The sequence below is a fragment of the Mesoplodon bidens genome (genome assembly GCF_964165515.1).
Source record: "Mesoplodon bidens genome assembly, chromosome: 11".
NCBI classification, from domain to species: Eukaryota; Metazoa; Chordata; class Mammalia; order Artiodactyla; family Ziphiidae; genus Mesoplodon; species Mesoplodon bidens.
The window spans coordinates 67781791-67840334 of NC_138167.1; the positions used below are offsets into that span (position 1 = coordinate 67781791).

A 58544-nucleotide genomic window follows, 5' to 3' on the forward strand; every position below is an offset into this window, starting at 1 on the left:
CCGCTGAGGGGGCGTGGGTTTGATCCCTGGTCGGGGAACTAAGATCCCACAAGCCGTGTGGCGCAAAGAAAAAAAAGAAAAACAACATCACAAGTATGAAAAGTATGAGGATAAATGGCAATTGTATTTAGGCCTCAGTGTGGAGGTAACAGAGTGGGAGAGTGGTGGGGATGCAGCACACCCCATCTAAAGAGGAGAGTTGCTGTGCAGCTCCAGCCAACTGGTCCCGTATTGCCATATCTTCTCTTTTTTATTTTTTTTTGGCCACGCTGCGCGGCTTGGGGCATCTTAGTTCCCCACCAGGGACTGAACCCCGGCCCTCGGCAGTGAAAGTGCAGAGTCCTAACAACTGGACCACCAGGGAATTCCCTCTTCTCATTTTTAAGAGAATCTGGAAATCAAAAGTTTTATGTTAAAGCTCTCAATTTTTATATGTTGGCAACTAGTTCAAATTGCTCTTAAATATTGTGTAGCATACATGGAATCTAAAAAAACGGTACTGATGAACCTCGTGGCAGGGCAGGAATAAAGACGCAGACGTAGAGAACGGACTTGAGGGCACGGGGCCGGTGGGGGGGCGGGTTGGGGAGGGGAAGCTGGGACAAAGTGAGAGAGTAGCAGACATACATACACTACCAAAGGTAAAATGGATGGCTAGCGGGAAGCTGCTGCATAAGACAGGGAGGGCAGCTCGATGCTTTGTGACCACCTAGAGGGGTGGGATAGGGAGGGTGGGAGGGAGGAACAAGGTGGGGGGATATGGGGATATATGTATACATACAGGTGATTCCCTTTGTTGTACAGCAGAAACTAACACAACATTGTAAAGCAATTATACTCCAATAAAGATATTTTTTAAAAAACATATAATAAACTCTGATTTGGGTATAAAAAAAAGAAAATTCACTGATTATTTTGATTAATTAATTAACTTGCTTTAGGTGAATGGGAAGAAATAAAGTACATTTGTGGTATTTTGGAAAAAAAAAAAGGACTGTGAATAAAACTACAGAAAGCCACAGCTTTCTTTATCACATCTGAAGCCATGGGAAGGAAGCGGCTGGTGGCATTGAGACAGCAGGGACAACCTGCTTTTTGATCTTTTCTCTTGTGCCCCTGTTGATACAAAGACATAAAATGTAAAACAAAAGCAAAAAAATAAAATACCGTGTAGGCCAACAGGATGAGGGAAAGAATAAAAGGAAAGCCAAGGGCTTCCCTGGTGGCGCAGTGGTTGAGAATCTGCCTGCTAATGCAGGGGACACAGGTTCGAGCTCTGGTCTGGGAGGATCCCACATGCCACGGAGCAGCTACGCCCGTGAGCCACAGCTACTGAGCCTGCGCGTCTGGAGCCTGTGCTCCGCAACAAGAGAGGCCGCGATAGTGAGAGGCCCGCGCACAGCGATGAAGACTGGCCCCCGCTTGCCACAACTAGAGGAAGCCCTCGCACAGAAACGAAGACCCAACACAGCAAAAAAATAAATTAATTAATTAATAAACTCCTACCTCCAACATCTTAAAAAAAAAAAAGGAAAGCCAAGCCAGCCTGAGCCAGTGTCAATAGCTGACCTAGAACAATACCTTCTGATGGGAAGATTGAAGCCCAAAGAAAGGAAACAGTTGCCCCCAAATCATGAGGTGAGTCACGGCAGAGTAGGACTTAGAACACAAGCTCTTGGATTCCCAGGCAGAAGCTTTTCCCCCAAAGCAACATTGTAGGTACTTTCTTTGTCTCCTGTTAAGTGCTTCATGTTCTATTTGCTGATTGACCAAACATAAATGACTTGTGTATGCATGCTTGCAGCACCCTTAGGTCAAGTTCATGCCAGTGTTATGTGCCCACAGTTGCCTAGGATTTGCATGGGCCCTAGCCTGCATCTAAACTTTTTATAATAACAACAATAGTTACCATATTTTGAGCCCTAATTCTGTACCCAGCTCTGTACTAGGTGCTTTACTCACATTATATTATTTAGTCCTTGTGATAACCACATGATATAGGTACTACTCTTTTATTTATTTATGTATGTATTTATTTTTGTCTGCGTTGGGTCTTTGTTGCTGTGCTCAGGCTTTCTCTAGTTGCGGCAAGTGGGGGCTACTGTTCGTTGCGGTGCGTGGACTTCTCCTCTCGGTGGCTTCTCTTGTTGCGGAGCATGGGCTCTAGGGCGCAGGCTCAGTAGTCGTGGCTCGCGGGCTCCAGGCGCGCAGGCTTCGGTACTTGTGGTGCACGGGCTTAGTTGCTCCACGACACGTGGGATCTTCCCGTACCAGGGCTCAAACCCATGTCCGCTGCCTTGGCAGGCGGATTCTTAACCACTGCACCACCAGGGATGTCCGATATAGGTAGTACTCTTACCTTCATTTTATGGATAAGGAAACTGATAAGCAAAGGAAAGTCACTTGCTCAAAGCTATAAACCCACTCATTTGTGGCTTCAGAACTGGTGGTCTGGGCTTCCTTGGTGGCTCAGTGGTTGAGAGTCCGCCTGCCGACGCAGAGGACACGGGTTCGTGCCCCGGTCCGGGAAGATCCCACATGCCACGGAGCGGCTGGGCCCGTGAGCCATGGCCGCTGAGCCTTCGCGTACGGAGCCTGTGCTCTGCAACGGGAGAGGCCACAGCAGTGAGAGGCCCACGTACCGCAAAACAACAACAAAAACAAAAACAAAAAAACTGGTGGTCTGTGGCTTCCCTGGTGGCACAGAGGTTGAGCCCTGGTCCCGGAAGATCCCACATGCCGCGGAGCAACTAAGCCCGCGAGCCACAACTACTGAAGCCCGCACGCCACAATGAAGAGTAGCCCCCACTTGCCACAACTAGAGAAAACCCCGCGCGGAGGAACGAAGACCCAACTCAGCCAAAAATAAATAAATAAATATATTAAAACAAACCAACAAAACTGATGGTCTTAACCAATGGGCTACTATTTTTACTCATTCATTCATTTAATCAGTCAGTCAGTCAAATAGCTACAACATGCTGGTGCCAGTTGCTGAGCCAGGCATTATGAGGGAATACAGCTTCATAGACCCAAGTTCCAGTCTAAAATCCTGCTGGTGAGGCTAACTGGGTCCAATTCAACCCACATCCCGTTCTTCCAGTCCAAAATAACAAGTGGTTCTTGCAACACACAGAGGGTTGGGCTATGTACTTCAACAAAGTTGATTTAAAAATTAGAAGTAACGGCCACCCCTAGATGTTTAGGGATCCTGTTTAAATTAAAAGATTTCTGACAATGCAAACATCTTCGTAGACCAGATGGTTTGAAGACCCACTGGTAGGAGAAAGACACTGATTGCAAAGACACCTGGGTCAGAATCATCAAGGGTCTTGACTGCTACGATAAAAGGTTTGGACTTTAGCCTGAGCTCAATGGGCAAGCAGATCCTAGAGATGTGAAGAGAATTGTACTTTAGACAGCAAGTACACCTTTGGTTCTTCACAGAGGGACTGGAGGGATGACGACAATTTTGCAGGTTATTACACGGAAAAAGAGGAGAAATGAATAATAAAGTTATTTCAGGGTACATTCAGCAGGAGTGAGGTATAAATATCCAGATGTCACTTAAATTTTCTGGAGGCAGATTTCCAGTAGGCTCTTCATTAAAGAGATCAGCGTGATGGAAAGAGAGGACTTTTCTGGGTTCAAATTCCAGTCCTCCAAATTTCTAGTCCTGTACCCCTGGACAATTCATATGACATCTAGGGACTACAATTTTCTAATCTGCAAAGTGGGTATAATAATATCTACCTGCTAAGACACTTGTGAAGGAGAACTATATGGTAAAATACGTATCAAGCACTTGGTAAATGGTACACGTTCAATGTTTCTTTCTTTCCTCGGTTTCCTTCTAGCTACAAGGGGAGTTGGCATATGTCCTTCTCCCGCATCGGGCAGAGGAGGAGAGTTCAAATAAACATTTTTCTCCATACATTACAATGATAAACCTCATAGTGGTGTTCTGAGAACACGGCAAAATCTGAAAGTGCTTTTCAACTGTCAGAGAAAGATTACATTTTTTTTTTGTTTTTCTAATTTTCTTATTTATTTTTCGCTGTGTTGGGTCTTTGCTGCTGCGCGGGGTTTTCTCTAGTTGTGACGAGCAGGAGGCTACTATTCGTTGAGGAGCGCGGGCTTCTCATTGCGGTGGCTTCTTTTGCTGCGGAGCACCGGCTCTAGGCGCAAGAGCTTCAGTAGTTGCTGCTCGCGGGCTCCAGAGCGCCGGCTCAGTAGTTGTGGCGCACGGGCTTAGTTGCTTTGCGGCATGTGGGATCTTCCCGGACCAGGGCTCCAACCTGTGTCCCCTGGATTGGCAGGCGAATTCTTAACTACTGCGCCACCAGGGAAGCCCAAACATATTTTCACTGCGTTGAATGACAAGGAACAAATTTGCCTGGACACAACCTTCCTCTCAAGAGAGCTGGGCCTCCATGAACAAGTCCGTGATCTCTCTGGTTTCAGCTCCTCGTCTATAAAATAGGGATGGTCCTCCTTGCTCACTTTATAGAAGTGTTTGTGGGATTCAGGGTTGTGAAAATTCTACAGAACAGTGCACCTGGGAGGGGTTGCTAAGCTCATCATCAGCTGTTTGCGGAACACTTCCGCTTCCGGCTCTGACTTCGCCCATCCCACTTGAGCATCTCAGAGGGCACCGAGTCTGATTCTGCGTCCAGGACCTAGCACAGAGAATTACCTGGGTCAGTGACTGGCTCTCGGACTCAAGCGTCGGTCGCTCTGGTGTTGAATTATAGAATTCTTTGTAAATCAGTGATCAACCCCAGGGTTACCGAGAGAACGAACGGGATCTATCGCATTTAGAAACTATCACTCCACAGTTCGTGTTGCTAGCCCCACATTTTAACATATTCTCACTTTCCTACTTACATTCTGTATTTGTGGGAAGTTCTGTGTTGTTGTTGTTGTTTTTAACGGTCATTGATTTACACACTTTCTTATCAATCCCTTTTCTTTGGCTTCTTCACTCCTTTGTGATTGGCTGCACATCATCTTAACATGATTGGCTAGGGCATCTGCCCGTTATCTTTCCCTTGATCCGATGGGAGAAATGGGAAGAAAAAAAGTGTATTAAACTCGGCTGTTTTATTGGCTCCGCTTAGGGACGTACGGCGAGGACGTGGGCATCTCAAATTTATGATTGGTTCTTATACCCGTCAGTCACGCTGCAGCGAACCAAGTTCTGTGACCCGTACTACTCCCGATTGGCTGTAGGGGGTGGGGTTTAGGCTGAAAGGGTTTTCATTGGTCCGGAACTGCCCCGCTTGCGGCCCGAGCCCGCCCCTTGTCCGGTTGCCGTGGTTGCAGGCCAGGCCCGCCCGCTTGTCCTCTGACAGCGAGGCTTAGGGCGGAGGGAAGCGGGTCGGTCGGTCCGTCAAGCACGAGGCTCCCGCGGCCAGGCCAGCACGGAGCCGTTGCCATGGCAGCCGCCGCCGGGGGCGCGGACGAAGAGTCGCGCTCTGGCCGCTCGAGCTCGGATGGCGAGTGCGCGGTGGCGCCAGAGCCGCTGACGGGCCCTGAGGGCCTTTTCTCCTTCGCCGACTTCGGGTCTGCGCTGGGCGGCGGCGAGGGGCTCCCGGGCCGGGCGGCCGGCGGGGCCCAGTCCCCGCTACGCTACCTTCACGTCCTGTGGCAGCAGGACGCGGAGCCCCGCGATGAGCTGCTCTGTAAGATTCCCTCCGGCCGGCTGAGGCGCGCCGCCAGGCCCCACCGCCGGCTCGGGCCCACTGGCAAGGAGGTGCACGGTGAGGAGCGCGGCTGGAGGCGGGGCTGGCCCTCGGCTGAGAATCGGGCCCTGATCTCCCCAGCCCGTTCAGGATGGTGTCCTCCGACGTCTGAGCTACGGACCTGGAGTGACCCCTGAGTCCACTTTCAGTACCAATGGTAGTATTATAGCTGCTAAGGACCATGAGTGTAAAAAAAGTAGTCTTCCTGCTCAGAACCAGTCCCGATGGCTTTTCACATTTGGTAGTTCCTGAATAGAAACTTTTCCTAACTCCAGGTGTTTATTTGTAGATAATAAATGGGATACTGGAGAATATTATCATATCAGAGCCAAGTCCTACCAACTTATTTCTTTAACTGCACAGACCTGGATTGGACTTTTCTATCTCATTTAGGCCTTAGGCAAACTATAGAACCTTTCAGCTTTAGTTTTCTCATCTGTAGAATGGGTATGGTATGCTTCACAGGTATGTTGCCAGAGTTATTAAGTAAGGTAAGGAATATATAGTTATTATTCTGCCTTTGTTGTGTGCCAAACACTGTTGGGTGGTTTGTGATCATTTCTGATCCTCGTAAAAACTCACTGAGATCCAGATACTGTTCCCATTTTACTGAAGGTGAAACTGAGGTTCAGAGAAATTGTCTTGCTCCAAGTCACATAGCTAGAAATTGGCTATGCTGGTATTAGAACTCCTGCTCTGGTACTTCTACCATATTGTCTTTTACATTTTATGGATGCCATGGAAACCAACACCCTGAAAGTTTTAAGAATGGGGACTTTTAGGGTCCCTTTAATACCTACTCATATCTTAGTGGTGTTATGAAGATTAAATGAAAATTTGAAAGTGCTGTATGAATGTAAGGAATCGTTATATATATGAATTGCAATTTTTGTCCATTTCTCTGATGATAAAGGCATTGCTTTCTGTTAGCCTCTAATATACAGGTAGTGTCATTGTGGAGAAAAAAGTTTCTGCATAGGAATCATCAAATTTAAGTAAGTCATTTGGGAGTGGTCTGTTTTGAAGGAGGATGTAAGATTATCTGTGTAACGAACTCACAGAGTGCTTCCGTGTAAATCATCTCATTTGGTCTTTGCAACGACTCAGGCCTGTCAGGAAAGAGCTCAACCTTGTTTTGCAGGTGATAGACCTGAGGCCCAGGGGGTTAACTAACTTGTTCACGGTCACCCAGCTCCAACAAGTGGCAGAGCCAATATCTGGCTCCAAAGACCTTGGAGGATTTGCTACAAAATGTGGCTTTTGCACTAGCTGTGTCACATTTCAGGTTTCTCCTAGTTCCCAGGGTAGTGTCACTTGTATCCTGGCCCCTTTCTTTCTCTTCAGATGCTACTGTGGCTGAATGGTGGGTAGCTAGGAAGCCATCACTTTTTGCTTCATCATGGCCGTTGCTGTTTTTTTTTTTTTAACTGGCACTCTTATTGTCTTCACAGCTCTGAAGAGGCTGAGGGACTCAGCCAATGCCAACGATGTGGAAACAGGTGAGTGTGCAGAGTGAGTCCAGCTCCCTGGTCTGGTCAGGGAAGGAAAAATCCAGGTAACCAATATCTGGGAAGACAGTGCTTGAATTCTGCTGGCTCACCCCTGGGACCAGGCTTGCTGTACTTATTGTATAACTGCAGTCATCTTGCAGATGACAAGTTTGGCTCAGATGCTCACTCTTCCCATGCTTCCCTGTCACCCTGTACTTGCTGATATCATAGCGTTTATCACCCTGTGGGCTCCATGGTGGTGGGGACCATGTCTGCTTTTGTATCCCTGGCACCCAGCCGCAGAGTAGGAACTTTTTGCAACTTGTGGTTAATGGGAATGAATAGTCAATTTGAAGTGCCAGGAGAGCCACCACCTTCAACTGCTCCCTGAGGCCTTGTGGTAGTTGGGTCAGTGGTTCTCCAACTTTAGTTGACAGAACATCTGAAAGGCATGGGAGGGGCTCCTAGCAGGACACCACTTTGTTTTTTGTTGTTGTTCTTCACCATTTGCTAGCTGACAGGGCAGTAGCAGCATCAAAGGTACAAGACAAGCCATAGGAAAAAAATTTTCATTGTATCCACTGACTTAATTCTTTCTGTGAATCAGGGGAAAGTGGTATATGGGTTTTCTTTGGCTGCTGTAACAAATTACCACAAAAATAATGTTGTAAAACAACACAAGTTTATCGTCAGACAGTTCTGTAGGTCGGAAGTCTAACACAGGTCTCACCAGGCTGAAATCAAAGTGTCCGCAGGGCTGTATTTCTTTCTGGAGGCTCAAGGGAGATCTGTTTCCCTGCCTTTTCCACCTTCTGAGGCCGCCCGCATTCCCTGGCTCGAAGTCTTCTACCTTCATCTTCAAAGTCAGCCGAGGGATAGGAGAGCCTGTTTATAGCAGGCGTGGAGAGAAGGTCGTTCCCCTCAGGGAGCTGGGCGTTAAAGCACAGGCCTTGAGTGGGTCCCTTATCCCTGGCAGAGCATAGTGAGCAGGCCTGGAAACTGGAGGGGTTTTCAGCGCTCTCCACTTTTATCTCTTTTCCATGAACTTTAATATTGTGGAATATTTGGGTAGCAACCTATGTAGCTTTTCAAGGAAAGATGATGTGTTCTCTTTTTAATATCTCGAGTGTGTGGCCAGAGAATATTTTAATTATACTTCCATTTCACAGAAAGTCTAGTTTATCTTTTTTTTTAATGGGTTTATTTTCTTTTATTTTCTTTCTCACATTTATTTACTTAAAGATTTATTAATTTTTTTTTTTTTTTGGCTGTGTTGGGTCTTAGTTGAGGCATGCGGGATCCTTTGTTGCGACGCGTGGGCTTCTCTCTAGTTGTGACGTGTGGGTTTTCTCTTCTCTAGTCGTGGCACGCAGGCTCCAGGGCATGTGGGCTTTGTAGTTGTGGTGCACGGGTTCCAGAGCACATGGACTCTGTAGGTTGCGGCACGTGGGCTCTGTAGGTTGCGGTATGCAGGCTCTCTAGTTGAGGCGCGTGAGCTCAGTAGTTGTGGCGCTCAGGTTAGTTGCCCCATGGCATGTGGGATCTTAGTTCCCCAACCAGGGATCGAACCCACATCCCCTGCATTGGAAGGCCGATTCTTAACCACTGGACCACCAGGGAAGTCCCTCTCTCTTTTTTAAATTAAAGTATAGTTGACGTACAATATTATGTAAGTTACAAGTGTACAGTATAGAGATTCACAATTTTTACAGGTTATACTCCATTTATAGTTATTATAAAATACTGGCTATATTCTAGTTTATCTTTTTTTTTTAATTTATTTTTGGCTGTGTTGGGTCTTCATTGCTGTGCACGGGCTTTCTCTAGCTGTGGTGAGCAGGGGCTACTCTTCATTGTGGTGCAAGGACTTCTCATTGTGGTGGCTTCTCTTTGTTGTGGAGGACGGGCCCTAGGCATGTGGGCTTCAGTAGTTGTGGCACGTGGGCTCAGTAGTTGTGGCTCGCGGGCTCTGGAGCGCAGGTTCAGTAGTTGTGGCTCATGGGCTTAGTTGCTTCGCGGCATGTGGGATCTCCCTGGTCCAGGGCTTGAACCCGTGTCCCCTGCACTGGCAGGTGGATTCTTAACCACTGCGCCACCAGGGAAGTCCCACATCTAGTTTATCTTGAATCAGGTGTCCACATGGTGGTTTTATTATTTTGGTGGAAATGCTGTAATTTTCCATTCAGAGTCTGTGACACATCCATCTTCATATCTAAGTGGCTCTTAGATTTACCAGGCTCTTGCTGGACTCTGACAGCGAAAGTGGCTGTAGATTAGCCTCTTCATTCCTTTTCCTCTATGGTTACCATTTTGTTTAATGTTTCTCTGCATGTTTGTTGGTTTTTTTGGTATAGGTTAGCAGTTATAGTGGATGTAAAATTTATACCCTGCTATTGTTAAATCGTAAGTGCCTTTCTGTGAATTCATAATCATTTAAAAGATTTTAAATGTGAAAATAATATGTGCATTTAAAATGTTTTGAAAATTAGAAAAATCTTCATGAAAAACATCCTTAATGTCAGCAAAGGAATCTCTGTTAATATTTTGGTGAATATCCTTCTTATCCTTTTTCCTATGCAGAGGAATTTTCTTGAAGGGCTTGCAAACTGTGCTGTATATACAGTTTTGTAGCCCGCATAATGTTTTGTGTATCATAAACATTTTTCATAGTCTTCATAACCATTTGTTTTTTCAAAATGGAAGCGTTATTTTTTCCTATTTATAGAATGAATATGTAGCTGTACAATTTTTTTGAAGCTTATGAAGTAAAAAGTAGAAATCACCTTGTAATTCCAAGCCTCAGTTATAACCACAATTTGTAATGGATGCACATGATGCCTTCAGAGGGACAAAGCAGGAGTTATTTAGTCAGTCACATGTTTGCACACTGGTTTTTCATTTTTAAGATAATTTCCCAGGAATGGGGTTGTTACGTCAAAGGATACGCACATCTTGAAGGCTTCTGATAGATGTTGCTAAAGTGCTTTCCATAAAGACTGTAGCTGCACAAATCACAAAACTGGAACTGACTGTTTTAGCTTTGCTTTGTCTCTTGGATACTGGCTCCCGTTTGGTGGTGAACACCGAGGTGACTGGAAGCTCCTCCTCCTCCTCCACTCTCATGACCCTTTCCCACCACCTTCATTCGTTCATTTATTCAGTCAGTCAGCAACATTCGTGGAGCAGGGCAAGTCATATCTCGGTCCAGGATATTAAGAAACAAAACAAAAAACCTACAGAATAGTTGGAGAAGACGAGTATAAAGCAACACCACTTCTAAAAAAAAAAAAAAAAAAAAAAAACCGAGGAAACTGAAGTCCTATATTTAGTTGGAGAGGTGTAAGTTCTCGAGCCAGAGAAGCCTGGGTTCCTAGCCGAGCTTGGCCTCCTGTTGGCTTGGGCTGGAGTCTGTCTCCTGATCTGTACCATGGACGTGATACTGTGCTGAGTGGTTGAGGGGTTTGGCAGTCAGGTACCTGATGCCGGGCTGCTGCTCCGTCTACAGTCGTAGTTACTCTAAAACAGCACAACGTGTTAACATGAAGCAGCAGGATGAACAGGGCCCTGTGGGGATGCAGGAGAGGGGGCAGGTCACTCAGCCTGAGATGAGAGAGATTCACAAAGCAGGAGATACCTAGATTTCATTTGAAAGACTCAAGTCCTTCAGAGGTTTGCTGGGGGATCACTAGAGCATTTTGTTTCTTGCTCTAAGTGATGTTTGGCAGCAATTTCTGCCTTTCAGTTGACGTGGATGTGTAATGCATAAGGCCTCACATTTTATAATGGCTCTGCACTTTTCAAGGAAGGAATTTCTCATCCATTATTCTCATTACAGCAACTCTGGAGGTTAGCAGGGCAGAGATTCCTCCCATTTGCCGGTGAATGGGGGCCCAAATCTAGGCCTTCCCACTGCCCCATGCTGTTGGCAATGAACTCCTTTCCTTTTTGCTTCGTTTAGCCTGGGACTTGGTCTGTGTGGCAGAGCCTGTGCTCTGTCCACTCTAAAGGGCTGCCTCCTGTGAGCAAAGTAAGAATCAGCCCACAGCTCTCTCGGCTGTGTCCAGCTGGAATGGATGTGTAGCCAGATGCAGGTAGAGGGGCGGGGCCAGAGTCTATGCTGGCGATTTCCATGACTCCGATATTTCTGACCCTGAGGGCCGAGATTCTTCTATGATGTTTTATCCCTAGACACGTAGTTTGAGCACCCAGAATACGGGCCCTCAGTTGTGCCCTCAGGAGAACGAGTCCCTTGTCATTGGCAGTCCCCATGGGGCCAGCCTCTAGGAGGGACTAGCTCTCCCAAACATTGTCAGTGCCTTGCCGGGAAGGGCCCCTGAGCATCCCCATCCATCCCCTGGGGCTGCAGCCTGGCTAACACTGCCACTCTCTCCACTTGCTCCCTCTGTCTTGGTGGTGTCAGTGCAGCAGCTGCTGGAAGATGGCGCGGATCCCTGTGCAGCTGACGACAAGGGCCGCACAGCCCTACACTTTGCCTCCTGCAACGGCAATGACCAGATTGGTGAGTCCTGGGGAGGGGGAGGGAGGGAGGCTGGGCGAGTAGCATCACTTCAGAGGGGCTGGGGGAGGATCTGCTGCCTGCTCAGCCGGGTGCTGGATATAAGGAAGACCCGGCCCCTCTCACTCCTTTAGCCTGTGGAACTGGCACTGCCAGACCAGGCCAGGGGTCCACCTGGGGAAAGAATATGATTGCCTCTGAGGTCGGACCAGTCCTTCAAGACATTCAGGCAACATTTACTCAGTGCTAAGGGCAGCAGCGGGACAGCCCCCCCTCTTTTATAAGTTTTTTTTTGGATGTGGTATAACTTATAAACAGTGAGCTTTCTGTGTGTATACACTGCTGTAACCGCCTCCTGGATCAAAATATAGAATATTTTCAGCACTCAGCAGCCTGCCTCATGCCCCTTCCAGTCCTTACCCCTGCGTGGACCTTGATCACCATAGATTAGTTTTGCCTGTTTTTCAATTTCACATAAATGGAAGCACAGAATACGCACTCTTGTATCTTGAATTCTTTCACTCAAAATTATATCCTTGAGGGACTTCCCTGGCGGTCCAGTGGTTAAGACTTGCGCTTCCAATGCATGGGGGAGGGTTCTATCCCTAGTCGGGGAACTAGGATCCCATATGCTGCACGGCCAAAAAAAAAAAAAAAAGGAATTATATTCTTGAGACTCATCCCTGAAGGTTGTGAGTAATGGTAGCTCTTTGCTCTCGTTACTGGCTGGTGTTTCATCGTGTGACGGACCACGGTTCACCCATTCTACTATTGATGGGCATTTGTGTTTTTTCCAGGTCTGGGCTATTAGGAGGAGCAAAGCTGCTAGGAACATTTTTGTACATGTGACTTGATGGATATAAGCACTTATCTGTGTTAGAATTGTTGGGTCACTGGGGTACACATGTTTAGCTAGTGTGTATTACCGAACTTTTCCCAAAGATGGTTCTACCAATATACACTCCCACCAGCACTGTAAGAGAGTTCCACATTTTCCCACATCCTTGGCAGTGCTTGGTATTATCGCTTTTAAATGTTAGCCCTTCTAGTATAGTGGTATCTCCTTGTGGTTTAATTTGCGTTTCCCTGATGGTCAGTGATGTTGAGCACATCTTCAGGTATTTATTGGCCATTTTTGTATCCTCTTTTGTGAAGTATCTGTTCAAGTCTCTTGTCCATTTTTTTAAACAAGTTGCCTGTCTTTTTCTTATTGATCTGTAGAAATTCTTTATATATACTGGATATAAATTATTTATTAAATATAAATGACTTTTTCTCAGTTTGCCTGTTTGTTCTCTGAATGTTCTCATTTGATGAACACAAGTTCTTAATTTTAATTTTATTTTTATTTATTTATTTATATTTGGCTGCTTTGGGTCTTCGTTGCTGCGCACGGGCTTTCTCTAGTTGTGGCGAGCGGGGGCTACTCTTTGTTGCGGTGCACAGGCTTCTCATTGCGGTGGTTTCTCTTGCTGTGGAGCACAGTCTCTAGGAGCGCGGGCTTCCGTAGTAGTGGCTCGCAGGCTCAGTAGTTGTGGCGCACGGGCTTAGTTGCTCCACGGCATGTGGAATCTTCTGGACCGGGGATCGAACCTGTGTGCCCTGCATTGGCAGGCAGATTCTTTTCCACTGTGCCACCAGGAAAGTCCCACAAGTTCTTAATTTTAATGATTCCAATTTATCAATCTTTTCTTTTTTATGGTTAGTATTTTTGTGACCTGTTTAGGAAATTTTTGCCTATCCCAAGGTTATGAAGATATTCTCCTGTTCTGTTCTACAGACCTGACTGTTATAGCTTTCACATTTAGGTCCATGGTCCCTCTTGAATTAGTTTCTGTATACGTTGTGAGGCTCAGATTGGCCTCCTCATATGAGTTAGTCTGCCTGCACATCCATCTGGGTAATTGGTGAGCCCTGGTGATACCACAGCCCACCCCTGATGTGACCTAGAGACTCGTAAGGAGGGGGTGCTCAGCATCTTCTGTTGGCCTAATTCCCACTGTGGTGCTTGGCTGTGGAAGGAGCAGAAAATGCCCTTGAGAGCCTTCACTAGCAGCCACTGCTATTGGAAGAGCTTTCTTTAACCCCTGAAGTCTCAGTCCCGTAATACCTGCATAGGCCAGGGGGCCCTCCCAGAATCCTCAGTTCCTGACCCTAGAGTCCTGCACATGAGCCTTAGGGGTGAATGAGCCAGTGAGTGAGTGAATGAAACAGCATGGGGGACTGTGTCAGCTTTCAGTGTTCCCCACTTTGAGTGAACCTCTTTAGCTAGGTTACAGGTGGGGGTTAGGGTGCTGCTCATAGAAGCCCCCAACAGCTCCTCTTGGGTTTTCCTGTTTCCAGTGCAGCTGCTTCTGGACCATGGAGCCGACCCCAATCAGCGAGATGGGCTGGGGAACACGCCACTGCACCTGGGTAAGTGCCTGGCAAGCTGCCAAGACACCCTTCTCTGCAGCACAGACAGGCTCCTCTGATGGAGAGCCTGGGGTCCTGCGGGCTCCCAGCAGTCTCTGCTATCATCTGGGGGGAGCCTGAGCCCCCAGGGCCACACTCCCCTTGGGCTGTGTCCCATGGCTGTCCCCATCCATCACTACCTGGCTGTGCCCTGAGCAGAGCTGATTACACAACCTGAACTGACTCAGCAGCAGCTCTGTTAGGGGAGGTTCCCGCCTTGCGGCTGACTCACACTGTGGCTCATGGTGAGGCAGGTCCCGTCTCCAAGCCTCAGTTTCCCCAGCTGTACAGGGAGGGAGTCGTATTTGATCACCGAGTCCCTCCCAGTCGCTACCTTGGTGATGCCTTCTCAGGGGCGTGACCTGGCATCGGGACCCTCAGAGACATAGTCCTGCTCCCTCTGGTGGGCACCCAGGCCAAGCCCCAGTGGTCCTGGATTCTCAGTCTCTGTTCTTCTCCCTCAGCGGCCTGCACCAACCACGTCCCTGTCATCACCACACTGCTGCGAGGAGGTGAGTGGTCCCCTCCCCTTCTCCCTCCACCTCTCCCCCTCACCCCCAGCATGCTCACCTCTGCCTGCTCCCACAGGGGCCCGGGTAGATGCCCTGGACCGAGCGGGCCGCACACCCCTGCACCTGGCCAAGTCGAAGCTCAACATCCTGCAGGAAGGCCACTCCCAGTGCCTGGAGGCCGTGCGGCTGGAGGTAAAACAGGTGAGTGCCCCCCTCAGCTGAGCCTGCGGCCCCAAGCAAACCCTGGGCAGGTGCTGCCCGAACCACAGACACGCCCACCTCCGGCACCAGGGCTCCTGGGTGGCTTCACGCGGACCCCAGCTGGCACCTGTTCCACTGTGCCCCTCGGCAGCAGCATTAGGCCACTTTGTGCCTCCCAGCACACCCTCAGCCCACCCTCTGGTTTCAGATCATCCAGATGCTGAGGGAGTACCTGGAGCGCCTGGGGCGGCACGAGCAGCGGGAGCGGCTGGATGACCTCTGCACCCGCCTCCAGATGACAAGCACCAAAGAGCAGGTGAGCCGCAGCTGCAGGTCCAGACCCAGGCCCTGGCCGGAGCCTCAGGGCCAGCCCACCCGTGCTCTGACACAGGAGAAAGGCCTGTCGCCCACTGTGGACCTCAGAGCCTCTGTCTACTTCCTTTGAAACTGCCCTGGCCCTTCTCTCTGGGGCGGTCTGAGACCACCTGGCAGCAAGGATTCAGCCTCGGACAGCTGCTCCCTAGTCACGGTGAAGCCACCACATGCCCTGCAGGGAGAGACAGTGTCTGCCCTCCATGCCTGTGGTGCTGCTGGGGGGACCCGGGGGCACCCCATAACAGAGCCTCGGTTTCATCCCGCAGGTGGATGAAGTGACCGACCTGCTGGCCAGCTTCACCTCCCTCAGCTTGCAGATGCAGAACATGGAGAAGAGGTAGCAAGAGAGGCTCCCTGCCCTCCCGCTGCGCCACTCTCCCCCGCCCCACTGCCCTCTCATTACAAAGGAAAAGCCCAGTGCCTGGGACTTTGTCTGCCGAGGCCCTCACCCCCAGCTGCTGCGAGGCAGAGATGCTCTCTCACTGACCTCAGCGCCACTCCCAGCCACGGTCTCCATCATCCCTGGGGGCCAGGACCACAGCCCACAGCGTCTTCCTTTGGCTCCCACAGCACCGCAGCCACGCCTCACTCAGCTCTGGCCGACACGCTATCCTAGCAGGCCTCACTCGTCCCATGGCCTCCCTGGCACCCTCAGCAGGCCCCAGACCCTTCTCTGTGTCCCTTTCCAACTGTGGGCTCATTGCAACCAGCAGGATTTGGCTTAGGGCAGGCACCCTCTGGCCTAGGGGGCTTCTGGGCTGGCCCCGCACCTCTCACCAGCACTTAGGTTTAGGCTTGTCACCGGACTTTCAACGAGACATGGCAGTGAGTTTCTCTGGTTGGAAGGAGGGCATTGGTGAAGCCTAGACCTTAGAAATACAAAGTTAGGAAGGGCCCGGCTGAACCCAAAGCAGGTAATCCCCAGCCTTTTTTCTCCCAATCATTGAAACACCAGGAGGGGGTCGCCATTCTGCAGCCTAGTTGTAGTAGGCAGAAGAGTGGCCCCCAGTATGGCCATGTTCTAATCCCAGGAACCTGTGAACATTACCTTATATGACAAAGGGGACTTTGCAGATGTTATTAAGTTAAGGGTCTTTAGACAAGGCGACTGTCCTGAATTATCCAGGCGGGCCATATATAATCACACAGATCCTTATTAGAGGGAAGCAGGAGCTCAGAGAGGAAGCAGGAGATGTGGTGACGGAAGCAAGAAATCGGAGTAACTCGAGGAAGGGGTCACAAGACAAGGAATGCAGGCGGCCTCCAGAAGCTGGAAGAGGCAAGGAAATGGATTCTCCCTTCAGAACTTCCGGAAGAGACCAGACTACTGATACCTTGACTTTAGCCCGGAGAGATTTCAGATTCTGACTGCCAGAACCATAAAAGAATAAATTTGTGTTGTTTGAAGGCCCAAAAACTCACTGCAAAGAAGTCCCACCCCGCCACCCCCTGCCGCTGCCACTTCTGCCCCGACGGGAGCAGACATTATTCCCCTTGGGGCTCGAACACACCAAAGGCGACGCCCCCTCCTGGAAGGGATCTGCCACAGCAGGAAGCCTGAAGGGAGGTCCTGCTGTGCCCAGCCCTCTCCCAGGAAGCATTCGACTGCAGAGTAAAGACAGGCTTTTTCCAGAGCCTCCCTGTCTGCTCGGGCTCTGCCCCACCTTCCCTCTCACCCAGTTGGAATCCTGGCTGCTTTTCAGAGGAGGGAGCTTGTCTCCCAAATCCCAGCTTGACCAGACCTGAACTGAACTCATGGGACCCAGCTGTTCCCCAGACCCTAAGGAAAAAAAGGGTCTTTCTGTGGGGCTGAGGTACAGGTCCGGGGCTGCCTCCAGGACCCTGGGAGAGGGGAGGCTGCAAGCCCCACCAGGTCGCCAGGGTTGGGGAAGGTCCCCTCCCCAAGACTGGGGGGAGAGGAGGGCAGAGGAAGCAGTAAAGTGTGTCCATGCAACACAAGCTGCTGCTGCTGTGAGCAATGTGGCTGCTGGCTGGCCGTGTGCCAGAGTAAGGTGAGGGGCGACCTGTGAGTGGGACAGGTGGGTGGGCGGGGCGGCCTTTCTCCCTTCCTTCCTGTCCACGTGATTAACCCCCTCAGGTGAGCCTGCCCACTCAGGCCCAGGGGGCACGTTAGAGCTTGCCCTCCTCTGGGGGCTCTGCTGGGGCCTGTGCCTGGACACAGCCCCGCTTTGCCCCTGGCCCCAGGGGTGGGGCTGAGCAGGGAAGAGCCTGGGGCAGAGGAGAAGCAGGATGGGAGGGAAGGGACCTCAAACTCGGTGAGCTTGCTTCTCTGGGCCTCCCTCCAGCACACCTCCGGGGCTGATCACCCTAGAGAGCGTTGAGGCAAGGTTTCTCAACCTCAGGTTTAAGGGGTTCAATTAGCGGGCCATTAGAGAGGTATGAACCCCCTGAAACGATGCAAGATTTTGTGTGGAGAGTATGCATGTACTGATAAAAGGGTCTATAGCTTTTATTCTAAGCAGGGTCCACACTCAGAAGAGGTTAGGATCTCTTGCTGCAGAACTTTGGGAGCAGATAGGTGAGAGGCCTGGCCAGGGCATCCTGGGGACTGCCTGGGCACTTCTGGGACCTGTTATTCCCTAGGGCAGCCTGCTTTCTGTTGGCAGAGCTGAGGAGGTGGGGCATGCTGAGACTTCGTGAAATTGCCCTGAGATGACTGCGCATTTCTAAGATAACTAACCTGCCTCGGAAACTCATGAACTAACCCCTAACAAGTTCTTGGCCTGGACCAAGCTATCCCCACCTGGCAAGTGGGGCACCTCCCTGCAGCATCCTCCATCCCTGTGGTGCCTCGCCCACCCATCCCTGGCCCTGTAGCCATGTAACTAGGAGAATGACCACTGGGACAAGCGAGGGGGCCACCGTGAACCCCACCTTGGCTGTACAGACAGTGAACAAAAGGCTTGACAGATGAAGGTGGCTTATGGGCCAGCCATCACACTTGCCAGACAGCCAGGCAGCTAGCCAATCTGCCTCGACCCTTTGCCGGCCAAGATTTTTCCTGCAATCCCAAATCTCTCTGAAGATCCAGCCAGTTAAAGTCAGCCTCAGACATTAGGGTGAGTCAGAAAACACACAAGTTGGCCCTGAGCAGACTGGGCTGGGCAGGGCAGGATGGAGAACTGGACAGAGGCTGCCCACACAGGAGTTAGCTCTGTTACTAGCTGCTCTGGGAGCTACCAAGTTGGTGGGGGGAGCAGGGAGGGGGCCGGGGGGTTGGGGGGGGCAGTAAGAAGAAATCCTGTTTGCTGATTTCACCGGCTGGGTAGGGTCCTTTGCTTTATACCTCCCATTTCATTCACGTTGGAAATACCTATCAAGCACTTGCCACGTGCTCGGCAATGTTCCAGGTAGGAATACAACAGGGAACAAAAAAAGCAAAATAAAATCCCTGCCTTTGCCCATGGCAGACGGCGGTAATGCTTGGGAAATATTCACAACTTCTCCCAACCATGCTGTGAGATAACTGGCCTTGCTGGTGCTTTGAACGGGTGAGAAAATGCAGGTTTGCCAGAGTGACCCAACCAGGCAGCTGGGCTGGACCTGGACCCACCCCCAAAGCTCATGCTGTTTCCACCATGCCTGAAATTAGAGCTTTCTCAGAAGCAGAGTTTCCTAAAACAGGGTGACAACATTTGTCGAGCTCCTACTGTGTGCCAGCAGGCCCTTTACACAAGCCCTTTGATTTAGTGTTTGCAGCCAAAAGGGTAGCCAATGCCCTTGCTCCCACTATTTTATAGATGCAGAAGATTGAGGCTCAGGCAGAGAGTAACTTGCTTGAGGTCAGATAGCGGTGCAGGACCCAGCCCAGCCCAAGAATCTCTGCCAAGGTTCCCAAAGTGCCAGTGTCCCCAGGGCTCCTGAGACACAGTAGAAACTGATGGACCTTACTGAGTGAATGTCTCTTGTCCCCATGCACGGAGGGGTGGGCCCCTTCCTCGCTGAGCACATGGCACAGTGTGCTCGGTGGACAAGGCCTGCACCTGGTCACCTGGAGGAGAGAGGACAGTGTGAGGTGATGGGACTGAGCTGGGTCTGGAATGGTCTTTGCTGATCTTTGGTGGCTACCCAAACTATTGCAGGCCTTCCGAGGTGGTGGGAGAGTTGGGAGCGGCATGAGCCAGGCCTGGTGGATGGACAGGCACAAGCTGGCTTTGGGGCCAGGAGATGGCCTGGAAAAATGCAGGGCTCGGGAGCGTGAGGGGCTGGCCAGAGAGAGAGGTGAGACCAGGCTGTGGAGATCCTGAGGTCTGAAGATTTGCCCTGGCGACAGAAAGCAGGTGTGGCAAGCTCTCACCTCCACCCTGGAGATCAGATGCATCCTTATCCAGAGCAGGCACCACGAGCTCCGGGTAAAAGCCCCACCAGCTCCCCAGATTGCTTCAGATGCTGAGCCCAAGGCAGGGTTAGGAGGTCAGGAAGTTGGACTGATTGATGCCTGGATAATCCCAACAAAGTCCCTGGCTCCCCCCAGCGATAGGGCCCGAAGTGAATTAGCCCAAACCCCCTGATGCTGGCTTTCAAGCTAACTCCGAGACCTTGGTGCCTGCAAGGAGATATGATCAGTTCACTTTACAGTTGAGGAAACAGGCTCAGGGAAGCAAAGGAGTCTTACCTGAAGCCCCAGACCAGGGTCCAGAGTGGTCCCTTGTCTCGGTGACTGGTCCACGCCAGCCTGGTGACTTTCTCCCGCTTTGAAGGTTGGGGAGGATGGCACGTGTTATAGAAGCACTTGGCCGTCAGCATGCCCAGTGGGGCAGAGACAGGTGAGTCGCGCCTCCCCAGTTGGATTGTGAGGGTTTTTTCTTTTTTTTTTTTTTTTTTGGGCCACACCACGTGGCTTGCAGGATCTTAGTTCCCCAACCAGGGATCGAACCCGGGCCCCTGGCAGTGGATGCTTGGAGTCCTAACCACTGGCCGGCCAGGGAATTCCCAGACTGTGAGGGTTTCTGATGGAGGCAAGGGTCCACCCAGGAGAGCCCTTGAAATCTCGCATATAGCTGGCAGCACCAGGGAGCAGCCCGAGGCAGTGTGCCTAGAATGCAGCCTGGCTCAGATGGCTCAGTTCTACGGGTCCTGAGGAACAGAGAGGTCAGCTACGAAGTGCAGGAGCCAGGATTCAAACCCAACGATGTGGCTCACAGCCCGTGCCTTGACCCCTGCACTATGCCACCTCTCTGAGTTGACCTGGCAGGTCCACCAGATGCCCAGTCCAGCACCCTCCCCAGCGCCACAGCCATCCGAAGCACCCCCAGGAACTCCAGGCTGGCACCCCTTGCCCCTCAACCCCTCCTCACCCCCCTTCCTCCTGCTTCAGTCTCACCCCTACACAGAGCCCAGGCCTCGAAAGCAAGGTGGCACCAAGCAGACGCCTCAATAAATCAATCTTGTCCTCTTAAGCCAGAAACAATTCCACCCCTGCACAGCGTGTCCCTCTGGCCTCATGCCGTCTTGGATCCAGCTGGTGACTCACAAATGAGCCCTGCATCAGGGCTGAGGACTGATGTTCATTAATAGGAAACCTCGGGGTGGTTAATTGGTATTTATGTCCCCAGGTTCACAGCTCGAAGTTGATAGCTGGTGCTGTTCCCGTTGGCCTGAGGCAGGGAGAGGGGCTGGATAACGCGGCTGTACCGGGACCCGCAGCTCGCCCACCCTCCCCGGGGCTGAGTTTCACCCTTGGCCACGCTTGCTACACAGGGCGGATGGCTGTGGGTGGAGGTCACCTTTGCATGTTCAGGTTCCTCCTTCCCCTTCAAAAAACTCCTACCTTCCCCTTCTCCCTAAAGACCGTGGAACTGAAATCAGACCAACCCGATTTAGACCCCAGCTCTGTTTGGGGCTAGCTGTGTGATCTTGGGCAGGTTACTTAATCTCTCTGAGCCTCAGTTTCTCCATCTTCAGAACTCTAAGGCAGATGAGACACAACTTCCAGAGCCAAGTGCAAGGCCTGAAATACAGCAGGTGCCCAGTACACCACCATCCCGTGGACACCCCCGCCGTGTCCCCCAGGCCCCTGGTCGCATCGTGTTCCAACTGAGCTCAGCATCTCCCGCCCCAGACCTCTGCCCGCATCACCCCCACTGCCACCCCCAGGAACCCAAGCCAGAGGCTGGGTGTCATCTGGGACACCGCTTACCCCACAACAGCTGCACCTCGTATGGGTTTGTCCCGTCTGTCCACGTCTCCCCACCCGCTGCTGGAGTCTTGGATGTCTTCATCTCTCTGGATTCTCAACACCAGCCTCCTAACTGGTCTCCCTGCCCCCAGTCTCATTCTGCTTTCCCTCCCCGGGAAAAGCCTGCCTTGCAGCCAGAAAGAGTTCCCTAAAGAGTACATCTGATCAGGTCACTCTTTTGCTTAAAACCTTTTCGTGGCTCCCCATTGCCCTCAGCACAAGGTACAGTCTCGGTTTCAGACAGGATTTACAGAATCCTTTGCGGCTGCCCCCCACCTCACCTCTCCCACCTCACTTCCTGCTGGGGCTCCCGCGTACCCTGTCCCAGGCCCTCAGCTCGTCGTGCTGTGCCAGACTGCAGGTAGAGGACCCCAGGTGGCCTGTGTGTGTATTCTCCCATCTCTCCTTTCCCCATCTGTCCTAACTCCCACTTCAGGACTTGGCTTGGGCATCAGCTCCTCCAGGAAGTCTTCTCTGCCTCCCCAAGCTGGTTAGGACCCTCCTCTGGGCTCCCACAATCCCCAGTGCTTCTGTCTTTCTTTCCTGCAGGAGAACTCTGTACTCAGTAGGTGTTCAGACATGAATGTTGCAGGCCCATCCCTAAGAGGTCTGCACAAACAGGAGGGTGAGAGGGCTGCAGAATTCAAATCTCCCCCAACTAAGAGGAGCTCCTCCCTGGGACCTCCAGGCGGTCCTGAGCCTGGCCTGAGACCCTGCAGGAGCCTCAGGTCACTTGGGTTCTCCATGAGGCACCAGCCCCCATTGCCTGCCTCCGGCCCTGCAGGACTCGGTTCTCTTCACCAAAGGATTACAACCATCTGCTCTTCCAAGCATTTCATGAGCCCCCTGAAGCAGACCCAGGAACCTCAGGGGCCGAGCCCAAGCCCAGCAGCAGGCCATCAATCTTCCTGCCAAAGCCATGGCAAAAATAACCTCCTAGTCCTTGGCCAGGCCCTTGGTGGAAGCTTTCCTGGCCCAGGGTTCACAGAGCAGCCTGTGGATTGGGCTCCTTGCTGCCAACCTGGCACCTCCAACCCAGCCTCTACACAGCAGCCCTAGGGCACCTGCCCTCCTGAAAACCCTCAGTGGCATCACTGCCTGCCTGAAGGATGAAGTTCCTGCCCCCCCAGCCAGCCTAGGAGACACACGTGATCTCACTGCACCCACCCTCCAGGGCTCCCCAGGCTCCACCCCGCCCTGCTTCAGCTACGCAAGCCCGCTTACTACTCCCACCTGTACCTGCCTTGGCACAAGCTGTTGCTCCAGCTGGCAGGCCCTTCCCACCTCTTCCCAGGAAACTGCATATTAAATGTCATCTCCTCGGGGACTCCTGCTTGGATTGCCCAGGAAGGCAGGCGTTTCCTCCTCTGGGCCCTTTCAGACTGTGTGTACTTCTCTGTTACGGCCCCGCAACACAGTACTGTCCTTTCTTCTTTTGGTATTTGGCTCTCCAGCTAGACTGAGAGCTCCCAGAAGGCAGAGACCAGGCCAAATTCTCGCTGTCTCTGACTTCCTCTCAGGGGCTAGCTTAGGGCAGGCACTCAAACGTTTGAGGGATAAAGGAAAGAAGAAAGGAGAGGGTCATGTCTTTCCTTCCCTGGCACCTCTGTCCTCATGTATCAAATACCGGCCGTGTGCCTACCCTGGGCAGGCTGTACTGCCCTCCATTAGTCGGGGTGTCTGGGCTTCTTTATCTGCTTCCAGTGGGCCAGAGAGAGTCCTTCAGAAGCAGGAGGCCTTGGGGTCCAGCCAAGGGCCTGGGCTGTACAAGTGTCCCTCTGCCAGGCCACTGGGTGTGGAGGGCTTCCACTGACCGACCCCTCCCCTGGGCCTGGGGTTTCATGCAGGTTCAGGCTCTGGCTCTGCCACTCCCTGGCTGGGCGATTGTCTCCTGCCCAGCCTAGAGAGAGGCTGTTCCCAGTCGGTCACCTGTCCGTGCCCACAGAGGTGTCCCCAGCTGGGTGACTGGACCAACTACAGCATAAGCCAACCCCAGGAGATTTTGTTCCCCACCTGTGTTTTGCAGGCACTCACCACTGCTGTGTAGCAAACCTTGTCAGATGCTCTTAGATGTTCTTCCGATGCTGCCTGGGCTGCCCTGAGAGCCGTCCCTCTCGCCCAGTTAGAATCCTGGCTCTGTCTCGAATTTGCCACTTGGTTTTGGTCAAGTACCGCATCTCCTTGAGCCTCGGTTTTCACTTCTGAAAATAGAGGTAACATCCCTCGCCTGCCGGGGTTGGTACGAGGCACAGGTGAGCCAGGCGAGGTGTGGGTGATGGCCTCAGGGAGACAGAGGCCACACTGGGGGCTGCAGAAGCGGCAGCATCACACCCCCTGCCCCCCAGGAAACACTCCCGCTGCTGCAGCCTGAGTCAGCCAGGGACATCTTGGCAGAGACGTGGGAGAAAGAGCACAGGACCAGGTGTCAGCCCCGGTGCTGCGCCCTTGCAGCAGTCGCTCCCCAGCTGCGTCTCAACCTCCCCCTGAGAAGGCGGACTGCCGTCCTGACCCCTGGGTCTGTGGCAGGTGGCAGGCAGTGATGAGGTCTCAGCAGCTGCCCACTGTCAGGGAGGGCCTTCCCAGGGTGCCCAGCAGCCGGGAGGTGTGCTGGGGAGACATGGAAGCCGAAGGTCTCAGGCCTCAGCCAGAAGCTAATAAACATTATTGGCTTACGGTGAGGGAGGGAGTGCCTCCGCAACCATCGAGACTGATCTATTGGTTAATTAGGAGGTTTCCACACCACAGACTACCCCAGCTGTGTGCAGGGACAGGCAGGGAGGGGGCCACAGGGTAATCAGGGCTGCTGGAAGGCCAGCTGGGGCCCGAGTGTGGCTCAGCGTCTCCCCGTAGCCAGGAGCACCAAATGGCTGAAAGAATAATGCGAGGGGTTTGGGTCAGGCAGTGGACCTAGGACTTGACGGCCGGGGGAAGCCCTCAGCACTCGCTGTGCCTGAACAGAACTCTCCTAAGGAAGGGGGCTGGGAGCCCTCTGAGATTTCTAGGGCATCCAGTTGAGCGTGGGGAGCTGCAGGTTTGGGGAGGAGGGCTGATGGAGGATCAGGAAAAAACAAGAAAAACCTTGGAAACCATGGCATCTGAGGAGAAAAAAAAAAGGGAAAAACCATATTCGGTTCTACTGAGTAGAAAAAGTTAAACAGCAGTGGGTTTGGACCCAACCTCTGCCAAACACTAGCTATGTGACAAACCACTCAACCTCTCTGATTCTTGCTGTCTACATCTATAAAGTGGAATTGATTGTATCTGCCTTGCAAAGCTGTTTTGATTAGATTGAGGAATGTAGCACCCCACACAGATGGGCAGACGGATTGCCCTCCTTCCTGCCAGACTGGTTATGGACAGCGTCTTGGGGCTGCCTACCTAAGGGCCCGCACTTGGCTGCGTTGAACCATTTTCACCGCTCAGGGGTGTCCACTCAGTGGACTGAGTGTCTGTCCCCAGCTCAGCCACTCCTCAGAGGGCTCCTGGCTTTGGCCCCATCCCCTAGGGGTGTCCTGTCCAGGGGGAAGGGGAATGACAGACAGACGTACAACCGGCAGAGTGGAGGCAGACAAGGTTTATTCCGGTCCTCGGGCAGGCAGGGCCCGGCCAGGCTCTCTGCCGCGGGCCGGTTCCCGACCCGGCTCCCCGCCCCAGCCGCCGCCCGTCGGCAGCTGTCCGCGAGGCCTAGCGTCCCCGAGGCAGCCGGCGGGGCCTGGGGACGCCGGGCGGACGCGACGGAGGGCGCGGCGGGCGCCCGGGGGGCAGCGGGGGCGGCGGCGGCCGCAGGGCCACAGGCGGCGGAGGCGCGCGCGGAAGTGGCGCGAGGCGAGCGCGTAGACCAGTGGGTTGAGGCAGGAGTTGGCGTAGGCGAGGCAGTGCGAAGCCAGGCGGCAGGCGTAGGTGGCCGGGCTGAAGGCGAAGCGGCCGTACCAGAAGCAGAGGATGAGCGCGTGGTGCGGGCCCCAGCAGAGGGCGTAGAGCGCGGCCACCGCCAGCATGGCGCGCCCCGCGCGGCCCGTGGCTCTGCGCCGGGCCTCGGCCGCCGCCGCGCCCGCGGGACCCACGGCCGCCCACAGGAAGCGCAGCGTGCGTCCGTAGGCCAGGCTCACCACGGCCACGGGCAGCAGGTAGCCGGCGGCGAAGGTGGCCACGTCGAGGGCGCGGCGGCGCGCGTCCTCCCAGGCGGGCACGCAGAGCTCGAGCGCGCCGTAGCGCACGGTGCCGTAGTAGCTGAGGTAGGGCGCCGAGAAGAGCGCCGCCAGCAGCCAGATCAGACCCACGGCGGCGCGGGTGTTGCGCGGCGTGCGCAGGGCCCGCGAGCGCAGCGGGTGCCGTACGGCCAGGTACCTGCGGGCGGGCGCGGCGTCAGAGAGGCGGTCGGGCGGCCGCCTAGACGCCCGTGTCTGAACCTCGCGGGTGGGCGGGGATCGCGCGCCCGGCCTCGCAGGGAGGTTGTGGGGATGAACGGAGTCAGCGCGCAAAGCGCTTAGAGCAGCGCCAGGCACCTAGCTGGGCTGTGTCAGAGGCTCAGAGAGAAGTGACCGGCCCGAGGTCGTCAGCTGGAGAGTGAACCTGGGTCTGACCCCAAGTTTCAAGCCATGAAAGCCAGTCTGACCACAGCCTGAGCCAGGTGTGGGCGGTAATAAAATATCTGATGAATTCATTGGTGTGTTCCTTTTGCCATTCATTTCACTCTTACAGAGCATCATGTGCCAGGCCCTGTGCTAACACTTGGGACACAGAGATGTTCTCCGGAAGCTCCCAATGGAGTTGGGGGGAGGGCAGGATGATCCCCTCAAGCATGCCCTGCAGGTGCGCAGAGACTGGTTGGTGGGGGCCAGGGAGCTGTTCCTTTTCCCCCTCCTGTGTCCCTTTTTGGTCCCCCATTCTCTCCTTTCTAAGGCCGATGAGAATCTGTTCAGTTCTTCCCTCCCCAGCCCAGACCCGGCCAGGTCCCCGACACAGCTCACCTGTCCACCGAGACAGCCGCCAGCGTGAAGCTGCTGGCGTACATGGTGAGGTAGATGAGCAGGTGCACAGCCTTACAAACGAGGGCCCCAAAAAGCCAGGCATCCAGCGTGTAGATGGCGGCCTGGAAAGGCACGCAGCACAGGATGAAGCAGAGATCGGCCACTGCCAGGTTGAGGATGAACAGATCCGTAGTGCTGCCCGGCTCCTGCCAGGCACTCAGGCCGGGCTGCAGCAGCACTGCCAGCACCAGCCCATTGCCCACTGTGCCCAGCAGGAAGATGAGGGCAAAGACCACGGGCACTGCCACAGCCCCCATACTCCCTGGGCTGTCTAGCGAAACGTTCTGGGCATCAGCCATCTCCTCATCAGACAGGCACCTGAGGAAGAGAAGCTGGAGTCCTCAGGCAGGAACCCCCAGCTCTGGTTACTCAACTCAGGGGTCTAGTCCCCCACCCTGGGCCTGGCCACGTCCCGTGGGCTGGAAGCTTGTGGGGGATGGGGGTGGGGGTGGGGACAGAGACAAAAGTTATCACGGGGACCCACTGTGCAAGCTCCTGACAGAGTCTCATTGGTGTCTAAGGTGGGTTTCTCAATTTCCTAGGGAACATCCCCATAGCCCAGGGCGTGAAGGGCTGATTAGGTAGTTGATAGACACCTTCAACCAATGATGCAGGTAAAGAAAGACGCAGGCAAAGTGGGGTGGGGGGAGGGGCAGCTCCAACCCCAGGAGCTGATGTTTTCAATGGGGATCTGAAATACAGGGAAGGCTTTTTTTTTTTTTTTTTCTTTTTAGCCACACAACGCGGTATGTGGGAGCGGTATGTGAGATTTTAGTTCCCCGACTAGGGATCGAACCCACGCCCCCCTGCATTGGAAGGGTGGAGTCTTAACCACTGGACCACCAGGGAAGTCCTAAGGAAGACTTTGGGACATAGGTCAAATTCACCTAAACATGGGTGACATCCCTGAGTCATTGGATAGTCCAGTTTACTGAGAGCATGACAGTGGCACAGCTGGGAGAACCATATAAGTCACTGCCCCCTTTTTACACATGAGGAAATTGAGGCTCAGAAAGGGGACATGGGAGGCTAATACCACACTTTGAGTGGCAGATCTGAGGCTGTTGCCACCCTGGTACCCTGACTCCCAGGCTGGAGCACTCATCTGAGAGCCTGTAACAGGTAGTGCTTCTACAATCTGTGCGCGCACACGTGTGCACACACACGAGCATCTATGCAAGCTGTGCTCACTCTTACTCCTGCCCCACCCATGGCCCATATCGACTGCTACCTGGGGGTCTCCCTACATGCTTGGACCTCTGGGGTGGCTGGACGAATTAAGGGCAAGGGAGCCAGGCAGGGAGGAGGGAGGAAAGGTGATATCTGTGTCTCCCACCCCAGCATGCAGCAGGTCCCCACAAAGCCCAGGATGGGCAACACCCACCTCAACCCTGGGCACTGGGCTCCTGCTTGATCCTGGGCGAACCGGCCAGGCTGAAGCTGCTTCCTGGCTCAGTGGCCGCCCCTTGGTGCCTACCTGCAGGTACAGGTCTGCCTCTCAGGGCTCCCTCCTCTCCTGAGCTGGACTTGGGCACTCCTTCCGAATAAGTAGCCGCTTCCTCCTCATTCCCTGATTTCCTCCGAATGGCATGCTCTTCTGTCCGGCTCTCCTCTGCCTCTCTGCGTTGCATCTGCCTCTTTCTGCAGCGAGTAACCCATTGATCTCGCTCTCTGAGATTCTCGCTTTGTAGTTAACCCCTCTGTGCCCAGGGCCCAGTCCATTCCTGGCCCTCTCACCTCCTGTGGTCCTGCTTCCCCATCGTCTCTGCTCCCTGCTCCAAGAAGGGCTCCAACCGAAGCTCAGAAAGGACCCCTAGTATTTTTTTTTTTGGCCGCGCTGTGTGGCATGTGGGATCTTAGTTCCCTGACCATCCCCTGCACTGGAAGCATGGGGTCTTAATCACTGGACCATCAGGAAAGTCCCGGGACTCCTAGTCTTGAGTGGGGTGTCCTATGCTAGGAATCCAGGAGCCCCTTTTCTGCAGACTTCAGATAGGACTACTTTTCCTGGCCCCTGAGAATCCTGAGACCCATAAGTTTCCCTAAGATTGTTCCAGGGGTTCAGTCTGCCTGAAGCCTGCAGGGTTTATGTGCCTATCCAAAGAGTCTGGCTTTAGCCTGAGGGCAATGGGGAACTAGAGAAGGTTCTAGATCAGGGACAGGACCTGCCCATTTATTGTGTAATTAGTTTATTATGGCCTGGGGTTAAAAGGATGAATAGAAGGGGAGCAATTTAATGAGTGAGCCATTAGGAGCCTCTTGTCCAGGCAAGAGCCAAAGAGGTTACTAGGTCTTGGTGAGTGGCTGTATCGTTCAGTCATGGGGGTCTGGTCTGGACCTCTTGGAGGAGTGGGCCACATGGCCACATGCTTCCAGAGGGTTAGAGGTCAGCACCTGGGGTGTGAGGTGCATTGGATTTAGCAACAAGTTGGTTGTTGAAAACTAGACAAGTGTAGTGGGGCCAGAAGGCTGTCTGCAATGAATTAAGGGAGAGGAGAGGTGGTGGGGACTGTGTGGTGTCTTTCTAGAAGCTGGGAGGGTGGGGTGAATGTCAAGGAGAAGTCTGTGAAAGGGGAGAGAAAACAGTCTGAGGGGACGCTGTTGAAGACAGGACTTGCAACCAAGGCCTGAGGAGCCGGGAAGAGACTCTTCAGAACTAGCTTCCCATGGACCCTGGGATTTTCACCAGTGCTCAGGCCCCTCTAAAGTCTCATGTCACCCATCCCAGATGCAGCGCATCCCCAAATTTTTGGAAGCAGAGACTCGCTGAATTGAAGATATTAGGTATACCTAGATTCTCCAAACTTGAATTCAGAGCTATCAAAATTGAATTAAGGAATTAGAATTGTAGAATCGTGTGATCTCTGAAGAGCAGAACTGTAGGATCCAGACTTGGTCTGGTGGGATTTAAGAATTTAGGGCTCCACAACCACCCTGTATGAAAGTAATGCACTGTTAAGATTCCAAGAAGCCTGGACTCATGAATGTGGCAGGCCTGGACCCTGAAAGCCCCGAGGTTCCTGACACACTGTCCTCCCTCCGCTTGGGAGCCCCCAGCCCACCATGTCCCTCCTTGCTGGAGGCTAAGCTCTGGATGGGCAGGGGCAGTACTAGGGCAAAGAGTTCCCAGCAGCAGCGAGGCTGAGCTGCTGATGATAGCAGAGGAGGAGGGAGGATTGTGACAACCAGAGAGACCAGCTGTGGGCAAGGCAGGAAGGGCGCCTCGCTGTGGCCCGAGTCCCAGCAGGCCCCAGGCACCCCCTCTTCCCTTGCTTCAACTGCTGCTCCTGGTGACTGTGGCCTTGAACCCTGCACCCAACGTAGAGGACAGATGCTGGGCCCTGAGAGTGGTCCCCAGAGACCCAGGCTCCGCAGGGTGTTTAAGTGCAGCTTATCCGCGACTGGCCCTCAGCCCTATAGCCTGTCTTGGCCTCTGGCGATGACCAGTACGTGCCCAAGCCCAAGCATGTGTGCCCAGAGCTGCCACTGCACCTGCTGGCACCTTGTATGACCCCTCTGGATGGTGGTGGAGGAGCTGTGCCACGGTGGACCTGGGCCAGCACAGCTCCACACGCTGAGTCGAAAGCTGGCTGATGATGCGGTGCTCTACCGCGACAAGCTGGCCCACGGTGTCGAGGCACTGCCACCACCCCACACTGTCAGCGGCGGCGCCTGGGAACTACAGGATGCAACGGTGCTCGCTGTGCACCACTGGCTGATGGACCTCACCTAGGTCCACCTTATCTCAGCCTCACCTACTGCGACTTGTCACCCCGTGGCTGCTCATGGCCACCCACTATGACCTGCCAGCTTGAGCAGACCACGCACATCAAGCTGCTGGCTTGGCCAGGGGCTGGCACCAGGCTGTGTGTACTTGCTGCTGTAGGAGTGCACCTGGTGCTAGATGCCCTACCCATGTCTGTGCCCCTGATGTGGCCACAGCAGCCCCCTCCCCCGGGGCTGCATCCCCTAGCACCCCAAACTCCTGGACCCCAGCCTCAAGCTCCTCGGGATCACAGGCTAGGGTTCTCAGAATCCCAGCATTAAGATCCTGATGGATTGGGCCAGAGCTCACCCAGACTGTCCATCCCTAGACACCCAGGCTGAAGGGAGGGCTGGGGATGGGGGGCGGCAGAAACATGGTCCCATCGTTAATGAAGAAGGGCCTTTTCATCCTCCCTGCCCTATCACCAGCAAACTACGAGCTTCCCAAGCCCACACTATGCTGAGGCTGGAGGCGCGGTGACTCAGAACCCATCCTTTACCCCCACCAGGTGCCCGTAAGGCTGAGCGCGGAGGGCAATGGAGAGAGAAGCACCAGGGGTTGCGACTGTGGGAAGGGGACAGTCATCTTCAGCAGGGAAGCAGTGAGCCGTTGTCGGGGCAAGGCAGGGTGGGGCCTTGCCTGCGGGACTGTAGCAACAGCTGAGTCCAAGGCCAGAAGTCTGGAGGGGGCGGGGCGATAGCAGAGCCTGAGCTCGCTACGCCCCCTGGCGGCTGATCTTCAGGCCAGCAGGCCCCGGCAATACGGAAATGGAAAGGCCCCGATACCAATATAACAGCCACTCTTGGTAGAGCGGGGGAAACTGAGGCACACACGGGGGAGGGGCCTGCCTAAGGCCACAGAGGCAGGAACAAAGTGGGCTAGAACACAGAGTTCCAGACCATCGGGGGCCTCTCCAATAGCGAAAGACATTCTTTCCTTTGGGGCCGAATCTTCTGCTTCTCCCAAACATGGGTTTGGGTGCCCAGCCCCTTCTTATCTGGGCAGCTGTAGGTCACCCTTTGGATGTGGAGCAGAGGTCGAGGTGTCCACCAAGGCTGCAGAGTAGGTGGGTGGGTGGCGCGGGAAGGGGCCTGCAGGGCTGGGGCTCAACTGCCCTCTACAGCGGGAAAGAATCCAACTGAGCCAAACAGTGGCTCCAGCCTCTATTACCCGAGCTGCCTGGGTCCCATCTTAATTTGGGGGAGGCGGTCAGCTCTGAGATCTATTACAGTCCTCAGGAGCTGGCCCTCAGAGCCCCAGCTCCTGCCTGATTCTTCGACCAGCGCGGGACTGGGGCTGCTCCGAGAGAATAAAGCAGACCAACACGTCACAGCCAATTTCCACACTGTTACTTCACACTCACAGCCACAAGCACAGGCCTCACCCCAGCCTGGCCCAAGGACTGACAGAGTTCAGAGCCTCTGGCCTGGGCTGGTCAAAGGCCCCCCTCTCTGTCACTGTGGAGGGAGGGGGACCTTGGCTCTGCTTGTCACTACCCAGGACTCAAGGCAGTGCCCCGTGCAGCCGCCCCACCTCCACGAAGGCCTCCACGCAGCGGTCAATGTCCTCCTCGCTGTGCACCGCTGAGATCTGGACCCGGATCCGGGCCTTGCCCTTGGGGACCACAGGGTAGCTAAACCCGATGACAAAGATGCCTGGGAGGGTAGAGAGAGTCAACCTGGGGCTCACCAGAGCCAGACAGGCTTTTGGGGCATGATATACAGCTCCTCCTTTTCTGAGGACCACAGAGGAGAAGGGAGCTGCCCAAGATCTCAGACATGGGATTGCCTCATGGCCTAGGGTTTCCAAGCTTGGACAGACAGCTGGTCTAAGAGGGGTAGTAGAGCAGGGGGAAGGGGGGTATTCACAGTTTAGGGGTTCCCTCCTTTTCTTTTAGGACCCACAGCCACTCCTCATGCCCCGGCCCCCTTTACCTCTCTTCAGCATGTCATCTGCCATGCAAGAGGCCAGCCGAGCATCACCCAGCATCACAGGGCAGATGGGGTGATTGGCTCCCGAGATGGTGAAGCCAGCAGCCTCCATCTTACTGCGGAATCTGTGGGCACAAATTGGGTGTCACAGGGAGCTGGGGGGCTGTGGAGCAATCACACCCTCTCCTGATGGGCATGTGACCCAAGGTTTGTGGCCAAGTCTGCAGGAGGGACCAACAAAGACAGAGATGCAGACCCAGAGAGGCAGATGGGGAGCATTTGCAGAGAAATGCGCCAGGAAATGGAAGGAAGAGGCAGAGAGAAGAGGGAGGTGGGTAAGCAGGCAGCCCTTGGCTAAGAGAGCTGAGTCCCAGTGCAACCCGTTGGGGAAGTGGGGTGGGCAGAGGCAGAACCCGTAGGCAGGGAGCTAGGGCCTGCGCAGGCACGCAGGGCAGGCCCTCACCAGCTTCCTCATCCCCGCTGGCCCCACCCTGCCCGAGACCGCACCGCTGGGTCTTGGCCGCCATAGACTGGACGACAGCGTTGCTCTCCATAAGCAGGTCCAGGGCCTTGGAGGCACAGCCGACGACAGCAGGTGGCAGACTGTTGGAGAAGAGGTAGGGCCGGGCACGCTGCCGTAGCAGGGACACCAGGGACCCAGGCCCTGTAGTGTAGCCCCCTGAGAACAAGGACAGAGATGGGGATGGGAGGGGGGCGGCAGTCAGAGGCCAGGAGCCAGAGCTTACCCCATGCCCCTCCTGAGAGGACAGTCCCCGCTGTCTTCTTCCCTGCAGCCCCAGGTCTCCCCTCCCCACCTTCCCCGAGACTCTTCCAGGACCCTGCATGTAGTTGAGGGGAGCCCAGGGGCACAAGCCTGTAGGCACCTGATGCTCCGCCCAGCGCCTTCCCCAGTGTGGAGTTGATGATGGTGACCTGGTCCATCACGCCCAGCAGCTCATCTGTGCCCCTGCAAGGAAAGCCGCCACTGCCACCACTGGCCACCTGAGTGCCCAGGATCATGGACTGGGCTTGGGGGCTGGCCTCCCGGCTTCCCACCCTCCCTGAGGAGTCCGACCCAAGGCCTCAGGTGCCACGTGCTCTCACCGTCCTGTGGCCCCCAGGAAGCCAGTGGCGTGGCATTCGTCCACAAAGACCAAGGCATCATATTGAGAGGCAAGGGAACAGATCTCCTGCAGGGGTGCGATGTCGCCATCCATGGAAAAGGCCCCATCGGTGGCCACCAGGCGCAGCCGATGCTTCTGCAGGAAAGATACAGAAGGTGGCCGGTATCGTGAGTTGAGCCAAACCACTCACTCTCTGTGCTGCTCGGGGCTCTAAAGGCTCAGCTCGCCCAGTGCCCAGCACAGAGGTGAGCACATAAGCACCACTATGTTGAGGCTGGTACATCCTCTCCTTCACTGGGGCCTCTCTGAGCTTTACCCACCTCTTCCAGGGCAGTCTGGGGCCACACTCAGCACTGGGCAGGAAGAATGTTCGCAGTCTCCTCTCCCAGAGGGCAGGATGGGGTGTGGCCAGTTCTGCCCATAAGCTCATGCCACCCTTCTGCCTAGCAGGGGCCTGCCACACATAAGGTGCTTACTAAAACTCAAGGCAGTATCGCGCAACGGAATAAAGCTTTGGGTCTGAGGATTTAGGTTCAAATCTTGGTTGTTTCGAATTTTCAGGCTGTTTGCCTGTGAGTGAGGAGTTGGCCTCTGGAAGCCTCGCTTCCTTCACAGGGGGCTGGGGGTGGGGGTGGGGGGAGTGCTGGGTGCGGCAGCAAGACTGAGGGTAAGCCCAGTCCTGGCCCCTAGAACCACTAGGCCTTGCCCCACCTGGGCCTCCTGCAGCTTGGCCTCCAGATCGGCCATATCCAGGTGGCGGTAGCGGTACTTGTGGGCCTTGCACAGACGGATACCATCGATGATGGAGGCATGGTTCAGCTCATCCGACAGGACTGCGTCCTCCGGGGTCAGCAGAGCCTGGCAGAAGGCAGTTAGGAGTAGAGCCATCACCCAACCACCCTGGGGTTCTCCCTCCCTCATGACCCCCCCTGAATCAATATTTCACTGCCAACCAGGGAATTCTCCTGGGCAGGGAGGCCAGGAGCCCTCTGCCTCTATCTTGGTCCCCAGAGCCCCAGGACTGGGCTGAATCAGGGGCTTTGCTCTAGCCAAAGGAGATGAGAACATGTTTAGTGAATGTGTGGCCCCTAACACCCTCAGCCTTCCAGCTGAAGTAGGTTATCCTTCAAATGCCCTGGAAGCTGGCCTCCTTGTAAGCCCCGGGATTCCTCCTAGAGACCTACTGGCCCAACCTTGACCTCCATAAGGAATAGACACTGGAGCCTCTAGGCGTGGCACTGGCATCCTGCCAAGCTCTCTGGACTGCACACTCGCAAGCCTTCCACAGCCTCACAGGTCTCACCAACTCCCACCCGTGGCCTCACACACCTCAAAGAGGCCGGCGTTGGCATCGAAACAGCTGGGATAGAGGATGGCGTCCTCCCGCTGGTGGAAGCGGGCTATCTTTGCTTCTAGATCCTTGTGGATGCTCTGAAGTAAGTGAGTGAAACAGGTGTTAATGCCTCTGGGCCACTTGGGACAAGTCCTGGGGACAGAGGCTCACAGGGCCACAAACAGATCCGCCTCCTACTTTTTGCACCACAAGGTTCACCCAGAGCTAACAGGAACCTGGCACGTGGTTCCCACCGGGAATTAGGGGCCCGCCAGGTGCTCTTCTTCCTGGTTGGGCCTTCGTTTTATAACGGGGGTTTGATGGTAGAATTATGGGTGCTAATGGCAAAGGAAGATGTGTTTCCCCGATATCAAACTGAGTGCCTTTGTTGCTTAATGGCAAAAAAGAGGATTACATAAGTAACTCTAGGTTCATTTGGGCCTCCATTTCTTACATTTGAAAGCTGTCCAGTCTAAAGTGCCCTGGATGGGAGTCAAGAGTTCCATTCATTTCACCTTCACCTTTTTGAAAGGACAAGTAATAATAACCACAAGGACTCAGAAGCACTGACTCTTGAGCTAGGCCATCTGGGTTCACATCCCACCACAACAGGCTGTGTGCCCCTGTGCAAGTCACTTAATTTCTCTGGGACTCAGTGTCCTCACCTCTATAACAGGAACAAAATCAGCACTTATCACTTAGGATTATTATATGCATTAATGAGTTAATATTTGTAATGTTCTTAAAATAGCACCTGACTCATAGCAAGCACTGTAAGTTTCATGTTTATAAAAGTTCGTTTTGTAACATTTACAAAATAAAATTAATAACCAACATTTCTTGAGCACTACTATGTGCCAGGCACTGTCCTAAGCATTTTTACATGTATTAACTCTTTAATTTGGGATAATTTTGTTAAGTAAAATTATCCCCACTTTACCAATGAAGGCATTGAGGCACAGAGAAGTTAAGACACTTGCCCACAGTACCAGAACCAATAAATGGTGCTGGGAACTGAGATCAGGCAGAATAGCTCCGGAAACCTTAATCTCAATCCCTGGCTTCTCTTCTTCCTTTCCCAAAGAGGAACAGGTGTAAGGAGCTCTGTTTTGCAGGTGGGGAAATGGATGTTCAGAGAGGGAAAGTTTCCTGCCCAAGGCTTCACAGCAAAACAGAAGCCTGAACCCAGCCTTTCTAGTGGACAGCTCTAGTGGGATGAGCTGAGCTGCCTGAACTAGCCCTGCTAACGGCAGAAGCAGACATCTGGGGTCAGCGCCCAACGCTGGGGACCACCCCCCTTCCTTCCCCGCCCATCCCCAGCCTGGGCAACACCTACTGTGTACCTGGGTGCCACAGATGAAGCGGACAGAGCTAAGGCCAGCTCCAAACTCCTCCAGGGCCTGCAGACCTGCCTGGATGACCTCGGGGTGGCTGCTCAGGCCCAAGTAGTTGTTGGCACAGAAGTTAAGGATTCCTGAGGTGGAGGACGGGGGAACGGACACAGCATCTCAGGGCCAAGAAGGGCCTGGAAAGGTGTCAGTACCAGGCCCTGGGGACTCAGAGAGGACATGAACCTGGATTCACCCTTGAGGAGGCAACAACCACACAGTATGGTCTGTTCTGGGGCAGAGGCCAGGATGGGGAGCTGGGAGCCCCTCGGAAGCACCAAATCCAACAGCTACAGGAGAGGGAGTGTTAGAAAAGGACTCTCAGAGCTGCACCTTGAAGGATGGGAAGTTTAAACTCTGGCTTTGGATCACATTCACCCAGAGGAACCAGCCCTTCCTCACTGGCTTCTTCTGTCCCTGAAGACCACCAGCAACCCCTCATCTGGGCCTTGGTTTCCTCGTGGGTAAAAGAAGAGGCTGTGTCAGACGCCTGCCTTGGTCCTCAAACTCTACATAGTTGACTTTGCTGCCTGGTACAGAACTGCATGCCCAGCAGGGCTGCCTCTGAGACCTTGACCCTTGAATTATAAAGCCCAAAGTGAACACAGGTGACTCGGGGAGGAAACGAAGGCTTCAAGAGGGCAAGGTTTACTCAGCTTGGGAGAGGCAAAAACACGATGAGAACCTAGGTCTCCTAATTTTCCATTTTTTGACCTGCTCCAAGCTTCCCTGGGGAAAGGTAGAGAATTCCTAGGACCTCTGTTTTCAAATGAGCACAACAGCACCAAGGATTCCATGCCTATTTCCTTGGCAGAAGGCAGTCTGGGGTGACTGTTTGTAACCAGCACCCACCTGGGGCCTGGCACAGACAAGATGGGCAGTGACCACTGAAGAGACAGAAACCAGGGAGGCCTGGTGGGTCACTTCATGGTGTGACTTCTGCAACAGCCCTTGAGCCCCTTGCTCCCTGTGATTTTGGCCAGGAAGTTGGTCTCTATGGCCATTTAGCTGACCTTCCAGCTCCAATATACCAGAAGATCTAGACCAAAGCCCAGCTCTGCCTGCAGCTAGCTGGGGGCTTTTAGTCAAGCCACTTCACATCTCTGAGCGTCAGCTTCTTCGTCTGTAAACGGGAATAGTCATTCCCACGTTTTGACGTTTGCAGGAGTCCACGTGCAGCAATTAGTAGAAGCCTAAACAAAGCAGCAGCTCCAGAAATGCGGGATTTCTTGTTGCCACCTTCCTACCACCCTTCCTTGAAGCGGTACGGTGGGAGCCAGCTGTCTGTCTGTCTTTGTTTCTCACGTTTTCATAGGGCTGGATCGATCCAGCCCTGCCCTCTAAGCCAAAAAGGTGCTCAAAGGGCAAATTACCTGCCTGCGTGGAAACTGGTCTAACCAGGTTAGAGTTAACTGTGGGAAGCGGCAAGTCTGCCTGATAGATGGGAAAGAGTCCAGCGGCTACGTGTGCGCTCCCGCCCGCCCACTGCCTCCAGGACCTCGTATTTCAGCGAAAGTCTCAGAACGGCCCTTGAACACCCGGCCAGGTCTGAGGATTCCCAGGAGGGGGAGTTACCTCCAGAGATGCCGTCCACGTGGATGCGCGACCCCTGACGGGACGTGATGACCCGCTCGCTCTTCCAGGTGCCAGCTCCACGGATGCCTTCCAGTTCCTCCTCCAGGATGCCACGCAGCTGAGCCAGCGCTGACTGCGCGCGGTGGCCGCGGGGGGCCCCGGAGAGCGCAGCGCGGAGGACGCGGCCAGCCCACATCATGCCCACCTCGCCTGCCCGCTCCCGGCCTTGCGCACTGCGGCCGCGGCCTGATCACGTGGCGGGGGCCGGGCTCCGGCAGCCAATAGGAGTGAGAGGGGCTCTGCTACGGGGCAGGGGAGGCGGACCCCGGGACAGGCGGGCGGGGCCTGGCGGGATCTGCGGAGGACTAAAGTGGATTGATTTGTAAATTGAGACTGGGGCTGTCCGTGTGGGGGGAGGGGAGGCGACGGGGCTTGGAAGGCAAGTCAGGGCCGGGCCCACCAGACCCCATTCTCATGCCCTGCCTCCACACCCACCTCTCGGAAGGTTAGGGGATGCCCTCTGGACGCCGGAAGCAGACACCTAGAAGCAGGCTGAGGCATATTCCGTGCGCTCCGGCCCTAGCGTTTCCCGGGTTCTGTCGAGTTCTTGGAACCCTCCCCGGTGCTCAGGTGCAAACGCCCCCAGATTTCCCCCACTGCTCGCCAGTCCAATTGCTCCGCATTTTCCTCCAGTCTTAGAAGTATGGAAAAACACATCGCTCAGGTTTTTCTTTTTTTTTCAATTTTATTTTAAAGTTTGAAAATTACAAAGACAGCAAATTCTTCCAGGCACAAATAACACTTGTTTACAAACAAAAAGGAGGTGGAGGGGGAACGCGCAACTGCGCGTTTTTCTATTTTATTAAAAACAAGGGAAAGACGACTGTACAGGTTTTTTCTCCCAGCTCCCGGGTGTGAAACGTAAGTACTAGCCCTAGATATGTATATATACATATACACACACATACACGCAGACCTAGCTCTCTAAAACTACTTAGCAATTCAAAGTCGACTGCAGTATGTCTTACTGTCCACTCCCCTCCCTCCCCTCTTCCCCCATCTACAACTACTTACAAAAGACTCAGAAGTGAAAAGGTCGGGAGGTTTTTAAGTGGTGGGCGGCAGGGCTGGAGCCCCAGCAGACTGCTAAGCAACACCTCTTGTACAGGAGGAACCAAAAATCAGGGGAAAAGCAAAAAGGTCCTCCTAGGATACAATCCAATTGTGTGGAAAAACCCAAGTTTCAACAGGGCACACTGAGGCACTTGGCTGAATGACTCTCCACCCTACCCCCAAAGTTTCCACTCCAGTTTAACAGGAGATTTTCGGAAGCCAGAGACCACCCCCCCCACCCCACCCCCAATGGCTAGTTTCCAGCTGACTGAGAGAAGCCACAGTTTCTCGGACCAGCTGTCACTTCAACCCCCTCCACGTCTCTAGGACAATAGGGAGGCCACTGGGGCGGACTTAACAGAAGTGACAAGGAAACTGGATTTGCACGCTCCACTGCTCACCACTGGGAGGTGGAAGCCAGCCTAGAGGGTTTTTTCCCACCTCCCTCCTCTGCCGTCCAGCTGCTGCCACCCCTCTCCGCGCCTAGGTTCTGAAACTCTCACAAGCAGTGCTCAACTTAAAGAAAACTCAATGGCCTCACAGGTATTCCTACAAACCTTACAATTCCTGGGCTCGCTGTCATCTAGCCGCAAGAAGCTGCCTTGCCCATTCTCCCCCGCCCCGACTTTTACCTTCGGAGTGAACCAACCATGTAACTAAACAAAACACACAAACCCATCCACATCCCCAAACCCATAAGCATATTAGTAACAAATCAACAAAACAAAATATTAAGTACATTCTCATCAATACAGAGATGAGATTTGTTGTTGCTGTCCTTGCATGATTGGTTAAGGAAAAATGAATTATTCCCTAATTTCTGAGGAATACAAACTGTCTCTTTATAAAGTCAGAAGGAAAAGGGGCCAAGGGTTGCAGATGAGGATCAGGAGAGAAGAAAGGAGAAAAGTATTTACAGAAAATAGGAGACAGGCAGGAGTGTCCACAAGGAAAGCCTCATTGTCACTTCTTCTTGCCGGCCCTCTTGGCACTGGACTTGGCTTTGGGCTTCACTGGTTTGGCCTTCTTAGGCTTGGATGCCTTGACTGGCTTGGCTTTGACAGTCTTGGGTTTTTTGGTTTTCTTGGGCGTGGCAGCCGGCTTCTTCTTGGCCTTCTTGACTGGGGTGGCTTTGGGCTTCTTGCTTGGGGCTTTAGAGGCAGCCTTCTTGGGCTTGGCGGCCTTCTTTGGCGTGGCCACCTTCTTGACTTCCTTCTTCGTCTTCTTGAAGGCCACTGACCTCTTGGGCTCGTCGCTCTTGGCCAGCCGGAAAGACCCCGAGGCACCTACCCCTTTGGTCTGTTTGAGGACCCCAGTGGTGACCAAGCGCTTGATGGACAACTTGATCTGGGAGTCGGCGTTCTCACCCACCTTGTAGTGGCTCTTGATGTACTTCTGGATGGACTGGCGCGAAGAGCCAGCACGGTTCTTCTCCGCCTGGATGGCAGCCACGATCATGTCTGAATACTTGGGGTGGTCTGTGGACTTCTTGGAGGCCTTGGCCCGCTTGGGCTTGGCCGCAGGGGTGGATGTGGAGTTCTCGGTCATGGTGGCCTGCCTGGTCCTGCTGTTGAAGAAGGCACCTTCCAAAGGGCCAGCCCTCGTCGGAAGCCCAGGAAAGCCTGATTCGGGAACTGCTCTGGCGCCTCTGGCTCCGAAGCCAGTCCGAGGCCGTCTCTCGGGGACCTTGCTCGAGTCGCGGGGGGAACTCGCTGGGCCGGGTCTGCGTGGCCCAGCCTCGCCGGTCTGTCGGTCGGTCTCGGCGCCCGGGTCTGCCTCCGCCTCCGCCTCCTCTGCCTCCCTTTTCCCAGCTCCGCGTCTGGCGCTCGGGCGGCGCATCCGGGTATTTAGCGGCGGCGGGCGGACCGCGGTGAGGACAGGGCTGCTGGCTGCCTGCTCCCGGCCCGGAATGGCGCTGCGCCGCCGCCATCTGTGTTTCTTCCGCTGAGCAAATCCGACCTTTCCCCCCGGCCGGGGCCTTCCCGCTCCCCGCCGCCGCCCGGGGACGCTGCCTGGCTCTCTGGGCTCCCCCACCGGGCGCCCCGCCGGCCCGGCCGCCGCCCCCCGCGCTCGCCACGCGCCCCAAACGGCGCCAAGGACCGCTGGCGCGCCGGCACATTTCCCCTTTGCCGGGGGCTGGCTCTGCGGGGCCGGGGAGCCCCGGTGCGGGAAACCCCCCGTAGCAAAGCTCCCCCCTGGGGCTACCGGGGACCCCGCTCCCGGCCCGCGGCGGGACCCCCCAGCCCGGCGGAGCGGCCCGAAAGCGGCCCCAACTAACACACGCGGCCCCGAGCCGGGCGACTCCCAGCCGGGCCGAGCCGGGACAGGGGGGAGGGGTCCCTCCCCCGGGGTCCGGTCACCTCTCGGGGGTCATCCCGCCACCGGGCCCCCCGCACCTCTACCCTCTCTCTGTCCATGGGACCCCTAAGCAAACTTTCCCTGGAAGAGTTGGAAGGGCACTTTCAAACTTTGTCCCTTCCCCCTCCTCTGTCTTCGCTCCCCCAGCGCGCCCCCTGACCTCTGCGTCGAGGTTCTCTCCTGAGACCGAACCCCGAATGCTGCCCGGGTCCCCAGAGGGAATGAGGAGGGGTCTCCGAGCCGCCTCTTCTCCTCAAAGACCCCCACATCCTCCATATGTCCTAACTGAGAATTCATTTATAATCCTCCCTCAGCCTAGGAGTTTGGGGGTGTCAGAGACAGAGCTAGCCGCCTCTACCCCTAGGGCCCATCCTGGGGGTCCAGTCCCCCTCCCAAGGCTCCCTGAAGGCAGTGAGGGCGGCGGTCCACAATGAAGAAGCTGACCCGCAGGCTCTAACCAAAGACTGTGTTGGGGGCCCCTGGGATGAGGAGAGGCCCTGAGAGCTTTGGGAGCTTGGGAAAATGGGGCTCTGGCGGGGAGGCCGAGGAGGGGGTCGCGCTGCTTGAGTCCTGACTAATCCTCGGAAAGTGTGAGTTGTTCAGGGAGCCGTGGCCCAGACCACCGCCATTTTGCTGGGAAGATGCGATGTCTTTGTTAAAATGTATACATCTTTTCCCGTGCTGCTTGGCAGGTATAGATGAGGAAAGCAAGGGGCGCCACCATCTGTAGTGAACCTTGGGGGCTCAGAGGGGCTTTAGCGGTCTAGAGGCCAACAGATGGGACCCCAGAGTTCCTGGGACCCCTTGTCTGCAACAGACGTCCTACTCACGTGCAAGGTCCCACAGGGTCCCGCTTGGCAGGGGCCCTGGGTTGAGATTCTAGGATGCTCGCTCTCTGAGCCTCCTCCCACAACAACCCGCTTTCATTCCCTAAGCAAAGAGGCGGCCACTCTTCACTTAAACAATACGCTGGTAGTGGGGGTTTATAGCTGGTCAGAATTATGAAGGCGGCTCTCCTGTACGGTCCCGGAGCTGTTTGCAGACACCAGCTATTGAGGAAGAGGGAGGGGAAGGGTTGGAAGGTTTAGATGGGGGGGACTGGTCGTAACTGGGAGATGGTGGGGGAAGGGCTCCTACTGGACTTGGGAGTCTCTGAGGCCAGGGAAATTAATGGGTCCCCCCCCCCACACACACACCAAGGGATGGATTAATCCAAATGATTGGGAAAGGGGAGGGGGAGTCCTGAGACTCGGTATCGGTATGGGATGCCTTCTCCCGGGCTTATCTTGGTGTCGCAGGCGGGGAAGAGAAGCCAGGAAGGGCCAGGTTAGTTTAAAAGGTCAACCTTCTTATTTGGATGTTGTCAATTATCCCGAAGTTTCCTGATTTGAAAACACAACATTCTGGTGGGTTTGTTTTGGTTATTTTCAAAGACAGTTCTTCTGGTTCCCACTAAGATCTAGATGGGAAAATAGGCATCCACGTAGTCAGCCCCAGGTCCGAGATGTCGTTCCACCCTGTGCTCCCAGAGACATGTCATCCCCGCATCCCAGGTCCCTGGGTGTCTAAAAATAAGGACTGAACGAGTCCAGTGGCACCATGATGAAATAATTTTATTTGCACAGCGCCCTCCACCCGTTTCTTGATCCTTTGCGCCTCCTGCCTGGGGAGGCAGGTAACGCGATCACTCCCCCCATCACCCTCATCTACTGTGGAGGCCACGGGACTAGGAAGGACGGATGGGGGGGGGGGCGCACTGCGAGGCTCAGCTCCCGGCGCCCGCAGGCCTTCACTTCGTTTTGTAGCTCTCACATCCCGAGTCCCCGCCCATCCCAGCAACCTGTAAATTCTCTCCCAGAACTGAAGCCAGAAATGGAGGGAGGGGTCGCCTCGGGGTCTCGGGGGCTTTTACCGCCGGTGGACAGCTCTTCTGCCCGCTGGCGACGAGATTCACCGCCCCTCCCCCCGTTCGGGAGAACTGGAGGGGAAGGGGGAGTTGGGAGGGGTTCCCCGGGAGTTGGGCATAGAGTCCGAGGCCGAGGTGGGCACGAAGAGGACAGGCTGCTTCCAGATTGGCTTGGCCTCACCTCGCCTCGCTGACACTGCAGAGCTCGGGGGGCTTCTTGACTTCGGCCCGGCCCGGCCCGCCTTGCAGGACGGTCTCGGGTCCCCACCCAGCTTAGAGCCGTTTACCGGCCGGCAGACGGCAGAACTCCCTCCGCCCCATTTAACGCGAGCCCTTTAAAAATTCGGGAGCCTCAGAGCTGCGGGCAATTCCTCCTGGGAAATGTAGTCCCCCGATGGCGAGCCCCGCACTGAGACCCTTCTGGGACTCTCTCCAGCCTCGGAACCGCCGGGCCGCCCCAGGGCGGGGGTCAGACATCGCCTGTTCATTCACTTAGGGAGGGTCCCAGGCCTCTCTGCTGTTTTTTCACTTGTTAAAAGAGGCCTCAGTGTTTTCACCTATCAAAAAGGGGGTGAACCCCTCTGGGGTTGGTGTGAGGGTGAAATGAAATCCTGTATGGAAAAGCGTAAATCGCACTAGAATGCCAGGGGTCCTGTTTTTACTAATATGCATGTGTGAATGTGCCAGCATTTACTGAGCGCATTCAAGGGATACATAACATCTCCATTTTTCGGAGAGGATGTCTACGATGGCTAAATGACTTGTCCAAGGTGGGTCAACCTGGAGGAGGGAGGGTGACAGGTGACAGACTCCCCAGCCAATGACTTTCCCACTGCAGACATGCATTCATTCTGGTCTTTGGAACTCTAAGGTGTTCACTTGATATGTGCCAGGCACTGGGATAGGCACTGGGATAGGGCTGTGAACAAAAGACAAGAGATCCCTGCCCTTGTGGAGCTGACATTCTAGTGGAGAAGATAGATAAGCAATGGACTAAATAAAGAAGTCCAGGGACTTCCTTGGTGGCGCAGTGGTTAGGAATCCGCCTGCCAATGCAGGGGACATGGGTTCGAGCCCTGTTCCGGGAAGATCCCACATGCCGCAGAGCAGCTAAGCCCGTGCACCACAACTACTGAGCCTACGTGCCACAACTACTGAGGCTGCGCTCTAGAGCCCACAAGCCACAATTGCTGAAGCCCGCGCACCTAGAGCCCATGCTTCGCAACAAGAGAAGCCACCACAATGAGAAGCCCGCGCACCGCAATGAAGAGTAGCCCCCACTTGCCGCAACTAGAGAAAGCTGGTGTGCAGGAATGAAGACCCAACGCAGCCAAAAATAAATAAATAAACTTATAAAATAAGTAAAGAAATAAAGAAGTCCATTATAGGGACTTCCCTGGTGGTGCAGTGGTTAAGACTCTACACTCCCAATGCAAGGGGCCCAGTTTCGATACCTGGTCCAGGAACTAGATCCCACATGCATGCCGTAAATAAGGAGCCAGGCTGCCGCAACTAGACCCGATGCAACCAAATAAATAAATATTTTTTTAAAAAGTAAGTCCATTATATAGTATGTTGGAAAGCCATAATTGCAAAGACAAAATTAGAGCCGGGTGAGGGTGAGTGTTGAGAGGAGGGTGTTTGCAATTTTAAATAGGGTGGTCAGAGAAGAAGAAGCTGACATGTGAACAGATTCAAAGGATGTGAGAAAGGGAGCCATTCTTATTCTTGGAGGAAGAATCTTCCAAGCAGAGGGAACAGCCAGTGCAAAGGCCCTATGGCAGGAGTGTACAGCGTGGCTGAATTAAGGAGGACAGTAGGAAGAGATGAGTTTTTTAAAAGGTAAGGTCTGGGAAGTAAAGGAGGCACAGGTCATGTAGGGTTTGGGGGACCATTGTAGGGACTTTGACTTTTACTCTGAGTGAGGTGGGAGCCATTGGAGAGTTTTGAGCAGAGGTGGGACACGGTGGGACCCAGGCAATAGTTAATCATAGGACTTCCCTGGTGGCGCAGTGGTTAAGAATCCGCCTGCCAATGCAGGGAACACCGTTTCTAGCCCTGGTCCGGGAAAATCCCACATGCTGCAGAGCAATTAAGCCTGTGTGCCACAACTACTGAGCCTGCACTCTATAGCCCGCAAGCCACAACTACTGAGCCCACGTGCTGCAACTACTGAAGCCCACACACCTAGAGCCCGTGTTCTGCAACAAGAGAAGCTACCGCCATGAGAAGCTTGCGCACCACAACGAAGAGTAGCCCCCGCTTGCCGCAACTAGAGAAAGCCCGTGCTCAGCAACGAAGACCCAGAGCAGCCAAAAATAAATAAATTTATTTAAAAAAATAGTTAATCATAGTCAACTCTGGCTACTGTGTGGAAAAGAAGCTGCAGAGGGCAAGGACAGAAGAGGCTTGGGAGGCTGGTGCAGTAATCCAGGGGAGCGATCGTGGTGGTCTGGCCCAGGTAGCAGCAGTGGAGGGGATGGGAAGTGGTCAGGTCCCAGGAGGACCCCACGGATTTGGGCCTGAACAAGCGAAGATGGAGCTGTCATTAACTGAGGCAGGGAAGACTGAGGGTTTGAGAGTTCTGGCCGGGTTAGGTTTGAGATGCCTCCCGGATGTGTGAGTGGAGATGCTGAGAAGTCAGGTAAATGGAAGAATCCTGAGTCTGGAGTTCAAGGAGAGAGATCTTCTACCTCCCTCTTCCCCCATTTAAGGACCCTCTACTTTGGCTGAGTGCCAGGTGTGAACAGAACAGACCCAGCTTGGTCTCATGGGGCTCAGGGTCCACTGGGCAGACAGCATTGATATCATTACAAATTGTGATTGTGTCAAGCGCAGATAAGGATGAGAATTGGGGCCTGGGAAGGGGGTCACAAGTGGGCTTATGTACATCAAGTGCCAGGGGAGGCTGTGTGGCTGGATGGAGACAGATGAGGAGTGTGGAGGGAGATGCCACTAGACTGAAGAGCTGGCTGGAGCACGTGCGGCTTTAAGCCATGGCAAGGGGTGTAGATTTTGCTCTGAGTGCACTCAGAAGCCACTACAGAATTTTAAGCTTAAAATTTTGTTTCTTAAAATAATTAACTCAGTTATTTTAAAATAAAAATTTAAATTATGACATACATCATCCATGCAAGAGATTATGCAATGTAATACAATTCTAAAACCAATATGGAGACAACTGTTTCCCTTGCTCAAGTTAACATGAGAATCATCATCGGTCCCTCGGAAGCCCCCTGTGTCCCCCTCCCTAACCATATCTCCATGACCTCTATCCTGGAATTCTGTAAAACAATTCTCTCCTTTTTCTTTATAGTTTTCCTATATGAACTTAACCCCATACACTACTGTATAGCTTAGTTTTGCCTGGTTTTGGACTGTATACAAATGGAAGCATATCGTGGGTATTTTTTTCTGTGACTTGCTTCTTTCACTCAGTGTATTTTTGAAAGTCGTCATGTTGGTGCAAGCAGCTATTGCTCAGTGATCAGAGCACATACTGGTTTTGTAGGACCTAACATTTATACAATTTTTGAAGTCCTTTTTTAAAAAATGCAATGATAGGGAATTTCTCGGCAGTCCAATGGTTAGGACTCCACACCTTCACTGCTGAGGGCCTGGGTCAGGGAACTAAGACCCCACAAACCACATGGGAGTGGCCAATAAATAAATAAATAAACAAATAATTTATTAATAAATAAAAATAAAAAATACAGTAGTAGAATATTAGGTAAAAAGTGAGTTTGTATTTAGAATGAGAAAAGAACTCACAACAAATCATATTTTTTTTAAAAAAAAGCTAATAAATACCACAAAGATCATGAAATCCAGAAATATACTTTTATTAATGAACTGTCTGACCCATATTGCGAGGATCCCTCTCAGGGCCTTGCAAGGGACTTGGGCAAGGCAGAGACTCTAAGGCTCCAGCGAGGCCAGCTTCACAGTGAATCTCTCTCAGAATGTAGTATGTTCCACTGTAGGAAGAGGCTGCAGTTTATCTCCGTGCTACTTGGATAGATGGCTCCCAGACCTGTCCGTGCCCTCATCCCTGGAACCCGTGTGTATGCTCTGTCACATGGCAAGGACGGATTATGGTTGCAGATGGAGTTAAGGTTGCTGACCTTGAGATGAGAGATTACCCTGGATTACCCAGGGGGGGCCAATGTAATCACAAAGGTCCTTAAGTGGGGGAAGAGGGAGGCAAAAGAGTAGGAACCAGAGAGATGGTGTCGTGAAAGAGTGGACCACTGTGGGCTTTTGAGATGGAAAGAGCCCACAAGCCAAGGAGTGCAGGCGCCTCTGGAAGGTGGGAAATGCAAAACCCAGATCCTCCCCAGAGCCTCCAGAAGGAACACACACCTGACGACACCTGATTTTAGCTCAGTGAGACCCTTTTAGGACTTCTGACCTCCAGAACTGTAAGGTAGTAAATTTGTGCTGTTTTAAGCCACCAGATTTGGGACAATTTGTTTCAGCAGCCTTAGGAAACGAATACACTACTGTTTGGGTTGGATATTTAGGTTGTTTCCAGCCTCTTGCTTTCCAGACAGTGTTGCTGTGACTTTCCTTCTCCAAGTGTCCTGGTGTAATATGTGCAGCCTCAGCTTTACCTGGTTGAGACAACTGCTTCTCACAGGCTGCAGTTTGGATGACGGATTTGGGAAGGGCAGCATGAGGGTGACGAGACCATTACGGGCCATCTCAGCAAGCCGGGTACTGAGCTAAAGAGGTGGCAGCGGAGGCCGGAAGAAGGGGCCGATGTGAGGAATATTTAGGATGACAAGTCCACAGGACTCCCTAAAGGGTTCCTTGTTGGAGGTGAGGGAGCAACCAGAAAAATTCCCAAGTTCCTGGAGCAGAAGCAAGGATGGTGATGGCATGGAGTCTGACACCAGGACCCTTCCTCGTGGGCTTCTCCTTTCCTGCCCTAGCTGGCAGCTCTCCCGGTCCCTCCTCATCGCTTACAACCTCATGCCTTGGAAGCTGATCTCTCACCCACTTCTCCCAAGTTAGGAAAATAATCGAAGTCCCACATGGGTTGAAAGCCAAATGATGGACAGAAAGACAAACACACACTCCATGACAAAGGAATGAAACTGCAGGTGATAGCTTCACGGTTAAACTTTAACTGATCTAGCTGAACTAAACTTTAACTAATTTCCTAAGATTTAAAGCAACAGAGACATCACCAAGGCAAAGGCTGAGGGTTTTGATTCTTAGAGATAACCTCCTGCATGGGCACCATCCTTTGGGAGGCCATGTGGCTCTTACACAAGAGAGGAGGCTGCAAGTGCAGACTTGGAATGTGTCTGCAGTACACCAATTCAGAAAAGCAAGCTGAGAAAAAATATGCATGGGGATCTCGTTTTTATAAAATAGGGAAGTTAGGGAGCTCCATCCAGGTATATATTGATAACAATAGTTCACATTTATGGAGCAGTTACTGTGTGCCCGGCACTGTGGTCAGTGCTCTATTGATAGGTACTAATGCATTTGGATCTTGTGCTGTTATTGTCACTTCCTTTGACAGAGGGGGAAGGAACTTGTCTAAAGGGGTCTGATTCCAGGCTCTTAATCAACTCTCAAAGCTTCCCCTCCCTTAATCTGAGGACTAGATGGGCAAACTTGTGGCTGTCCCGGGGAGCCCTGGGAGGAATGAGCTCTGGGCTCCCAGCCCTGCCCTATACAGGTCAGTAAGATTAGCTGCCATCTGACCCACTGGGATAGTCCTGACCAAGGTCATCTGGCAAAGAGGACACCTATGCCCCCAAAGAGGGAACTCACTCTGTGGGAAACGGGATATGGACGTTGTGAGGCAGACAGACACCATGTGTGGCTTGGGCTGGAAGCCATGCTGGGCCCTCCCCTCCCCTCCCCTCCCCCCATTCTGGCATCATTCCCACTTCAGGGAGCAAGGACTGAGCTCCTGGTATGAACGAGAGGGCTGTAACCTGGGAGCTCACCAGCAGGCAGGCTGGGCCTTATAGGAGTGGGACCGGCCTCCTTTGGATGGAGGAGCCCCTGGGAATCTCAGACTATTCTGGAAGAGACCTCGAGAGGGAGATGCTGGGCTTCTTACCAATAAATGCATGAGGGTGCATGAGAGATGGTTTAAAAAAACAACCACGCTGCACTGTGATGAGGGGATTGTTTTCCAGGCTAGACAAGTGGGCTGTGGATGTGTGTGCATATGTCCACGTTATTATTGCCAGTTTTCTCTGAGAAGTGGAATTGGGTCATGGCAGGCTTTTACTTTTTACTTTTACACTTCCATATTGTTTTAATTTTTTAAACAATAAGCATGTATCACTTTTTTTTAAAATTAATTAATTTATTTATTTTTTATTTTGGGCTGCATTGGGTCTTTGTTGCTGCACGTGGGCTTTTCTCTAGTTGCATCAAGTAGGGGCTACTCTTCGTTGCAGTGTGCGGGCTTCTCACTGCGGTGGCTTCTCTTGTTGTGGAGTATGGGCTCTAGGCGCACGGGCTTCAGTAGTTGTGGCACACGGGCTCGATAGTCATGGCTCGCGGGCCCTAGAGCACAGGCTCAGTAGTTGTGGTGCATGGGCTTAGTTGCTCCGTGGCATGTGGGATCTTCCCGGACCAGGGCTCGAACCCATGTCGCCTGCATTGGTGGGCAGATTCTTAACAACTGTGCCACCAGGGAAGTCCCATAAGCATGTATTACTTTTATAATAAAGAGCCTTCATAATGTCAAAAACATACATATGAGGAAAAGGCAAAAAAAATATTTTAAAAAACACTTAAGAGTAAATATGATGAACAGTAAGTATTCATAGCATATAGAATAGTGTTACAAATCCTTAGGAGAAAAATGGTAACACCACAGTGAGAGACAGTACATAAACAGATAAATTATAGACAAGTAAATACCAGCTAATTTGATCTCATACGTAAGCCAAGATGTGGAGCTTTAAACAACAGCAATGTCATATTTTTCACCTTTCAGTTTAACTAAGGTTTTTTTTTTTTTTTTTTTTGGCCATGCCACACGGCTTGTAGGATCGGGATCTTAGTTCCCAGACCAGGGATCAAACCCAGGGCCCTGGCAGTGAAAGCACGGAGTCTTAACTACTGGGCTGCCAGGGACTTCCCTAACTAAGATTTTTAGAAATGGTAACAGTGCTAGGAGTGAGTCGGCCACTCCTTTCCCTTGCTCGCAGGAGTGGACATTAGATCAACGTGTTTGGATAACAGTTTGCCACTAGGACTCAAAGGCCTTGAATTATTCAAACTCAACCTGGATCTAATCATGAGAAAAGAACTGGACAAACTCAAACCAAGGGACATGTTATAAGATGACTGGCCTGGACCCTCCAAAAATATTAAAGTCATGAAAGACTATAAAGGCAGAGACATGTCCCAGATTACAGGAGACAAGAGAGACCCAACTAAATGTTGTACGTGCTCCTGGATGGACCTTGGATCTAAAAAAGAACAAGTTCTAAAAGGCGTTATTGAAACAGTTGAGGAAGTTTGAATGTGGGCTGTATATTAGATAACGTTGCACCTGCGTTCCATTTCTGGAATGCGCTCATTAGATTGTGGTCTTGTGGATGAATGTCCTTTAACTTAAAAAAGATGGATGCTGAAGGGCTGAGAGAGTGTCATGATGTCTGCAACTCAGATCACTGAGCAAAATATATGTACTTAGACAGAAGTATTGGTTTACAGATTTGTATATATGTAGACAGAGGTGTCAACAGAGAACACCAGAGAGAAAGCAAGGGTGGCAAAATCATGACCGTTGGTGAGCCTGGGCAGAGGATACATGGAAATTTATTGGGCTATTTTTTTTTGGTAAAGTTTTATTTATTTATTTTTGCCGTGCTGCACGGCTGCACAGCATGCAGGATCTTAGTTCCCCAACCAGGGATCGAACCCGTGCCCCCTGCAGTGGAAGCACGGAGCCTTAACCACTGGACCACCAGGGAAGTCCCTATTGGACTATTCTTGCAGCTCATCTGTAGGTTTAAAAACGTACAGAATAAGTTGGAGGAAAAGTGTTCAAGGCCAAGTGAGTGCAGAGGCATAGCCCATTCTCAGCCCAGCGTCTGAGTGAGAGGCAGGATGTGCAGCCTGGTGAGGCTGACCTTGGCTCTGGTCCTGCGTGTCCCCCAGCCTGCTCCTGCTCTCCTCTGCCCTCAGCACCTCTGGGCTAGAGACCCTTTGCAGGCCTGTCTGGGGGGCACACACAGTTCACGCCGTGTGCTGCCTGCACTGCCCTGGCCCCGGCCCCACTCCAGACCCCTGGCCCAGTCCTTTCTACTCAACCCCTCATCCCACATCAGGGCCAGGATGAGGCCAAACCAGGACCCTAGTTGCAGAGCTTAGCTCTCACACCTGGGTGGTGTCAAGGAGACGGAGTCCCAGTCCTCGCTCTGCCTGTGACGTTACCCGAGTCTCCCCGTTAGCACTGCTCTGGGACCGCTTCCTTGCCGGACTTGCCTGTCCATCCTCCCTAACACTCAGGGCTTGTGTCTTTTCCAGCAAGTGTTGGATGGGCAGCCACAGCCTGGAGGGTCATGGAAGCCCCCAGAGGTGGGAGTCTGGGAGAAGCCGGGATCACCCCAACCCAAATCCAAGGCCCCGTTTCTGCCACTCAGTTCAGGCCCCGCTGTTGAAGCCCAGGGCACGTGGAGGGTCTGTTTGTGTTTATTTTTTCAAAAGCAGTAACCCCCAACATCAGCAGCAGTTGTTTTCCTAACCTCGGGGCACGAGCTCTGCTATCGAAATGGTCAGCTGAGCTTGACCTCGGGGCCCTTCACGTGAGCAAGAGCCGCCTGGACGAGGAGATAAAAAGGGGTCCCTGGGTGGGGGCAGGGGGGACTAGGGCGTCTTGGGAGCAACACGCAACACAAACAAAACCAGAGTTTCCAGGAAAAGATGGCAAAGTACATAGATCGCGGCCCCTTCCCTCTGAGAGACCGAAACCAGCTGCCTTCCAGCACTTTGATGTTTTCTAGGCAGCCACTCCTTGACTGCCCCGAGGAAGGAGCACTGGCCTTCCTTGGCCACAGCTTTTGGGAATGCAGGGCAAAGACTTCTAGAATCAAAGAATTCAGAGAAATTATGGAAGCTAAGAATTCAGTCCTCATACTAGAATTCTCACTTATGTTGAATTCTAAAATATTGGAATCACAATCTCTTATATCTGGAAAGTGCCTAGATAGATGGGTAAATATTATTTTTCTACTCCATGCACCGCATTCTCAGATACCCTAACTGGTACCCTGCCCAGCACCAGCGGCTAAAGGAACCTGGAACCGAAGCTGGTATGCCCAGGATGGTGAGGAGGGCCCGCATACTGGGCCTGGCTGCTCTCTGGCGAGGGCCATGCCCAAATGGGGCCCAAACACAGCTGGCATCACTCCCTGCAAGTGCTCAAAACATGCTTTGGTGCTGGCTGGGGTGGAGAGCAAAGTGCTGCTCCCAGGAACGAGGGGGTATAAACTCTGGGTCGCTGCAGCTTCTCTGGAAAGGTTCAGGAAACTTTTCCCATGCACACTGAAGGTGTTTAAACACACCTTAGGAGACAGTGTGGGTGGGAGAAGCCCCTGAAACTGCTGTGTGGCCTAAAATAGTTTGGTAACCCTCTCTGGGTTCACGTACTCTCTCCTATAAACTCAGGGTTGGGAGGAGCTCACTGACCCACTAGAAGTCCGCAAAGTCTAGCATGGTGGTGAGGTCCAAGCACCATAGATCCATGTTGTCTGGGTTTAAATCCCAGCTTTACCACTTACAGGTACGAGGTTCTGGGCAAGCTGACCCTTCTGTGTCTCAATTTCCTCCCCCTTTAAACTGGGGATAATAGTGGCACCTACCTCATAGAGTTTTCATGAAGACTGAATGTATATATATGTGTATAAATATATATGTGTATATGTAATATGTTTATAACGAATTGTATGTCATATTATATATAACATCTATAGTATTATATATATTATAGTGTGATATGATTATATATACATCGCTCAGAAGAGTGCCAGACACGTACTCAGCAGAGTTTAAGCATTAGTTGTTATCATCATTGTTGGTATCTCATCACCTGGATGGAAGTGATGTGTTTGCCCACAATAAGGCGGCAGAGACTCACAAATGTGCTGTGTCTCTACTTTGGGCTAAGACTTATGTCGATTCAATGTGGGAACAGCGGATTTGCTCCTGCAAAGCTTTGACTGTCAGCTCCATATGGCTTTCCTTAATTTCTTTAAACGGAGGAATCTCTTATTTCTGAATGTAGGTTGTTTGAGAGACCAGAACTTTTAAAACATGGAAGAGGTCCACTTAGAGGAATCTAGCCTAAGGAAATGACCAGAAATTCACACAAGTGTTTCTGTACAAGGATGTTCACTGCAGCATTTTTTTAAATTTATTAATTTATTTAGTTGGCTGCGCTGGGTCTTAGTTGTGGCACATGGGATCTTCGCTGCCGTGTGTGGGATCTTCCTTGTGGCGTGCGGGATCTATTTCCCTAACCGGGGGTCGAACCCAGGCCCCCTGCATTGGGAGTGCGGAGTCTTAACCACTGGATCACCAGGGAAGGCCCTGCAGCATTACTTTTTAACCCTAGAAAAATGGAAAATACTTATATGTGAAACAGAGAGGGACCTGCAGAATAAATCTTGGTCTTATCGTTCCAGTAAGAATGATGGTGGAGTTCTCCAATTTGCTGGCAGGAAAAGACGTTGATATGTCAAAAGGTAAAAGTTATATTTCAGCGGGGGAGTTTTTAGCATTTTGAGGTGCTCAAGTAGCCTATGTGTAGTGTGATCCGATGAAAGGTATATACATGTTACATGAAAAGAAGTATAAGTATGAGTGGTTATGTGTAAACATAGGATTACAAAACAGTCTGACAGGATATTCAACAACTTAAGTTTAGCTTCTAGGAAGTAGGCTTACTGATGATTCTTTTTTCTTTTACCTCATCTGCTTTTTCTCACTTTCAAAAATTAACATACTTCACTTGTATAGTAAATAACAATGTTTTTTTTTAATAACAATTTTTTTTTTTTTTTTTTTGGCGGTGCGCGGGCCTCTCACTGCTGTGGCCTTTCCCGTTGCGGACCACAGGCTCCGGACACACAGGCTCAGCGGTCATGGCCCACGGGCCCAGCCGCTCCGCGGCATGCGGGATCCTCCCAGACCGGGACACGAACCTGTGTCCCCTGCATCGGCAGGCGGACTCTCAACCACTGCGCCACCAGGGAAGCCCTAAATAACAATTTTTAAAACTTAGATGGGACAAAATAAAAGTGGTGAAAAAGCTGGTTCCAGCTGTACCCAAAGAACTCCAGGTCCCTTGGTGGCTGAGCAGGCTTGTGTGTATGCATACATAAGATACATAGAAATGCATGCCACGAGGTATGCATTTAGTAAAACATTAACATAGTCTATGAAATATGAACACAGTGTAATGATACTAATGTATCAGTGAGCGTGTTTTAGGAATCATAACAGTGAACATGTATTGAATAGTGTTCTCAGTACCCTACAGGCACTGCCTCATTTAATCCTTACCACATCCTGACGAGGTCAGTATTGTTATTATCCCCATGTTAGAAGTGAGGAAACTGAGGCCCAGAGAGGTTAAGTGACTTGCCTGGGGTCACACAGGTAATCAGCAGTCTGTCCCCAGCCCGCACCCCTGAGCCTCAAGCTGCCTCCACGCTCGGCCCACCTGCAAGCCCCTGGAGCATGTGTGGACACCTGCTGCAGGCTGGACCTGTGAGCAGGGGGGCATGTGTGGGAGTGAACAGTACGGGGCAGGAATGCACACAGGTGCTCATGACAGCACGCGTCTACAACTCTGTTTACGGGGCATAGCTCCAGGTGTGCCTGCCCTGCTCCCCCAGCCTGGAGCGCCCTTCTCCGCCTTTGTCTCCTGGTGACGCCTACGTATCCCCGGAGACTCAGTGTGGGTGTCACCTTTTCCCCCAGGCAGCCCTGGCTCCTCTGGCTGGGTCAGTTGCAACATTGGCCCTCGCTGGCGCTGTCTTCGGTCAGGGTGAGGGTGTGTCCTTCACATCTGTGTCACTCAGGTGTCTGGAACAGGTCTGACCGGGACATTAACAGCAATGATAACAGCTGCCACTTGGTGGGCACGGCCGCAGACTAGCGTGACTGGCGTGAGCGGAAGCGGGCCCTCGTGACCTCACTGAATCCCATTTATCAATCGAGGTCTCAGAGGGTGAGTGGAGCACGTACGCAGCAGAACCAGAAATTGAACCCCAGGCTTGGCGTCAGCTCTGTCGTTCCCATACCATGTTTCTTTGGGGCAATTTTATTAGTTTTTAAGCTTTTATTTATTTGCGATTAGCTCTCACACGCCCCTGGGAAACAATTCAGAAAAGCATCTAACATTGAAATAAGCATCCCTCCACCTCTGTCACTCACCCTCCAGCCCTCTCCAGAGGCAACTGCTGTTCCAGATTCTTGCATGTCCAGGGCCCCCTTCCCCCTGCGTTTTCTCACGCTGTGTGTGTGCATGTGCATGCATGTGTGTGGGTGCACACACGTGTGCGTGAGCGTGTGCATGCGCGTGACTCCTTCCAGAGAGGTTTTGAGCATCTCTAAGTACGAACGCCAACCATACCTGCTGTTATTTCTCTCTCTCTCTCTCTTTTTTGTATTTTTGCATTTATTTATCTATTTTATTTATTTTTGGCTGCGTTGGGTCTTCGTTGCTGCGCGCAGCGTTTCTCTAGTTGCGGCGAGCGGGGGCTACTCATCGTTGCAGTGTGAGGGCTTCTCATTGCGGTGGCTTCTCTTGTTGTGGAGCACAGGCTCTAGGTGCGCGGTCTTCGGTAGTTGCAGCACGCAGGCTCAGTAGTTGTGGCGCACGGGCTAGGTTGCTCCGCGGCACGTGGGATCTTCCCGGACCAGGGCTCCAACCCGTGTCCCCTGCATTGGCAGGTGGGTTCTTAACCACTGCACCACCAGGGAAGCCCTATTCCTCTTCTTTTACATAAATAGTGGCATGCCCCACACCCAGATCTGCACCTTGCTTTGCTCACTTTACAGCACATCTTGGAGATCTCTCCGCATCAGCATGTAAGAACGTCCTCACGGGGCTTCCCTGGTGGTGCAGTGGTTGAGAGTCCGCTTGCCGAGGGAGGGGACACGGGTTCGTGCCTCGGTCCGGCAAAATACCACATGCCGCGGAGCGGCTGGGCCCGTGAGCCATGGCCGTTGAGCCTGTATGTCCGGAGCCTGTGCTCTGCAACGGGAGAGGCCGCATCAATGAGAGGCCCGCGTACCGCAAAAAAAAAAAAAGAACGTCCTCACTGCTTTTTATAACTGCTTGGCACACATGGTGGGGAATTTATTAAACACTTCCTACTCCCAATGCGGCCATGAGTGTTCTCGTACAGGCACAGACTTTGACTGAATGAACGGATCAATGAAGGAGCGAGTGAAGGGGAGAGAGGATGCCTGAGGTTGGGGCCTGGGTTATGGGGGGCCCTGGGCGTGGGGCCAGAGATACCTCCAAACCTGTCTTCCTAAGGAAATGGGAGAACATGAGAATCCACTGGAGTCCCGAGGGTCACCGCCAGCTGGGTCCCAGGTGAAGGTCTCTCGGCAGGGCCATCTCGGCTCCTTGTCAGCAATGCAGCAATGTCACACTGCTGGTGAAGTGTGCCCACCATGAGTCACCTTTCACACCTGCTTGGCCAGTGCAGCTAGCTGCCCCCCTCTTGAAGCTAGAGATGCCTCCACTGAGGTCACCGGGCCAGTGGGTGGCCAAGCCAAATGAGCATCTTTGGGATGCAGGCTCCATGCCCTGCCCTGATGGGGGAGATGGAGACACAGAGATGGCCACTGACCTTGTTGAACCAGGAACCAGGAACCACAAGGGAGCTTGGAGAGAGTGGCCGACTGGGTCCAGGGTGCCCAGAGCTGGGGAGGGTCTGGTTTGGGAGTTCAGGGAGTGGGGTTGGAGGTCCAGGCAGGGATCCACACTGCCAGAGCCCAGGGACTTTGAGAAGAAGGTGTGATTGGCACCCCTTGTGATGCAGGGGGGAGACTGGAGCTGCCGGATGGTGAAGGGGCAACAATTCAGGCACCTTCTTGCCCTTTTTAGGGGCCTCTGGCCTTCCTAGCCCCCTTGGGAGGAAGCTCTTGATCTGCTTAACTAGGGAAACTGAGGCAGGAGTGTGGAAGTGACTCATCCAAGTCAGCCCAACAGAGGTGCACCCAGACCTCCCTCCAAACCTATACCCCAAGGAAGGGACCCAGGGCACCTGGTCTCTGGGCAGTTTCCAATGAGAAGACCTTGGTCAGCTTGGAAAGCCCCTGGTACTATGAGACCCACGGACCTGGACTCCAGCTCTGTGACTTCTGCGCTACTGAGTCCCAGCCCCCTCACCTATAAAATGGAGGTAACTGCGCACCTCCCTCACTGGGCTGTTCAGGGGACTAAAGGAGATAATGAATGCAAATGCCTATTCCAGGAAGTGGCACACACTAAGCACTCCATAAAAGGTAGATATCTTTCTGTTTGGGCAGGTGGCCTGAGTAAGAAGATTTGGGCGCTGGAGCCAGACATGCCGTGATGTGACTCACTAAATTATTCAGCTTGGTGAGTCATGTCCCGTCTCTGATCCTCAGTTTCCTCCTCTGTAAATGGGCTCAGCACTTCAAAGAGTTGTTGTCTAAAAGTTTTTGCTCATGGCAGGAGCTCCCTCAATGTGACCTCCTCCTTTCCCGGGCCTCAGAGTCCGCTTGTAAAGTCAGACGGGACCCTGGGATGACAGGGATGACTCACAGTTACAGCCTAGGCTCTTTCACGTGCCAGAAACTGCCATTAGCTCCTAGCACCTCAGGCTGGTTGCTGGGCTTCCAGGCTGATTTACAGGGAGACCCAGCCCTTTGCCCTTTGGCGCGGGGGTGAGGCTGAGGCTGAGGCTGAGGCTGTGCCCTGTCTGGAGGGCACCTGGCTGGGTAGTCATTCATTTCCAGTCAGTCAGTCAGTCAGTCAGTAAGTCAATCAACAAACATACATCATACCGAGACTCCATGTGTTCTGTGCTGGGTCCTAGGGAAACAGAAGTGAATCAGAGCTGGTCCCTGGCTTGGGGGGCTCACAGTCTGGGGGAGCCATGTGGAGAGAACATGTCAAGTAGAAGGGCTGTGGAAGCCAGAGCGGGCATCTAGCCCCATCTGGGGGATCTTGGAGGTGGCAGGTGATGACTGATCTGAGTCCTGACTCTACTGGGTCTCCCAGAGGAGGGACGGGGAGTGGGCAGGTGCATGTGGAGGAGAAGGGTGAGGACAGACCAGTGCCTGGCTGGGCACCCTTAGGAGCTGCAGGTGCCTTCGTGGAGTGGAAACCCAGAGCCCAGGGATCCTGAAGGGGCAGGGGCTCATGTGCCAGTACTTGATCCTAGGGGCTCAGAGCAGGGTTCCACAAAGGGAAAACCCTGTTTTAGAAAACCCACACTGGTGGTGTGCAGATTGGATGCAAGGGGGAAAATCAGAGGCTGGGGACTGGGGAAGA

The 58544-nt window shown here is 53.1% G+C and overlaps 4 protein-coding genes across 6 annotated transcripts; 1 reads left to right on the forward strand and 3 right to left on the reverse strand.

Moving 5' to 3' along the window:
- The first annotated feature begins 5286 nt into the window (after nt 1-5286).
- On the forward strand, nt 5287-16709 carry ANKRD54 (ankyrin repeat domain 54). 3 transcript variants are annotated; one of them, XM_081247847.1, is made up of 8 exons: nt 5287-5762; nt 7196-7243; nt 11655-11753; nt 14099-14165; nt 14669-14716; nt 14793-14917; nt 15126-15233; nt 15559-16709. In XM_081247847.1, the coding sequence occupies exons 1-7, from the start codon at nt 5438-5440 to the stop codon at nt 15191-15193; spliced, it is 780 nt and encodes a 259-aa protein (XP_081103973.1). In that variant the 5' UTR covers nt 5287-5437; the 3' UTR covers nt 15194-15233; nt 15559-16709. The 3 variants fall into 3 exon arrangements, with proteins under 3 accessions (XP_081103973.1, XP_081103972.1, XP_081103974.1); XM_081247846.1 differs by having other exon boundaries at nt 5295-5762; nt 14094-14165; XM_081247848.1 differs by having other exon boundaries at nt 5629-5762; nt 11660-11753; nt 14094-14165.
- Nucleotides 16710-25066: 8357 nt separating this feature from the next.
- GALR3 (galanin receptor 3) lies at nt 25067-26820 on the reverse strand (the record flags this gene model as incomplete). Its single annotated transcript, XM_081250203.1, has 2 exons — nt 25067-25838; nt 26462-26820. The coding sequence occupies 2 exons, from the start codon at nt 26818-26820 to the stop codon at nt 25067-25069; spliced, it is 1131 nt and encodes a 376-aa protein (XP_081106329.1).
- A 4804-nt stretch (nt 26821-31624) lies between these two features.
- GCAT (glycine C-acetyltransferase) lies at nt 31625-37869 on the reverse strand. Its single transcript, XM_081248969.1, has 9 exons — nt 37639-37869; nt 36019-36149; nt 34672-34773; nt 34054-34200; nt 33323-33477; nt 33103-33185; nt 32726-32897; nt 32222-32343; nt 31625-31942 (listed from the first exon to the last, which is right to left on the reverse strand). The coding sequence occupies exons 1-9, from the start codon at nt 37835-37837 to the stop codon at nt 31791-31793; spliced, it is 1263 nt and encodes a 420-aa protein (XP_081105095.1). The 5' UTR covers nt 37838-37869; the 3' UTR covers nt 31625-31790.
- A 494-nt stretch (nt 37870-38363) lies between these two features.
- H1-0 (H1.0 linker histone) lies at nt 38364-40583 on the reverse strand. Its single transcript, XM_081250342.1, has one exon. It carries the CDS (start codon nt 40297-40299, stop codon nt 39715-39717), a length of 585 nt encoding a protein of 194 aa, XP_081106468.1. The 5' UTR covers nt 40300-40583; the 3' UTR covers nt 38364-39714.
- Between the last annotated feature and the right edge of the window lie 17961 nt (nt 40584-58544).

What these genes read in the sequence shown, in the direction of transcription:
- ANKRD54 (XM_081247846.1), top strand. Translation starts at nt 5,438, where the DNA reads ATGGCAGCCGCCGCCGGGGGCGCGGACGAAGAGTCGCGCTCTGGCCGC. An exon ending in TGCCAACGATGTGGAAACAG is followed by an intron (nt 7,244 to 11,654) that starts GTGAGTGTGCAG and finishes TGGTGGTGTCAG; the next exon opens with TGCAGCAGCTGCTGGAAGAT. An exon ending in GAACACGCCACTGCACCTGG is followed by an intron (nt 14,166 to 14,668) that starts GTAAGTGCCTGG and finishes CTTCTCCCTCAG; the next exon opens with CGGCCTGCACCAACCACGTC.
- GCAT (XM_081248969.1), bottom strand. Translation starts at nt 37,837, where the DNA reads ATGATGTGGGCTGGCCGCGTCCTCCGCGCTGCGCTCTCCGGGGCCCCC. An exon ending in TTCCTGGGGGCCACAGGACG is followed by an intron (nt 33,186 to 33,322) that starts GTGAGAGCACGT and finishes CTTTCCTTGCAG; the next exon opens with GGGCACAGATGAGCTGCTGG. An exon ending in AGATGACATGCTGAAGAGAG is followed by an intron (nt 31,943 to 32,221) that starts GTAAAGGGGGCC and finishes CTACCCTCCCAG; the next exon opens with GCATCTTTGTCATCGGGTTT.
- H1-0 (XM_081250342.1), bottom strand. Translation starts at nt 40,299, where the DNA reads ATGACCGAGAACTCCACATCCACCCCTGCGGCCAAGCCCAAGCGGGCC.